This window comes from Lissotriton vulgaris, chromosome 9 (genome assembly GCF_964263255.1).
Source record: "Lissotriton vulgaris chromosome 9, aLisVul1.2, whole genome shotgun sequence".
NCBI lineage: Eukaryota > Metazoa > Chordata > Amphibia > Caudata > Salamandridae > Lissotriton > Lissotriton vulgaris.
In genome coordinates, this window is record NC_141697.1 from 942,723,324 (window position 1) to 942,795,412 (window position 72,089).

Genomic DNA, 72,089 nt, shown 5'->3' on the forward strand with positions numbered 1-72,089 from the left:
CCAGAAAAATGCAGGTGCCACCATGGAGGCCTCCATCTTCAGCCGGTGTTTTTTTGCTCTTTTTGGGGGGGCGTGTGGGAGTTTTATATAGCACGAACTACACCCAAAAGTATCATAGAGCTTTACATGAGCACCAGTTGCGGTACAGACGGACACATTCATTTTTGTTAGGCTGGGGGAGCGTCCCTGCCTAGATTCGAACCCGGTTCCCCAGATTCGAAGTCTATCGCCCTAGCCATTAAGCCACATCCTCTGGTGGTTGACTGGACGGACATCTCTGGGAACTGCAGGGCTGGCCATCGACCCCTTGTTTTCAATACAAGTTTTTAACGTCTGACTACAGACAGCTTTGGTAATCTTTGGCAAGCTCCTGGGAGCCATATTTCAAACCCATGGCATACTGCAGATGCTTATATTGTGTAATTGATCACACTGTGTTGTATATAAAGTGGCTACATTTTCTGCCCACTATATGGAATCCATGGGGCCACCATATGCTTGATCTAACGCAAGCATGACACATTGACACATATTGACAATCAAGTCTTGAAATAAAATAGATAACGAATAGACTCTAAATGTCCGGGGTTTTCCTCTTTTAATTGTTATTAATGTTGTTTTGAAATACAGAATAAGTTCATTTTTGGTAACCTACTAAATAAGAAATAGAATGATAAATAGCTCACATTAAGATCTGTAAGAGGCACTTAGTCTCATTTTGTACAAAAGCAGGGAAAGGGAGCTCTTTAATTTTTGAAATGGAATACTCCATTTCACACCAGCCCTGCAAGGTTCGAGCCTTCATACTGTGGGGAGGAAACTCCCATATCACGTCATGAGAAAGTCTCTGAAATCTAAAAACAGAATCTGACATATCATTAGCCCGAAAAGCTCAGAATTGAAACGCCCAGATAAAAAAGTGCCATATTGCTACGTCAGCAAGTTTCTATTATTAGATATTCCTTCAGAAATTCAGCAAATGATCGTGCATGTAGCATTCTCAAAGAAGTGATTCGGTGCACGTCAGTCCCCTGAGGAGGTATGCGAAGACAGATGTTCAGCACGGCCACCATTTTTGAAACTGTTTCCTCAGGTTGTAATGACCCACTCTGGAGAACAGTGCCCAATTAGAAGGCACGAGAAGGACCCTACAGCATCATCCCTATAAATCTTGATGAGAGGTTAAGCCACTTGCTTGGGTTAAAACATGTGGTGGTGAGGGTAGGGGGGGGGGGTTGGAAATTGAATGAGAAGCAGCTTGGTAAGGTCAACGCAGCAGGGATCACAAGCTAGTAGGAAACCCCAGTTGGTTCCTTGCAGCCTCTGGCCTGGTCTGTCCCAGACAGCTTCCTGAGGGAAAGTCAGGCTTCCTGGATATCAGCCAACTCGGCGAGGCCCAGACTCAGCCAAATATAAATCATTATGGTTTCACCGATTTATTATTGATTTTGCACAGTCAACAAAAAGTCTGCTCAGAACAATGACTGCGTACATTTGTACAAATAACTTTCCTACGTACAGAGCAAGTCTTTGGCTTCGACCATGTGCCAAAATCTCAGACCTAAACAAGACATTCTTGGACTGGAGGAAGGCTACACAGACTATGTGCTTACTACAAGAGGGCATACACGACTGAAAAACAGAAGTAAGGACAAGATGTGGGCTTAGGGTAAAATAAAATAAAAAGTTATTTTCTCCACGACAAAAAAAGATCATTAGAAATCGAAAATACAGTTGGTGAAGAGTCTAGGGTGAAGGCCATATTAAGGGAGAGCCAATGACACGTATGAAACAAACTCTTGCTAGAGGGTTCATTCTTAGATAGCTTATCTGGACTTAGACTTTCGAGCACCCCAATCAAATCATCTGTGCCTAGTGGTTTCCCTGCACAGAGCGACAATTGTGAGTGTTCTACAGCGCGGGACACAATCCCTTTCTGTGTACACAAGTTATGTGTTGCACAGGAAGGTGCATTGCTTTTTACAGGGAGGCTTATACTTTCAACGCTGTTTCATAACTGTAGGAAAAACATGACTTATAGAGGTGATGGAGCCCTGGTTGTGTACCTCCAGTCCTCTACTGTCAAACAAATCACCTATTTTTAGGTTGTGCTTGCGACAGCGCATGTATTGCTTGCACTCTCACTTGCGAGAGATAGTGTATACAACAAGGGGTCTGCAGCCAGCCCATTGCTTAACTTTTATTGGCTACATTGTCACTCTTATTTGCTACCTTCTAATTGGCCAACATATGCTGGCTTCACTTCCTCTTCTCTCGGCTGGAGCAAGGACCAGGTACTGATTGCTTCAGTTTGATTGCTGTCCTTGCGCTGATTGAAGTATTACTTTTTTTTTTTTCTTCTTCCCGGTCATCCTTGTTGAACCTCTTGCCATTTATAGCAATATTGTACTATGCCACATGCCCTACAAAGAAGTCATTTTCTCCTCTGAAATTGATGTTTATTGTGCCAATAGAGGTTATCTGTTTCAAAATGTATTTCCCCCTATACATTGGAGCAATTGCTTTCTTTATGTGATCGGATTCATTGCAAAATTACATATTTTTTTCCTTTTTCGTGCATGGGAAGGTTAAATGAATTACTCTGAATCACTGGCTTTTTTTGTAGCGAGCTAACAAACATTGGCAAAGCCAATAGGTCTTTCAGACTATTGGCACTGCCATTGCCTTTTCTTCCGGCTGTACAGCATGGGCATTGCTAACTTTGGCAATAATTTGAAGCCTTGAGGTATAGCAGCATGGCTGCTGTGCCGCATGGCTAACAATAATAAAAACAAGCATTTGCAATGCAATAGGTCTCGCAATTACATTGTTTTGAGCTATTGGCATTGAAAAGGTTATTGTTTTTTTTTCCTCTTCGTGAAGCATTAATCAAGTAAAGGCGTTGTAAATGACAATGTCTTTTACCCCTTGTTGACCTGCGCAAAGCTCATCAGCATGTGCCTGTCATAAAAAGGAATATCTGTCAATCGCATCTTAAACATTTTGCAACAATTCTATAGTTCAACCAATAATCTGACAGATGTCTTTTTATTACCTGTGGTTCAGCCGCACCTGCAGCTGAGCTGGAGGATGCAGTGCTTAGACATAACTTATGGGTACATAAGCTCCTGCTGGAGTGTTACTCGTGGGTCCAGCAGTTTTCATGCAACAATAAAAATATCAAAGTTAAGTGATGATTTATGTTTCTGCTTAAGAGATCAGAATTTGTTCTAGTAGCAGTTTTGGACTCCCCATAAAGTAGCTTTGTACCAGTTTCAAGGTCTTCGTAGAGTTTCTCATTGCTCAAATGGGTGTAATTTCTGATGTTTCTTATTCCATGGAGTGCATTTCTGTACTTTGCTTGCAAGAGTGCGGGAGAAGGTGTGGGAGAAGCAGTAGGAGAAAGGCAGTCCCATTAGCACTCCATCCAAAGGGTAACCGGATCACACATCATTTGTTTTCTTTCTGAAGTAGAGAGGTGGCGACTGTAACAAGTACAATTATCATTGGAGTTTCCATCCTATAAACGACAGTTAGAAGAGAGTCTCATCTCAGTGAAAATTTACATACTAACACCTTTGAAACAAAAGGTGGAACTTTTTTTACCTTATTGCATAAGAAACCGATTATGCCTTAGACTGAGTGACGGTAAACTCTCCTAGTTGCACTTGCTATGCTGTAAAATTAGTATTTTAGGCATGCGTGCTGTCATGAATGAACAGATCAATGAGATCATCTTCGGAGCAGCTGCAGTGCCTTCCTGCCCTCTGTTACTGAGCACTGTAGCAATTTTAAGATCTTCTTGGAGTTTCTTGTGGCTCAAATGGGTATAATTCCTGATATTTGTAGGTTTCCCTCGTCTTCATTGTAGGAAGGTGGATACCTGACTATGGTTACCCCAGATTTTTTGCCTAGTGTTTAGCTGGTTTTCGACTTAGTTGGCCTGGGATCCTGCTAATCAGGGCCCCAGGCTATCTGCTCTCTCTTTAAAATGGACTCCATGTACCCTAGGTACATCTCCAATTGGATACTGGGTCACCTTATGAGCCCCTGTACAGTGTACTATAGCTACCCAGGGCATAGGTGCATCCAAGGCCTACCAGGGGCTGCAGCATGTGTTATGCCACCCCTGGCTGGCCACCCAAATTGACACAACTGGCTGATTACACCAGCTTGCCCCAGCTGAGTGATCACCCTTTGCTTTAGATATAGTATACCTATATCTAACCCTATATCTAGACCCATATACACCTATAAGTCACTCCTATGTCAGGCCTTAACAATCCTGGAGGCAGAGTGCTTGGGTTTATGTGAGATGGTGCTCTAGCATGAGCTGAGCCTGTCTGCAGCTTTCGGAACCATGTCCTTATAGGATATTGCCATACCATATACTCTTAAGTGCATTATGAACCTCGCGGTTAAATGCCAACTCTGGTTTGGCTTTATCAAAACATATCGAGTAAGGTGTCATATGATTTGGAATACTACCCCCCTCGCCAGTTCTGGCAAAGGGGGTAGCATTCCACCCTTCTAGAGGGAGAAGACATGTTGTTCCTACTAATCCCGGTTAAAGTTAACCAGAGCCTCAGCATCACAAAGTGGTTGACCTCCTGCTGCTGGGAGTCCTTCTAGCGAGGGAGGCTTGGACAATAGGTTTCTTGCCTTGGGAGGTGCTAGCACCACCCCAGACAGGCTTTTGTGTATTGGGGCAGGGAGGGCTGAAAGAAATGAGACACTGCCTGGGGCACACAAGGTGTCCCATGCATAGTCTGGTTCAAACCGGTGCTGGGGCACTCCAGCCCCAGCTCTGGCGCAAAAATAGACAAAGGGAAAGGGGTGTAACCACCCCCTTTCCTGGTCCCACCCATAGGAGGGACCTAGCAGGTAATCCAGCCCCTAGATTTGGTATATAGGTAGGAGCTGAGTCCCAAGACTTTAGATTAATCCAGACTGAAACTCTGAAATGAAACTCTGAACCTTCGATGATCTACTTGAAAGAAGACGACTGAAGAATCTCCCTTGTGGTCAAGGAGTGACCACCCTGCAGAAGCAGGCACCATCCAGCGATCAACGGCTTGCTTTGTCGCCGCCTCTCACGAGTTCTGCGTGGGGCCCTTTTGCATTTTCCTGCTTGACGAGTCTGCCTGGTCACTTGCCCATTGGCTAGTGGCCATCTTGGCAACGATCCTTTGAATTTACGCCACTGGTCTGGTTGCTCCAGACTGGCCCTTGTTTCCCTCAAAAGAAGCAGCCCCTCAGACCTTGCTGGTCTGAGTAAGAAGCCAACTTCATTTCCTGTGTGGGTTGCCTTTGCCAAGGCTTGTTGACTCCAATCCTGAAGCCAACACCGCCGACAGTGAGAGCCTTTGTGGGACAGCCCGTGCCTGACTCCTGGTCGTCGTCGACGCCTCCTGGTCCACGTGGCTGCAGAGACAAGCTTCCCATCAGCACCTTATTGCTTCGCGACATCGCCTGGTTCCTTCCTGGTCACTGGCTAGTGACCCAGACTCTGTCCCCTCTGCTTTAAGGTCCTCTTCATCTTCGATCCACCCGGACACTTCTCTCATGGCCGCCTGCAGCATCTTTTCTCCAGGCTCCATAGGATTCGACGACGAAACCCGACACACTTTGACACCTATGCACCCGCTTCCTGTGGGTGAGGTAACGCGAGTACTTCGGTGCTCCTGTGGGTATCAACTATACAACTGTCTAGGTTTCAAGTAACTTTCACAGAGTCCAGTCAGAAGTACCCTAAAAGAACTAGTTTGTAACTTGTATGTTCCCATTCATTCTCTATGGTAACATGCTTGTGTGATTAGACACTGCACACGCCTCCCGTGGGTCTCCTGCTTCCTAACTCTTGGTAGCTCAGCGTAGCCCCAGCGATTCCCTAGGCCCTAGGCCTATTCACTTTTCGTGTAGGGGTCCTTAGACCACTATTTTAGTATATGGTTTAGCGTGCCCCTAGGGCCCTACTGTATTTTGTGCAACTTATTGTATTTTAATTAAATATCTTGTTTTGTGCCTGTGACCTCATAAAGAGTTCAGAGGGTTTGTCTAGTAATAAATAACATATGTTTTATATATATCCTGTGTGGTGTCCTTTCATTTGGTATTAAAGGGGTTACATATGGTAAAACAGCTGGCTTCACATGCCCTCTTGAGTTTAGCCTAAGACTGATTTGTCCATGCTACCCCTAGGATAGCTGGTCTATAAGGTTGACTTTACAACCATCACCATAAGGGTTGTTTGGACTGGTGCAAGGTGCTCACTAGAATAGTGAACATCATATACCAGGCCAACTTCTCACGTTCATTGGTTGATTTTGCTCGCTCCAAAGTGTCACTCATAGTTGTTGAAATGTCACTCATAATTACACTTAAATTATGAAAATGTCACACATAGCAATCTCAAACCTTGACAGCTATGGAGGGCATGCAGGATTTAGTAAAGCATGCGCAATGTAACATGTCTCTACGGGACTATGTAAGCCTTCCCCCAATTACTGGACATCGAAAATGTGGCACATGCCTGTGTTGCAGCTCAACTGTCGAAGGCAACCTCTTCCAACACGAGGGCGTTTCATGGAAACATGATCAATTCACGAATTGTAAAACGCGGAATATAGTGTATGGGATAATCTGCCCTTGTAATAAGCTGTATATTGGTAAAACCAATCAGGAGGCCAGGCAAAGAATGTCGCAGCATAAATCCCGGATAAAAAAAAGAAAGTGTTAACAGCTCCCCTAGTCCAACACTGGATTGACAAATCTCATGGGGATAATGATTTCAAGTGGACAATTATATCCAAAATTGACCCAGACCCAAGAGGTGGAGATGTGGAGGCCAAATTGAGACAGAGAGAAGCGATGCTTATCTTAAAATTTAACACTACAATTCTGGGCTTAAATGAGATGTCTGAATTATAGCATCTCTGAAGCATGTTGTATTTTTGCACTATTCACCAATGATCTTGGTAACATCTGGAGTGAGGCTTACCTAACCGGGGTAATAGACACACATCAGTTTGATTGAAATGTGTTATTGAGCTTGATTAAGAAACACAACAGTGGCAGCATTCCAACCAGGGGCGCGCAAAGCGCCACCACCACGAATTCCAGCTAAGCCCAGTAAACATCCAAGATGACGCGTCCAATGTAGCCGCTGACCGGAGCAAACAGCGAAATATTGCCACTGCCACCAATTGCAAACACCCAGGCACAGTGACTAGCCCACCGAGTTTCACTCGTGACATGCAAATATGCAGATAAATGGTAGACGCATTTTTTCCTTTCTTTAACGTCTGAGTAAACATTACGAACTCTCACAATAAAATTGCCTTGAATGTTCTGAACATGTTATAAGCACAATGTATTGCACTTTGTTGCACCCTCGGACATCTGAACATTTCAATAATAGTCGAGAACGCCGTCTCGAGCAACATCGTCTAAACTACAACTCCCAGGACAACCCGCATTCAAGGACCTTAACAACAGCTTCCTTCAAATACGCTGAACCGGAAACGATAGCCCGACGGCGTCTGCACTGATGGTGACACCGTATTAAGGAGGAATCACGAAGACCCGAGGTAAACCGGCGAGTTACTTCGTCTCTTGTTAAATACTTCAAGCGCCATTCCGCATTTACTTATTAAGCTATGCGGCGCCTTTAGAAATATATTTTCCGACATCTACAAGCACCAAAGAATATCGGCGTGTATTTGCTGTTTAGTCAGTGTCACTTCCAACTCTGCCATAACATTAGCACGACCCGGCCACACTTAAATGACATGCCATTTTTTGACTTTTGCGACTCATTTGTGCATCCGACGGCGTTACTAAGCAATTACGCCCTGATCCGTTTCTTACAGAAAGCAACTTATCACTCCCTGATGAAAAATATGTTCTAATACAGAACCCGCTTTGAATCTGTTGATCGTCCCAAACATGTAAGTGGCATCTTCAGTTTATAACATTCGACTCGCAGCCTCCCCACTCTTTAACAAATAAAATCGCTAGACATGTTCACTTTATTCTTCCAGACACCAAGACATGGAGAATAATACAAGATAACCCAGGTATGAATCAAGAACTTGCTGAGCCGTATGTAAGTTGAAGGTCGTTCGTTTGTATATCTGACAGCACGTTGTTTATTTTATGTTTTTCAGATATTGTTTGTTGGTCCTGAAGAGAATCCCCCACACCCTAGGGATTCTAAACGCGTCGACCCCCCCCCCCCAGTGTTTCAGATTTATTCTGTTTTAGAGACCAATCTTTTTCTAAAAATGTTTGGAGTACAATAATGTTGGATGGTCGCTCTCCTAAATGAAATTTGTACCCGTTTTTCTCTCCATCTAGTGGAGTAGGCCTACCTGTTGTATTTAGAGCAGGATTTTTTTATAGGGTCCCTCATTACTAAGTAACTATATCTTGATAGAGGAAAGGTTCCCTCTTGCCCCGTCTTATTTATTTGTTTGTCTGTCGTCAAATTGTTGTCCATGAGTGTCATATGTTATATGTATTACCTTTTGAATTTAATCTTTGGCATTCGTGCCTCTTTTTCTTCTGTGTTCAATCTTTAGTCAAAATACCCTCTTGTTATCCTCCTGGATTATTCTGATAAATGCATCAGATGTGAGTTGTAGCCATTCATTAGTTGATTCTACGATCTAAAAAATTCCTGTCTTTTCGAAACATTCTCTTTAAAAGAATCAAAAAGCAAAAGAAAAAAATCTAACAAAATAAATCAATTATTTTTTCAAAAAACCTTGACTGAAAGAGTGGTCCTTGGGCTGAGCGATATTGAGTTCAACCTTTTCCAAACGTTCAAACTACTGCACAGTACTGGCAATCTCTTTTGTTCATTCTGCGCAATGTAACAGGCACAACATTGCTGCTATAGTTTAGCTTCTGGAGGATTTTACAGTTCTTAAAGAGAAATCTATCGGTGATTTTGCCTGAAGAGTTAAGGACATGACTATAGGGCCCAAGAACATATGGTTCTGGAACCTAGTGGAACTTGCCCCGCTGAAAGCCACAGTCCAGGGTTTACCAAACTAGTTTCTCCATTCCACGGACACCAAGTTCCAGTCCTGGGCTTTGCTTTTACAGTTCATTGTTTTCAAGTGAAAGAGAGAAAGAGAAAGAAAGAGAGAATGAGAGTACGTGAACAGAGCTCTCAGCAGTCACCGTCTCGCTTACGGATGCGGACCTCGAAGCCATGCTCCGCTGTTGTCTGTCACCAGAGACCTGCGCTCAGAGGGTTGTGCTGCCGCCAGCCCTGCAGACGCGAGCACATGTGCGACTGCAGTGGAACAGGGTGTCACTAGAGAGAAGGCACAGCCACAACTGAAGGATCCAGCGCTCGCCATTACGGGAAGGCAGGGGACAATCTGTCTTCACTCAGCTGCGTGTTTATATTTGCATCGCGCTTTCACTTTAAGTCCCCTTCTCAAATCTACTCTTACAATATCTCTCACCCAGCGAGCAGCGCTTTGCGCTGCAACGCCAGGCGAGACCTAAAAATTAACTAAGATGTATCCAGCACTAATGCACTTAAAAAATAAAAAAACGAGAATTAGCCCAGGCTGCATCAAAGCCCTTTTAGCCGCACTGTATAGCATCCACACTGCTGTACAGCAGGGCTACGAAACACTGCCAAAGCCAATAGTTCTCATAGGTGAGACCTGTTGACTTTCCTATTGCTGGTTTCAAAAGGTTTAACTACAAAGAACTTTATTTAATCTGCCACATCAACAATTTGATAGATTGCATTTCCATGCAAACTGTACAAACCAAATGTACTGAAAAATGTGACTTTGGAAAACAAAATACTACATCAACTACTGTTGTGGTTTGGAGCGCTATTGTTGCCAAGGTAAGCAAACAAAAGCTCTGATTCTTTCAAATAGAAATGTGCACCCAACGGATGGTTGACTAATATGCTAAAGCCCCCATTTTTTCCAAGTCTAAAAGGTTTACTGCAACACAAAATCCACTTTAACAAAATATTTTTTTTAAATGTCTTTTGCTTTTATAAGAAAAAAAACATTCACAATAGAAAGATGTTGAAACAAATCATTGTACAGGGCAGTTATGATCAGAATATGCAAATGAACAATAATCATTGAAAGTGAGTTTGTAATGATTTTAATTAATCATACAATAAAATATATATTGTAGCTACATTAACAGCTGTTTTACCACCACTTTTCAAACTAATAGAAAAAAAAAAAAAGACACTTCTGCGACATTAGTGGGTCATCATCATTTCTAATGTAAGTGAGGACTTTCAGTAAAAACAACCGTAACAGACACACTCGCAGGACAGAAGAGCCCTTGAAACATTGAATAGCTGGTGGAGCATCCAAGGACAGCGTTACTATCAGGACAGATGATGTTCTAGATGCATGTTCTCAAGGGTGGTCCCCTTGAAACCAGCACTGGACCATTCCATTTAATTTCCCTTGCTTGAAGGGGTACTCACTACATATCCCCAGGAGGGTGGCACACGAGATCAGTTGTCAAGGCTGCACTCTGTAGAACAGAGTGGTACCAGCTCTATAAGAGAGCTCTTCCTACACAGATCAAGACTCGCCAGGTGTGCACGTGTTCTCCCCAGCATAGTAAGGGGAACCTCATCCGTTGCGCAAGACTATGGTCTACATCACAGTGGGGCCTCAGCCAGTGAATAGTGTTTTGCAATGTTGGTAAGACCACCAGGTGTACACGTATTTCTGCAAAATGGGAGGGTGAACTTATCAGCTAAGCAAGATTATGGCCTGCGTCGGGAAACATCCTTTACCACGCGGATTTTACTCCGCAAGGCTTTAACAACGCATCCATTACAACGCAAGTCGTAACCACGACTTGCGCTAGAGGATTAAGAATAGTATATTTACTATTCCAACACCTTCCCTAGTGTCCACGGGGACTGGTGTTAGAATAGTAAATTATACTATTCTCAATCCGCGCCCCCAACGCAAGTCGTAGTAACGACTTGCGTTGTAAGGGACGCGTTGTTAAAGCACGCGTTGTGACGGTACGCGTCGTACCGTCATACATCCGCCTGCGTCATACATTTTGTCGTATAATCGAGAGCATCCAACGTAGGGAGACTGGATTGTGCAGTAACTATGTCAACAGCCTGACCTCTAGTACCTTTGTGCAATATGAAAGACTTGAGATTTAGTCTTATTGATTTCAGTACTGAACCATACATTGTTAATAATTCACTATGTTTTTGCTTTAGAGAAATGCATCAGTTTTCGCCATTCAATAAAACAAAGTTAGACGAAGGGCCTTATTAAAACTACGGCGGTCAGCCCACTACGGCGGTCAGCCCGACCGCCGTAGTTGTAGCGGCGGTTTGACCACTGCCACACTGCGGGACCGCCCGCAGTATACCATGTGTGGCAGTCGGACCGCCACTGAACCACTGTTACTGCCACGGATCAAGGATCCTGCGGCAGTCTGGTAGTAGTTAGAGACCACAATATGCTGGCAGTGCTGCAGCTGCACCACTGAGCATATTTTGAGTTACCTCACTGCCACCCTTTTCATGGCAGTCACACCACCATGAAAAAAAGGGTGTCGGAGAGGCATCAGGCCCCCCTGGTGCCTCTGTGCCAAGGAACACATGCAGGGGGCACATGTAGTGCCCCCCTGTAAATCTGCACCCCCAGTTCCTTCATGGTGTGGCATCTATGGCAGAACCTGCAGGCGACACTGAGAGCGGGGATCTGCCTGTTAGGGTCTTTATTGAGCCTGATAGACCACCATTGGACCGCCCGACAGACCAGGAGAAAACTTCTGATCTGGCTGGTAGTCCAACCATGGGTTTGACGGTCCCAGCAGACTGCGTGTTGCACCCTGCACTGTAGGACCGGCAAACTTGTAATGAGGCCCTAAGGGTTTTCTCAAGTCACTATATACACTATGTTATCTTACATGGAATACAGAATATGAAAGTGGCGTCTGAGGTAAACAATGTCGTACAATGTGAGTGATGAGAATACGAGACAGGACAACTCAGTGCTGTGAAATTTCAAATGACAGCACAATCCATTAAAGATGGCTCCCAAGCTGACCTCAAGATGGCAAGCTCTTAATTTTAATTGATGCCCCCTTGTCCACAAAGAAAGCCGGGTGGAGTAGTTCTGTGAAGTCCTCAGTGAAGGTATGTATGTGCATGATGGAATCAGAAATGCTGTAAAAAGACAACTCCCCAGAATCGCAATTCAGGTGAATGCCCAGTAGGCTCGGACATGCTCCTTTCACTACGCAACAGTGGGAGTCGTGCAGTGCAGTCAAACATTCATTATTCCAGTGCAGGCACCAGGACTCAGCATTCCATCCAAGTGCAGAGCCTTTTCCAGACCGCTGAATGCAGGGATAGGCCACTCCAACAGCCCACTGGCCTGTGTCACTGGTTTCCACTTCCCAGTAGTATTGGCCAAAGTCAGGAAAGATCTTGGAACTTAATACCTGAGGGTGATCCGTAAACTGCTGACGGGTGACTATAAATTCACGTTTTACTATGGAGTGTGAGGCCGTTTTCAGATCCTTAGACACAACCAAACCAGTCTTTGTAGCAGCCGTAGACACATCCAGGACCAGATCAGTGGTGCCCTGGATATTAAAGCCTCTGGTAGACTTCAATTCAGGTAGCATTTCCAAATAATTATTTAGTGCAGTTTGCAAGGTCACAAGGCACAGCTTCTTGGTCAAAGCCATGTCATAAATATTCGGATCATGCCCTGGTGAATCCTTCTGGCTGCAATCCTCACCATCGTTTAACTGGATGTTATCTTCACAGCTCGTGTTGGAGCCACCACCCTCTTCAAAGCTGCTGCCCCCCTTGTCTTCCACATCAGAAGCGGTTAATCGCTGCAGCAGTGCCAGAGGATCCTGGACAGCACACAGTTCCGCAAGCTGCAGAATCTTCTCTGTGAACACAGCTTGGTCACTCTCTAGCTCCTGGATAGCAGCAGTCATCTGGAGCACAGTTTTGGCCTCCTCAGCATCAATCTTCTCTAGTACTTGCTGTTCCCGGATGGTGAGCTGCCTGTGGAAGTCAGAGAATAGAGCAGAGGCGTTCGCTTTCAGACAAGCGATTTCTTTGCTGAAGTCCCTCACTCTTTCCATCAACTGGTCAATACTTTGCTTGGTGTCGTCTCTCCACGCACTCAGTTTCTGGATGGTGGCCCTCAGCATAGACTTCTTCTTATCAGAGGCTTCAGACAGCAGGTGGATCTTATGATTTCTGTGCGGTCCCAGTAGGCAGCAAGACACGCAGAGATAGTCATTTTCATCAACACAATAATAACTCAGGAGCTCACCGTGGGAGCTGCATCGTCTGCTTTCAAGAGGGGTGGCAGGATCAGCTAGGACGTGAGCAGCTCTTTCATTGTGTTTCCTCAGGTGTTTTTCACAAAGAAGCATTTCACACTGCAGGCATAGCTTCATAGCTGGGGACTGGAAGCCAAGGCAGTAAGTGCAAGAACGTTCAGGACCCGTCTCCTTCTTGACACACGTATAACGGTAAAAGTTCACCATGTTGCTCAGCTTCCAGTTCCTCCTCAGGTGAGGCCGGTTGTGGAAGGTTTTGCTGCAATCAGGACAGCGAAGCAAGCCAGACATTTTTTGATGATCCCAGGTGTTTCGGATGCAGCTCTTGCAAAAGTCATGCCCACAACTCAACCTCACCGGATCCTGGTAAAGGGTGAGGCAAATGGAGCAGTTCAGTTCCCCTCCAAGATCAGCAGGTGGGATTCTTTGAGAAGCAGCCATTTTGCAAACTGTGGGAAGAGACAGGTGGATTCTCAGTAAACAATCGATAGAAGATGAAGTGGAGTAAAACAAAAAAAAAGACAGTAAAAAAGACAGTGTTTTGCCTACTTTTCTATCAATTATACAAAAATGTAATCCAAAATAAACCACAGGCATCTTCTGTGCTCCTAACCAATTTACAGTCCACATCTATCTCAGAAAATAAAAATTACTATTCTAAAGTCACTGAAATAAGGATAAAATCGTAGTAATCAATTTACATTTACAGCAGATAGACCTATCTATTGGTGATCCTACATGCTACCAGAGTGCTTTGAACTAATGGGGGCACCTTTCGGAAAGGTTACATTGCACCGTCCATTATCTTCAGGTCGATACTGGGTCCTTTTTGAATTTCTTGACCAAACTGCTACTTGGGAGCCAACATTAGAGGGTGGAGGTCTGCAGTCACCTCACTGTCCATTCTCTGATCTGGTGGCCGAAAGAGAAAAGGCTCAGAAAGAGAAAAGACAATGAAAGAGAATGCAGATAGGAGCTTTATAAGCCTAGCTAAGTCCCCTTGCTTATCTAGTTCCTAATGGCAACATTAGGAACAGGTGGTGATCATGCCTTCCTACAAAGTGTTGAGCAATGTTATGAACGCCATTTATGTTGCAGGAAACACACAGGTAGGTTGGTTTCTTGAACAACCCTCTATTGGCATGCCATAAATTAGGAACATTTGCAAAATCAACATTAGTTCTGTGCGAAAGAACTAGTGTGCAAAAGACTATGCGTGGATTAATAAAACAAAATATATATATATATATATATATTTTTTAAATAAACAAAAACGGTGCAAAAAAGAAGCAGCCAATAGACATTGGACAGGAGGATTAAAACATTGCATGTGTGACCATACTGTTAAAATGTAAAATAGGACCTCAGACATCAATATGGAAAAGGAAGGATATACCCAAACATCCGACAGAAAGAAGATGAGACAAAAATACTCCTGTAGGCTAATCCAAGGCCACATTGACAAGGTCTTAAACCAATAATTTAAGAGTCCTAATTCAAAGAAACCAGTCACTGAAGGAGGCAGGCAGACCGATGGACACACACACAGACAGACGGGCGGACACACACACGCACACAAAATATTTTTGCCTGTGTCATACATAAAAAGACACCTGTTCCCCCTGGGGGAGGGAGTATTACCTTCAAATGCACCACAACATATCTATTTGATTTTTAAAATAAAGCATGAAATCCATCATAAGCAATTAGTAGAATAACTGAAAACATTTAAATACACATTCTTCGAATAGCATTATTAAAGTCATGAACTAAAAACAAAAACATTACAATTTCAATAATAGTTTTGTGAGAAAAAAAACCTGAATTATGGATACATTTACCGTAGAAATTATTATAACTGTTACATTGATTGAAAGGAGAGCTTAAGAGTCAGATTCTCTTGTTTGTGTGTCCTCCACAGAGACATGGCTGCGTGCAAGTGGCAGAAGGGTTGCCTGACAAGGTAGTGCGGAGAATTGTTATCTTTGGTGGTTGTGGAGTTGGAGACCAATTGGTAACAACCCGTTGTGTGAATGTCTGTCTTTACATAGTTGCCTTCTCACCAGATCAGTGGCGTAACGAAACTTGAGGGGGGCCCCTGCAAAGTACATGGATGGGGCCCCCCCCATTCTCCACACCACTCAAGATCTCTCAGCCCAGCCACCTGCCATACTGCAGGGGCTGCGGGGCTATTGTTACGCCACTGGTACCAATAGGGCCGTTATAATTAACCCTGGATGGTGGAGTTAATACTTGGGCGTAGTCTCCTGGCAGTCTATCATAGGTAGTGGTCTATCCACTATGAGGGTCCCTGCAATCAGTACGCTGGGGAAATTAGCCCTATTTTAGGTGGGTTTCCTGAAGCACACTTGTGTCAGGATATGCAACATTGGGCACACTCTTCGTTCGGTTTTGACAAGGGCATCCACTGCTCCTTCTCTTTCACACCTCCTTCCTCCCTCTTGCTTTCTATCTCTTCCATTCCATTATTTCTGAGCATCCTAGCTTTTCTTCATTCTCAACCCAGCCTGTTTGTTTCTATTCTCTTTCACTTTTATCTCCAACTTTCTCTCCCATCCTGTCAAAATTATTCCACTCTGCTTTTCCTATCTCCTGTGCAATATTTCTCTCCCTTTCTCTGCTCTTTATATGCTATCTGCTTTGTATTCCCTTTGTCCATTTTCTCACCCTCTCCATTTCCTACCTCTTTTCTACCCCAGCCTACCTTGTCCCTATAGCACCTTGTGATTTCTTTCCTTCATACTTTCTCGCTGGGTCCCTTGATTAGCACTTCCAGTGCATTCTTATGCTCTTCATCAATCCTGTACAGACCTTGTTGCCCTTCTTCCTCATACTCTCCCAGAACTCCTAGCCTCAAAGGTTGTATTTGTTTACTCCAGAGTCTTCACTGGTGTCTCTATAGAGGCCAGATGGAGCCGGTTCCCCAGTGCTATTTGTCCTGGCTCCCGTAGCACCCGCCACCACAGCTGATTAATGTATTGGGTGACGACACAGCAAAAAACAGACACTGCACCTTGCCACACAAATTAAATTGTCCAACTACCTTTTGTAGCAAATCAGTGCAGTTTGATTACATTGTTTGAATCTTTCTCTCTTTCTCTCTCTCTCCCCATCTACATACATACACACACACACACACACACACACACACACAAACACATACAAAAAGGCCACAGATGGAGGAGAGGATTTTGCAGGACTGGGGGACACATTCTTACCTCTGACCCACCACAAGCACTTTTTGTTTTGGGCCATGTATAATAACCTTGTTCAAACCCATTCACTTTCCTTATCACTTATACAGCATTCTCGTTGTATTCTGAACAGTGACATAGCAATGTTATTGTGGACTCCTATGCAAACAAGAAAAATATCCCCTACCAGGTCAATACCTCATACCCAAAGACATCCACATTGACACAGCTCCTAAACCCCCCCCCCCCCCCCCCAGGCATATTCCAATATAGGAAAAAGGTAATAAAGAGTATATTGCATGAGGTGCATCTATTAGGTCAGCATATTGGCTTAAATGGGATGTACACTTGTCTTGTGGTCAGAGTTCGTTCATCAATCTTTTCCAACACCTGTGACATTAGTAAAACTGGTCTTGGAATCGCTCCCTGCTGCCCTTTAGTTTTACTAATTCATTGGCGTTTACACTCTGATAATAAATTTTAAAGACCAGGCAGGCTGAGGTTTTGAACACATGCAACTGTCTCTTACCATTCTTGGACTGATGTATTTAAACAGTCCATTGTTGTATTTCTTGGATGCTAACTACTCGCTCTTGCTGCTTTTGCAACCTCCACGGCACTACCTCACAAAGCCCTTTAATGATAAGCACCACTATCGACCAAGGACAAAATCACCCCAAAAAATAAGCTATGTTCCAACCCCACACCGCCTTCCCAATAACTCACTTTAAAATAATCCACAGAGGTCTGATCCATTTAATGTTTGACAACAGCCCTTGAAACAGGCTTCCTGTAGAGCATCAAAACCCATCCAACCAGCTACAGTTCATAGAACAACTCAAGGATCTCTGCCAACACCCAACCTGTCAACTCAAGACTCCTAAGTTTCCCCAACTCCTACCTTGTCGATCATCAGCCCAAAGGTAAGACCTACCTTGTTCTTCAACCTACTGTCCTGCAGAAACAATCCAAGATGTATTCCCCAAATTTCTCTAAAATCGATAAAGACAAAGACGACCAGTCACAAACATAACTTTTCACACTGTGCTGCTTTCTCTTCCAGGGTGTCAGAGACTGACAGACAGACACACGTTCACTCTAGAGTGCGTCCCAGCACTTCTCTTGTCAATTGACAGAGGCCATGCATTTGATCAAGTGCACAGGCCTTTTTTCTGTGGAAAATACTAGATAAGGTGGGGCTGGGTACACAATTCAAAACTTGGGAATTGTGCAACTATTCTAGCCTCACAGCTCAGAAGCTGAGCTGGACTTTCACTTCATCATAAAGAAATGGAGTGACATCCTCCATAAAATGCACGCCTCCTCATTCTGTGCCACAGGAAAAGAAGCAATGCTTAAGGTGACACGCTATTGGTACTACACCCCAGCCAGAAAGTGAAATGGAAACTCAACAGTCCTAATGGCTGTTAACGCAACTTCGGCCACCCAGACACACTGACTCATGTCCTCTGGTTCTATCCCAAACGCTACTGGTAGCCCGTCTGAAAGATATCACTATAATGTTTGCAACGGATATACCCTGTCTTTCTAGCTACGTCCTACTGAACCTCACCAATGCCCCAATACACCCTCTACATTCTTACAAAGGGGAAGCAATAATAATGGGTTTTGGCTTCGTGTGGGGCTAAACATGTCATCAAAACCAAATGTGGCACAGATCTCGTCTCACTTTGACTGGCTGCGTAATCTTTAGGACCTCACAGGGATGGACAAGCTTACTGCTTCCCTGCAGAACACGTTGCTACATTTTGACAAAATGAGGGGCCCATGCATCCAATATCTGTCAAAGGACTGACTAGTCCTCTTTACTTATGAGTACACCAGTTTACAGGATGAGGAGGCACGCCTGATCAGCAAGACAAAGACTGACCGTAGTGGTTATGACGCACTAATAGATCCGGCCTGCTGACACTGAATACATTACGAAAGAGCTAATTCTGGCGGGAGCGGCTATGCTTCCTGGGTGACAACCCCTGATATTTTATTGCTTCCCTCTCGCCTTTCCCAGTCCCCCCGGTATCCTCCCTTCCTCGCCCTCTATCTCCATCTGTTCTCCCACTGTTCTACCTCATCCGCATTTGGATTTAGGTAAGAGTATTTGTTCCTGGATAAATTAATAAAAAGATCTGAACCATAAAAGATCAATGGGTCGGCAAAATATTTACATTTTAGCATTATTAATATAATAGTCTATCAACACAAGTGAAATTACATAACCTAACGTGTATTTGTAAAGCGCACTTATCAACCAAGGCGCTGAATAACAGATGTATATTGTTACCCAACTCAATGGTACTCATTTTATCGACCTCAGATGGATGAAAGGCTGAGTGGACCTGCCGGGATTAGAACCTGTGGCCATGAGGTCGAACACAGGCCCCTATAGTGGATGCATTAGTCTACTGAGCCACCATACCCGGCTTTTTTCAAATTCAAAGTGGTGTACTAACTCGCAGCTGCTGTTACCTCCATCTTTCAGAACTACGTGCCTGCTGTTTTTAAGAACTACACCACGAGCTTTGAGATTAGATAGCAGCGGATACAGCTGAACATGTGGGATGCCACAGGTAATAGAGCATTGGCATCCTGTCATGGCGGAAACCCCACAGTGTCATGGGTAGCGTGTGCTTCAGCCAAGGCAACAATAACTTATGGTGTCTGCGAGTACCCAGAGGGACCCAAAAGGGATGCCTGTCTGAACCAGTACTCCATTTATTATTCCATTATGACTGCCTGGGAGACACCCCCTTTAAAAAAAAAACGATTTTGTTTCCTTCCATACTTCTCCAACCGTACACCACTAGGATAGAAGGGGTTAAACAGAGTCTCCGACTTCAACATATCAATGCAATGAATATAACAGGAGGCTTCTGGTGTTACAGAGAGTGAAAAAAAGCCTTCAAGCTGCCTATGTGCACATGCATGTGACTGGGACCCAGGAGGATGAACACAGACACTGAAATGTAGAAAAACATCTGCCGTCATCCCTAGTTTACACAGGTTCATCTGTGGCCCTGGGAGTTGTACCCAAAAGAAATGAATGTGGAAGACATATGTACACGTGCACATGGGGCTTTGAGACTTGTACACATAGAACTGTTAAATAGGTCACATTCACCCCAAGACTACACATTCAGTTGTTAGCCTGCATGTTTAACACAAAGCAGGAAAGGGGCAACTATCCCTTGTGTGTACACATGCTTGTAGATATACAGAGGTCAGCAGGAAAAGGACCTTTGGGGCCTATCCCAGCCTTCTCCCCACTCTCCTCCTCACATTTACCTGCATTAACAGAACACGTTTCAGAGTGTGACATAAGGGTGGTGTATCTCTTGTTCCCTGAAGAGATAGTAGGAAGCTATGGTCATAGCAGCTATAAAGTGACCCCATTACAAAAGACCCCTTCAGGCATCCCTTTGGGTGTTGGGACTTTAGGTCTGCACTCACCTGAAAGCCCGCCCTGGCAGCCTGTGTCAAGCTTTACTGGTCCATCTAAGCATCTCCAATAACTCATGTTTGGTACCCAGCATCCACTGTGTACTCTGGGGGGGCAGAGGTTGTGCCCTCTCACCCCCTCCTACCTAGGCCCTGCTATAATAGGTGTTCAGCTGTCAGCATGACACTGACTTTCAGCCTGCCCTGATTTTTCCAACAGTACCATGCATGCTGGATGAAAAGTCTGACTCTGAAACTTTAACCTGGTTTCCGATACCCAAAGTAGCCGCATAGCTCTGCATTTTAGGTCAGGCTTAGTGTCAGAGCGCTTTCCACTCACTCTCTGCTGTGCCAGTCAGAAATGCCCCCTTTTGGTGGACTGCTTTCCAAAGTCCCACCCCAGGTTGCTTGGTTGATGCCCAGGCGATTTCACCAAGAGAACAATGTTGCTGGCCATGATAATACTTCCATGCTTCCTCCTGTTACAGCGTTTAATAGTCCTTCCTCTTATATGCATTGCGTCTTGCTAAAGCCCCGCCTCCCCTGCTCCTCCCGCTGCTCGTGCGATGGAATTCTGTCACCATAGTTTTGAAAAGGTTAATACGTTGTGCTATGTTTATGGCAGATTATTCACAGATATATACCGAAGCTATCTAAAAACAAAGAGTGCTAGATATCATGAGGACAGTTAAAGTTTTTGTATGTAGCTTGACACAAACCCACTCCAAATAATTCTAGGACACTTAATACCACATAATTACTATCCACATAATTCCACAGCACCCATGCCACATAATTACAATACACAAATTCACTCCACACCACACAATTCCAATCCACACAACTAACTAATTCAATCCAATCCACATGATTCCACAAACAAATGCATACACTCTGTAACAAATACGTAAAAAACATTGCCATTTACAATGCCAATAGCTCCAACACAAACAAATGCGAGGACTGTTGCATTTCCAATGCTTGCTTACTTTCCAATGCGTCCCAGCAGAGTCCTATTCCTGGAGCTGCAAACCTTCTCCTGGCCAGAGACGATTTAAGGCATGGGCAAATTGGGCTCTGGCCCAGGGCCCAGGCCTTTCAGGGGGCCCCCTCATAGAGCTAGCTCTTTTCTGCAGAGTCTTGTCCTGGTGACCTTAAGTAATGCTTAGACAATTTGTTTTATATAACATTTTTATTTATTTTTAATGTGGGTGATGATGTGATGTGTGAAAGTGTCTGATGTGTTTATTACAGACATTTTACAGATAAATGTTGTTTGTGTTTCAGGCAAAATCCATTATAAAAGGTTCTTTTAGATCAAAAGGACCTGAAATATGAGAAATGGGAGGGTGACACAGAGGTTATTTGCAGTAATATTAGTGAGCTGCTGCTGTGTAACAATATTGAAAACACAGGTCACTATCCTTTAACCCCTTCGCTGCAGAGGCTATTCCGCCGCAGCGCTAAGGGGGAGGCGGGGCCGCGTGGCAGTCCCGTGCTCGTGACGGAACCGCTCCGTCACGGCCCGCGGGTGAGATGTGCTTGTGACGGAATGGTTCCGTCACGGCCCCGGCCGCTCTTTAGAACGTCAGCGCAGGCGCGGAATTTGCGCGGCGCAGGCGCGAAGAGTGGGCTGTGACGGAACCATTCTGTCACCAGCACAGCCCACCCGAGGCTCGTGACGGAACGGTTCCGTCACCAGCATGGGAGGGGTTAATATTAGATGTAAACACATTTAGAATGTGCAATAGTGTGCTTGTGCACTGTCAGTGACTTGGCCAAAAGGTGCATACAAGAGCTGTAATTGGATCATAAATTCAAAGCGGTTACAAACAGGAGCCCCCAAAATAATTAGGCCCAGGGCCCCCAAAATCAGTAAAATGTCCCTCTCCAGTTTTCCAGTCAGCTCTGCGCTGCCTCTTCTCAGAGGCTATGCTCTGTGGGGAATGTTCTCTCTGCCCGCCCCCATCCTTTTTCCGGGTCTGGCTCGCAGCTCTGACTGAAGAGAAACAATGTAACTTGTCATTTTGTTTCTCTTCAGTCCTGCACTGGGTCAGCACGAAGAGCTCAGATCAGGCTGCAGACACTGCAGCTGCAGCTTCAGAACCTCTCACAGATCTCATGAGCTGAGGCCCCCCCACCCTTCACCTTCTGAAGCATGCCCACCCACCCCCGCACCGCAGGGGCGTTTGTTACGCCCCTGCACCAGATGCGTAAACTTGTGAAGTCTTCGTCTGGAATCCATTTTGGGTCCGGGTGTCTATGTGGGACCAGATGCATGTCAGGAACAGGAGGCCAGAGGAGGTATGCATTGGGATGTTGACAGTTTCCTGTAGGTTCAATTGTGTGACCTAATTTAGTATTAATTAATGTACACTTATCTGCTCGTCAATATTAGGTAAATTACAGTGCTTCTTTTTTCCAGATAATCCGCTTGTTGGTGCAACCCTCCCTTCCTCTTTTTTTCCCCCCCCAACCCCACTCTGGTTTTAGACACCGGGAAATTATAGTGGCCCAACCTACAAAGAGAGTGGACAATGCAACCTAATTTCAATATACGTGGTGGCATGTAGAGGTGAAGCAAGTGTAAAGGAGTGTCCACAGCAGCCCCAACCGCAACCACCACAACTCATCAATATGGTCTCATCGAAGGAGTTAACTTAAAAAGAGTTTAAAATCGAGGTTATAAAAGTTGGTGGCAAAGGGACATACACGCACCAATTTAAGATTAACGGAGTATAGGTGTAGCAAAGAAATATTTTGCCTATGTAGTTTTCGGTGTCGGTTCGCGTAGTTGGTCTTCTGAAAATTGAGAAATCTGCCACAGTACTTTATGAGGTGATGAGTGAAATTAAAAAACGTAAAGCTAGACATGGATGTTCCAGTATGAAGGTTTTAAAGGAAACATTTAAGATCAGGCCTCTAACCACTGCTGCCTAGAGGAGGCAACTCTGGAGCCCCAGGAACAGCGGGAAACTACAGGTAGCAGAAAATAAGGTCAACATGGGTTTCTTGCTGCTATGCCGAGGACCACCACACAAGTAACTGAGAATGGAGCTAGACTTTAAAGCTGTCAAAGATAACATGAGATTGAAATCATGCCTTTAATGGCTGAAGCTATGGAAGAAAGACCATAATTGTGTATATAGGCTCTAATTGTGGGAATTTCAGAACTGTGAGGACCCATAAATTTGGGTCGCGAATGTCCTAACTACCTTGCGTGCCCTGGGGTTAGATCGGTATTGGCTGCAATCATCCACTACAGCCATTCTTAACATCTAGTCTTCTGTGGACCCACAGTGATTCACTACTGGAAACCGGACACCACCACCTAAACAATTTCTAGGATTTGAACGTCAAAAACAATACACAAAAAACAAAAGTGTACATCAAACAAACCCAGAAATAGTGAAATATTTTATTTGAAAACAAAAACATATGCAAAAATTGAAATTTTAATTGGAAGGCGAGAGTGTTTAAAATGTAGTTTTATTTCTAAAAGACGGAGCGATATGTTGCTCACCATCATATCCTTCTGTCTTTTTTGCAACAATTCATGCTCTATTGCTTGTGGGGGTGAACCAGGGCTTCGTTAGCGGTCTGAAGTCGTCCATACTAGATTCCTTTTCCTGTACTAAAGCAGCCCTCACAAATCAAGATAAGAATACCACCTTAATTATTAGCATACTGTAGGAAAGTGGGTTTCTGTTGCAGTAACACCCTCACACTTTTTGCTAGATTTCTAATGCACTTTGACTGAGCATGCAGTGGCCCCCTGCTAATCAGGGACCCAGGGCATGTGTTCTTTCCCTAAACCTGCACCATTGGCACAACTTTGGCCTACCTGCAAGTCGCTTGTATGGGGTACAGAGGGTACCAAGGACATGGTAGCCAGGGAAAGGCCTCTGAGGGCTGATGCTTATATTATGTCACCCTCAGAGACCACTCACCACCAACAGGCACCACTGCCACTGCAGCCTACGTATTGTGGTGCCGCTAAAAGTAAAGAGTCAACGTGGCACACATCCCTGTTTGCCATGCCTACCCAGCACCGCATGAGGCCTAGGTAAGTCACCCTTAAGGCAGCGTTCCCTATACTATCAAAGGCTATATATGTGATGACCCTATCTGTATATCCAGACAGGTCCCTATAATATCAAAGGCCATTCTTAGATACAAGTGCCCAGTAAAGCCATCCTGAGTATATGATCTGGAAACTGGTCTTTATGAGTTTACTAGCACCATAATGGCTTTACTGAATCCTGGGGTGTTTGGTATCAAACATCTCAAAATAATAAACCTGCACCGATTCCAGTGTCAGATTATTCCATGCACTCAGGGGTCCCTTCCAGAGGGGACCCCTGAGCCAAACCAACCACTGGTGGGTTCCTGATTGGTGAACACCAGCCTGCCACCACAAGAAAATGTTCTGGCCCCCTTGGGTCGGAGCCTTCACTCCCTGGATCCAGAAACAAAGCCTTTCCTGGGCAGAGGTGGTCACCCCCCCCCCCCCCCCCCCCCCCCAGGTCAGAAAGCGATATCTGTGGCATGGGTGGTTCAAAGGCCGTGCCACCTTTACAGTGCAACCCCCAGTCTCTCCTGCTATCAGGAGCAGGCACCCTTTCTGTCTCAACCACTTTTCAGCGGGGAAAAAGTAGAACAGCTCAGAAAGTGTGCCCACCTCTGCCAACCCCACCCCTCAGGTGGGGGAGGCGAGGTGGAGCCCAATTTCAGTGCCCACTAACTTGCAGATGGCAGGCACCCTCCTTCATTCATTCACTCAGACACTCTGCAATCAGGTTTAGAGATTGTGCCCACTCCCCCACATGGGGTGAGCACACGAATGATGTAGTCACCCCAAGGACATAAGCCCATTGGCTACTACCTCAAGACCCCTTAAAACTCCCCCTAAATACCATTGGCTACTACCTCAAGACCCCTTAAAACTCCCCCTAAATACAGTATTTAGGGGGCAGCCCTGAACCCAGGATCCAGTTCTTCATGACCTAAGAAAATTGACATCCCGATGCTGTCACAGCAGTGAAGACTCTAGGCCCAACTGACTTGCACCCAGCCCTACCAGCCTGCCTGCAGCTCCAAAGACTATGACAGCTCCAAGAAGCACCAGCAACCTCCAGTTTTGGTGAGGACTGGTCCCCCACTAAAATAAAGACCTGAGACGCCCAAGGACAGCAGCCTTATCCAGAGAAGAAGATCCAGCCCCTGCGGGACCAAGAAACCCTGCTCCAGGACTTACCTCTGCACCTGTCCTCCAAAACCCATGTCCAGAGGGTCCATCCACCCTGAAGTGGTTTCCCAGCAGTTCTGACCTCCGAATCACAGTGGGGTGGCCCCTCCATGGTTCCATGTCAACTCCTGTAGCCTCTTCACAATGACCCCCCTCCATGGCAACTGGACCAGTAAGCGGATTCCTGATGTCAAAAGGCACCCCTACAGTCTCTGACCCTGCGTCCTGGTAACCGAATCCCAAAGTGTCCTGACGTCAAATGACATTCCTACTTACCCGCCCAGCTGTTGGTTCCTCCTGGAAGACTTCCTGCACCGAGCCTGTAGCAGGAATGCAAAGAAGACAACCCCTATAGGATTGCATTGGGCTCCCAACAACGTCTGCACCCAGCCGCCCCTGTGCCGCTGGTGGTGTAGGCTTGGGACCCCCTTTGCCTTCACCTTAACCCCAGGAGCTTGCCTCCTAAGAGAGTGGCCCGGCTGTGAGCAGCCACCACCAAGGGGCGGCTCCTCCACGTGGGCGTCGGAGCGTCGCCCCACTGCTGTTTCACACTGCGAGAAGCAGAAACATAAAATGGTATAAATACCATTTTACATTTCTGCTTCTCGAACTGCGAGAAAGCAGAAGAACGGTATACCTGCGCAGCCTGCATGAAGAAAACGGCCACCCCGTAGACGCCTGTAAGGACGGCGCCCGAGCCAATCACAACGCTGCCATTGCAGAGTTGTGATTGCCTTAGGGGAAGAGAAGGAGGTTGCCTGCTTCTGCTTCCTGTGAGCTGAGAGCAGGAGATGCGACACAGGAGTCCGGGACCGGAGGTGAAGGTATATTTTTTATTTTTATTACATTTTAATAAATTAACCCCCCACCCCCTCCCAGTGTGACCCCCACCCGTGATTCATGCCGGCTGCGACTGCCACCACCCAAGGTACCCCTAGCCTCATTGGCTAATACTGACACCCTGCACTCTGTAACCGGCTGCCCTAATGCCGCTGGCGGTGCACCTAGAGTGCTGAACTGAACCTTGGTTCTAACCCCCAAAACTCAGTTACCAAAACTGTTCACTTACCTGCAAACTTAACACTTCGTTTTTCTCCACAGGATTGGATGGTGGGTTTTTCTATGAAAAGTGTTGATCCTATCTTGTACTGCACCAAAGTAACTTTTAGTCTTCAAATGAGTTAACCTATTTGCTGATGTACAACAAAACCCAAACTGTGTGAATATTTTGTTTTGTGAAAAGTTAGGGAAGTAACTAAATTGTAATCTAAAGTAATTGCAAGTATTCTAAAGAGTGTACAACCTTTTTTTTCTACTGAAAAGTAACTTGCGCGCTCCTATAAAATCAGTACACACTGTATCTTGAAAATTGTAATTGTATTGAAAGTATCACTTACCTGCAACTAAGCAATTCTTGGTTCTAGTAATAAAAATAAAGTAACAACTTTTTTATACAAACAATTGGTCTGGATTCAGCCTTTGAGTGTGTGACACAATTTCTTGCCTCAGCGTGTACAACAAATGCTTAACACTACCGTCTGATCAGCCTGACTGCTCAACCACACTACCACAAAAGAGAGTAAGGTATTATCTACTATAGTCTCTGCTGTACCTCTAGGAATTCACTAGACTCTGTGCACAGCATTACCTTACTTTGGTACAGTAAATACAGAGTCAGCTTCCGATACATACAATTTATAACTCCTTCACATTTACAGAGCGTTTTAGCATTTTCAATTTTGCTTTTTTTAATGTATGTATACCTTCTAAATATGCTATTAATAGTCTAAAGAGCCATGGATCCCTTCAGTAGGCATCCTAGACCCCCAGGTAGACGACTGATACACTAGGTCTATAAAAGTATTAATTGAAACCAAAGATGGTTGTCGGACTAAAGCTTGAAAGCACCTTAGAGGCCATCCCAGGAACAAAGTTATATAAATATTTGGAAGGCAAGGATGTCTTAGATAGTAAATGGTACTAAAGAACAGGAGATCTTTTCAAACCTGTTCGATAGATGCTAAACACGGACTGAAAATGCTTTTACTGAACTACCTAAATACTGGAGGACAAGAAAATTCTGTAATCAAATCAAGTAAATGCATATGCGACACTGAGGCTATTGAGAACACCAAGCTCTCTATGTTATTTCATCCCCTCTATCGGAGACCTCACACAAGAATGGCCCGTTCCCCCTTTCAGCGCTTTTGGCCTGCATTCACACGAAGAAGCAATGACAAATTACTTAAAGTAGACAACAGCACAATATGCTCTATGTGTTTCGTACAGCCGCGTGCAACACAAAAAGCGAGGGGGGAAAATAAACTTGATTTCTTTATTTTTTTTTAAAGTAAAGAAATGTTCATGCATAGGTTTTGAAGTTGGGATTTGGTTTATAAACTTGAAATTGGGTATGTTATTTATTCTAGCTCAAAATTCTATTAATTATTGTGAGATTTTAATGTTTTTACGCAGAAAAAGACGAAAGGTCCTAAATAAAGCAGTTGATTGAATATGTAAAAAAGTGCCTTCACATTGCTTTAAATGGTTACCTTTTCTTTAGGAGAAATAAGGCTCACAAACAATTGGTTTTGTGGCCTGCATTAAACTAACAATTGATTCCTGGATACAGATGTACAAGGCACATTTTGCTTGCTGCAAGTGGGAAATTGATAAAAACAGAACTGTGGGGGTTATGGACATAACTGGTAGGATAGTTGGACAACCTCATTAATTCTGGGGGAAATCCCCGTTTCCCAGTTCTACTCACCTGGAGCTAGAAACTCTCACTCTTTGGCCTAAGTTACCATTTGTGCCCAGATGTTAGTTTCCTAACTCCTTTTGAGACTGGGATATCTCACCCTCCCATGCAGGAGGTATGTGGGTCCATTTCTTCACAAAACGGTAAACAGTGAGGTATTATGCAAAAGGGACACCGGTTGGACTGCCAATCTAAATACTCCTTGGTCAAAGTCATACTTCTAATAACTGGCTCTGGTCTATGAGTGACTGGAGACCTGCTCCTGGATAAGAGTTTGGGGTCCCAGTTCAGCTCACTCACCCAGGTGTTTTCAGTCTGCAAAGGTGACATGACCTTCATCATTAACTATTACTCTACTGGGGACTAGTGGGTTTAGATTCCAGCAAAAGACACACATAGGAATAGGAGCGCCCTGGTGAATGAATTTGTAGCTCTGAATCAGGCTAGATTTGACCTGGTCAGCACTTCGGTCCTCAAAGATCCCATATTGTTGTCGCGAGAAGTTCTCCTCACACCCCATCCCCCTTTGGCCAGCAGTCTGAAGCCCAGCACTAGGAGGGGGATCCGGTTTAGCAAGCCCCTTACAGATGATGCAGAATGTACATGGAACAACAATTAGGACGAGTGAGAAGTATGTGTAAGGCATTACCCTCCACTTCCGTTTTCATATACAACAATACTGGAGGAAGCTTACCATATTTTGTTTGATCCTATTATTATCCACAAGACAGAATGTTGCGTTGATATGGTCTCGCTCAAGTGTAGGATGGATTGTTCACCCGGGTAAAATCGGTGAAAAACACTGTGCTCTTGTGAGATACAATTTAGGGTCCTCACCCGCAGGTACCAACTATGGCTTGCTTCATCATTGGACCCTTGTCCTGCTCACCTAGTGTGGGGAGATGGGCTCAACATGTTTCTAAGTAGAGTTCCTAGGATGTGTGGTTTTAAGGATTGTGAGAAGAAATTAAAATTGCCTGCCAGATCCTACTACTTTTTTAATGGTTGGCCCATTGGCAAGGTTAAGGTGCGATGTCTTGGGGGGGAGTAGTGACCCTAAACATCTGAGGTCGACATGTTTCAGCCGTTGGAATCGCCTTTGTGGGTCAGTCTACTTTCTTCAGGATGTTATTTTTGCGCTAATCTCTTAAGTGTAACTAGCCTTTATCGCCGTTAAGATCTGTTTTTTTAAAGAAAGCTTTTAAGAAAGGCATGCACGCAAACCATACGGGCCATTGTTTTAAACTTTGGAAATGGGGAGCCAGCCACAACACCATTGACAGAAGTACCTACAAGGCTGCGCTCAGACACTATCACCAGCCAATAAGAGGTGCCAAGAAAAAAGCACTAGTGGACTGCATAGAAAGACGCTTCAGCAGCTGCAAAAAGATCTTCTCAACCATTAAAGATTTTACCTTGACCTCAGCCACTGTCAACTACATCACTGCCGCCCAAAAACTCTGCGACAACGTATCCAACTCCTTCCACAGCAAAAATCTACAGCAACTTCACACACCAGGCCAAACCAGAGAACTCATTACTAACCTACCCACCACCAACCAAGACTATCTGGACGAATGGACAACCCTCACCAAAACATGACAAAGCAGCAAACATGTGGACAATCCACTCATGGGTGGAGAAGTGTGGCTCAATGATTAGAGCGGCAGACCCTGATGCAGATGTCTAGCCCGGGACCAGGGTTCAATTCCCTGCCTGGTGGGTCTTGGGCTCAAAATTCCACTGACCTGATAATTCTTGCCTCGTTCCTATTCTAATCATGGGTCCCACTCTGCAACTCTGGGCAATAGCTTGCTTAATCTCCACAACGGTCCCCACAACGCTAAGGATGCCTGGCCTCCACCTTGGGGGTGCCCAGGAGTGGACGCCTCACAGGGAAAGCCAGGATGGGGTCCACAGCGGTATTCGTACAAGCGCCTTGAGACCCTTGCGGGTGAGTAGTGCGCTATACAAGTATCAATTTACATTTACATGGGCCCCAACAGACCCATGCCCCCACCACATCTACAACATCACCATATCATCAACACCTCAATCACGTCCGCCATTTTCCCCAGATGAATGGAACTTTGCAGAACTCAAAGCACTCCTCAAGAAGCCCACAGCCAACCCGAATTAACTGGGCAACTTCCGACCCATCTCCTTTCCCCTATCCAGCCAAAGTGAGTTAGAAGCCATTAACAAGCAACTCACAAGCCACCTCAACCTTCACCATCTTCTAGACAACACTCAATCAAGATTCAGAAATAACCACAGCACTGAAACAGCACTTATTGTGGCCACCAACAACATTAAAATCATCCTGGACCAAGGAGAATCAGAGGCCCTCATCCTTATCGACCTCTCCGCACCCTTCACCACGGTCTCCCATAACACTCATTGAAAGACATCACAAGATTGGCATACAAGCATCCACTCTCGAATGGATCTGTTCCTTCCTCATGGGAAGAACCCAAAGGGCCAGGCTGCCGCTCCTTTGCATCAGCCCAAACCTTTTCAACATATAAATGACACTGCGTGCCAACATCATCGGATCACAAGACATCACTGTTATCTTCTTTGTCAATGACACCCAAAACATACTCTCCTTGATGGGCAAAACAATCACCACCAAAACCAACTACACTAACTGCATTTCAATGGTAGCAGACTGAATGAGAACCAACTGCCTGAAGATCAACTCCGAAAAGACGGAAGTACTGGTCTTTGGCAACAAAACCTCCCCATGGGACTTCCCCTGGTGGCCATCAGGGCTACAAATATAATCCACACGCAAGAAATCTAGGGATAATCCTAGATGACAAGCTCAACGCAGTGTGCCCTTCCTGCTTTTACATCCTACACAGGCTGGGAAAGATCTTCAAATGGTTGGTTCTGAACACCAGACAGACCTTCACACAAGCACTCATCATCAGCAGGCTGAACTACAGCAACACCCTGCACTCCGGAATCTCCAAACAACTAGAACACAGACTCCAGGCCATCCAGAACACCACCTCAAGACTCATACGCTACCTCCCACGGTGCACCCACATCACACCGCATCTCCGGAAGCTTCACTGACTCCCCATTAACAAGTTTAGCCAATTCAAACTTCTCACCCACACACACAGACACACACAAAGCCCTACACAGCATAGGACCAGGCTATCTTAACAGCTGCAAACACTTTCACCTACCCACCAGACACCTATGCTCTGCCGCACTCACACATATTCCTCCATCCGGAAAAGCAAAACTGGAGGTCGCTCAGTCTCCTACATCGCACTCAAGACATGGAAAGACCTCCGTCAACACATCAGAACCTCCTCCTCACTGAGTTTTGCAAGAAGCTGAAGGCCTCGCTCTTCGTACAAGCACCATGGGGGCCACACACCTACAGAAAAGCTTGGACACCTTCTCGGGTGATTAGTGCGCTATACAAAACACCATGTTGTAAAAGATAACAGGAGTATAAACCCATCAACCTTATTGGGATGGGGTAGAGAATTATATACAAGGAACAATATCCCAACCGGTATTTATTTGCAGACAATTATTAAGGATATCTATACAGTATTATCAAGACAGAAAAAGAAGACTCAATTTGATTAATCTATGTGCTCAAGGCATCATCTTGATATAAACATTCCGAGAAGTATGGGACAATCGTAATTAACAGTTAATATCAACACTGCAATTATTAAATAATACGTGACAGCCCAAGGTTGGACAAGGTGCGCGAGTGCAAAGGTGAGTGACACTACAGCGACACAAGTGACAGTGAAAGCAGCGTGGACGGCGCAAGGTGTATAGTGAACAATTATGTACAGTGAGTAAAAACAACAGAGTGGTTTCAAAATAGTTCCAGAGGATTGTTATTCATTTTTTAGCGGAAACCACTGTGTGAGAGGCGCCTAGAGTCTCGCTGGAGAGTCGACGGCGTTTCGATCCGTAAGAATTGGGATCATCATCAGGACAAAAGGGGGGCTGGAGGCAGTGCGTTAAGCCACCGGTCGGTAGCGAAGTGTAGCAGGGAAAATCCGTAAATGGAGGGTCTGAGCGGGTGCCAGAATGGACGTCCCGTGGAGTGGCAAATTGCGGGCTCAAAGGATAGGTACTTCTGGTTCAGTAAAGCACGAGTAGAGTTTGAGGGTCAACCTGAATCACATAGTCCGTGGATAACTGGTTAACCCTTGTTTATCCTTCCCTCCCCACCCCCACGGATCACGCTGGCTCCAGCGCTCACCTATCCAATTGAGTCTCCTTTTTCTGTCTGGATAATACTGTATAGATATCCTTAATAATTGTCTGCAAATAAATACCAGTTGGGATATTGTTCCTTGTATAGAATACAAAACACCATAGCAGAACACGATCGTCGACCTGTAGCTTATGTAGAGTATTGAATTATTGTTGTCTTTAAAGTACTTTCTTTTATCAGCAGAAGCACTGGTGGCTGGACAAGAGATTATTATTTTGATCCCAGGTTTCACTGATTGGGCAGGCACCCCTGAAAAACCGGGATTATAGTCAACACCTCACGTCTGGTCATCACAGATACTGTTTACAGTCCTGGACTTGTTACCCACAAATTATTAGCTTCAGGTGCGTCGGTCTGATGAAGTCAATAGAAACAAACCATGAGTAAGACACCCTAAATCTGTCAAATTGTCACATGAAAGTCAGGTTAGGGAACATTGTCTGTGATGACATGGCTTAAGGGGGCTTTCCTAATCTGGGGGTCCTTTCCAGGGCAAGTCTGCCAGCAGCTTGTGGACACCGAATGCTCTAGTGCGCGACACTTCGAAGTTGGAAGGGTATGCCCTGACGTGGGTCCCTTGCTCACTTTGCCACTGGATTTAAGCTAGCCTGGCTGATGTAACCGGTCCCAGGATGCTTGTTTCCGGTTCAGGGAAGACCTGGCTTGGCAGTTCAGGCTGGACTGTTCCCATGAGGCACAGGGTCAAGACTGATTTGCATATAGCTGGGTCTGAACTGAAGTGGCGAAGTGAGCTAAAGAGCAATGATGGAGTCAACCTAGATCTGCGACTGGGGGTGAGTGTCTGAAAAGTTTCAATGCCCTGTCCATTATCTCCTTGTGTTTGCTCTACACTTCGATGCCCCAGAGCCTGACCTAGAGTCCCTCCTCCAGCTAGAATGTTTTCTCAGCAGAGCTCAGGCAGCCTGCCCAAAGGGTCAGCATTGCACTCCTGAATAGAAAAAGTCTGCCTAAGCAGCCGACTTTGTGGAACTTGAAGAGACCTTTGCAGTTCTCCAGCACTCTAGTTCCCTATGTCAATGCACGAGTGGTGCATCCAGTCCAGGTTGTTTACCTTGCATTCTGGGACTCCTCTACACGATGAGATATACGGGACTACAAGTCCCAGAATGCAGAGCAGAAACCATGGTTGGACGAATAGTTCATGCATGAATCTAGGAAATGTGAGACCGCCGATCTATCCTGCCCCTTTTAGTCCTTGTATACGTCATAGCCAACAAAGGGGACCATAATAATACTGAGCTGTGTGGGCTCTCTTTATAGGTCTTTTTTTTAAAATGTATTATAAACACCTCATTTGTAAGCAAATGACTCCAGTAACACTGGTAACATTGTAGTAGGGATGTAAAGTTAATTTTACAAAGGAACAAAAAACTATTTGCAGCGTCTTCTGCTGATAGAACTATTTACAAAACCATATCACCAGCTCAAGGGTTGAAATGGCACCGTGCTTTAAAAACTCACAAGAGAAATGCCAGCCTTCGCCCGCCCTGGCTCGCGAGAAAATGGACGAAAGTAGAGATTGGTGGACTGACAAGTTCGACTGAAAAAGAGAGGGGGCAGAATGGAAACTCTTACCTTGAAAACAAGTGCACCGTCGCGGGAGCTGTGTGACGTCACGTGATACTCTCCGCACCCACTGGAGCGAACGTGTCAGGTGTACCGCTTTAAGGGCCACGCCCACAGACTTGAATGATGTCAGGTGTGCGATATTCGGCCAGGGCTTGTTTGGTGTCTGATCAGTGGCGTGGCAAGCGCTCCGTGGGCCCTAATGCAAGCAAGGGAAATACCTCCTCCCCCCTCGGGTCCTGGTTTTACAGTTAAAAACACAGCCACTAATTGAGAGGAAGTGGGCCATTCGCCCCCTTGGGGCCGTGTCCCTGCACTTCTGATAGCTAGCTGTGGTGCACGTGGAGTTTCTTTCCCTTTATTTTTGCAGAAACACAAGCTTTTGTCCCTCTTCAGAACATGATACACCGCGTTAACAGCGAGTTGCTGCTAGACAGTAGGGTTGAACCATTCTGTAATAGCAAATGTATGAAAATAGCATTCTGTCATGGCTTCTAAGAAGCACTTGGCAGAACAGTCGTTAAACTTCGACCTTAGCCAGAAGGCTGAGGTGCAAAGCGGAACTACTATGACCAGAATGCAAAGCAAAGTGACCCAAAACGTCACAAGTAGCAAAGTATTTGGCTGTGAGCAACATTTTGCAAGGCTCTCAAGTTTCGCAGGACAGCGTGTTAGTAGTTCATCCGCACAATGGCTTTGCTTAGCATTCTGGGACTAATAGTAGTTCTATTTATCCCAATATGAAAGCAGGACTACAAGCCCCAGAATGGCCAGTAAAAGCATTTTATGGATGAGCTACTCACAAATGGAAATGATAAACGTGTCAGTTGCATGTTGCGTTCTGTTTCACTCGGCTTGACTTTTCATATCATATGCATGTCTGCAAGGAATAAATTGCACAATAAGGTGAGCTAAAAAATTAACTGGTATAAAATTACGGTCGCCATATTACGCCATATCAATAGGACATCATCTCCCCAGCCCAAGGTTTTTACTTAGCAAAGAAAATGCATTCCTGGACGTGAACTCTGTTTGCATGTTTCAATCAACTGGGATAGACTAGACTAATGACTTGGAAAAAGAAAGCCCATCAATGGATGTGTGTTAACCCCAGATGTGGACTTATGGGTAGAGTGGTCAACCTCAAAGCTGGGGAACTCGATTTGAGTCTCGACTGGGACCCTCAACATCCTGTGATTCTGGGCAAATCACTTAATCTCCCTGTGCCCAACAACAATGAATGTGCTCGTCTGTAACACAACTGGTGCTCATATAAAGCGCTCTGATACCTGCGGGTCAAGTTTGCGCTATAAAACTCCACCCCCCAAAAAGAGCAATGTGGTAACCCTCTGTGACATATCCAACTGGAAATGAAGCTCTTTCGTTACAAAGTCTAAGCCAGAGCATTTCACCCCCTCCATTTTCTTTTATTAGTGGTACTCACGGGCCTGGATTTAGAACTACAAGTACCAGAATGAAAATAAAATAAACGGGACTGGATGAGATACTCATCCTTAGAACTGGGAAACGGAGGAGCTCCGCCTATATATAACTAGGGGCAGATTTACTACTTCTGGCGCATCTGCTAATTAGCAGGGATGCGCCAGAAGAGTTGCGATGCATCTGCCCACTCGTGTGCAACAACTGATGCGCCGCATTTACAATGCGGCGCACCGTGGCGCACGGATGGGCAGATAGATGTGTGTTGCATCCCCCATCGGAAAGGCGGCGCATTGCTGGAGTTGCATTGCAAGCGCAACGCAGCTGCAGCAAGGCTCGGGGGTACCCTATCCCTAACATGCTGCGTCAATCCTTACGCCTGCTTCACTTAGGCGCAGAGTTTTGACGCAGCATCGCCTTAAAAGTGACTGAGTGAAATCTTGTAGATTTCTCTCAGCCACTTTTAGGAGGCTTTCCTGCGCCGGAACGCCGCCCCATGCGCCGTAACGCCTACATGTGGCGCAGCGCTTTACAACGTGACGCATCTCCCAGATGCGTCACGTTGTGAATACCCCGCAGCATGGTGCTGGCTTTGCGCCGCCGCTGCGTCACAAAAGTGACGTAACGGCGGCGTAAAACTGGCGCAAGTGGCTTGTAAATCTGCCCCCTGGTTTGTACCATTCTCTTTTCTCAGGCTTTACTTCTGTGTTTCCGAACCACCAGAAAGTTGCTCAACGATAAGCAGGGGCCTATCTAGTTGTCTGGAAGAACTCAAAGATACCGTTAGGGCTAAACATCCATCTAGTCTACCATTTATCCGTCCTGAGATCAATATGTTTATGTTGAGAAGCTAGGTTTTTATTTAAATTCTGAGAACCTCTCAAGATTCCCAGGTCCATGCGTGAGTATGTCATCCAGTCCAGGTCTGCATTGTGGTCTTCTTCTCTTGAAGTTGCAGTGGAGATAAACAGGACTACAAATACTAGAATGCAAACAAAAAAATCTGGGCTACATGTATATGATTGAAAATGGAAAATTGACACAATGACGAATGTTGCTGTTTCTGTTTATATCATTAGCAACTTTGACACCCAAGGCGTGCTAGACCAGTATTGTATCCCGCCCGATACTGCACCATTTTTCCTGCTTTGAAAGCTTGTTCTCTATCCATTTGCCTACCCTGCACCGTTCCTCCGGTCTGCATCTTCCAGACCGACTGAGATCCTGGTCCCCTTTTTACTCTCGAGTTGATTTCATACACGGTTTTGCCACATATTGACAATCTTGGCTGCTTGTGTTGACGTCCATTCCGCTGCTCGCTGCCATTCTACCTTTTCATTCCATATTGGGTACATCCACTTTTCGCTTCAGGCACATCCCACTGTTCCCCTGTGCCCCTGACTCTGATGCCCTGAGGAAGGTGATGCTCAACGTCGGGCTAACACCGAAACGCGTGTCGGCGCTGGACTCCAATTGTTGGAATGTCATGAGTCATTAGACCATCAAATCCATTTCATGTTCTTAATAGCCACGTTGGATTAACTGTTGATGATATTCTGTAAATTATTTGTGATTGATGTACACTTTGAACTGTATTCGTCATTAGATATATGTGACACCTCTTTATTATTGTATACCCCGACTTTATGTATCATGTCATTATATTTTTCCTGGTATTTTGAATTTTTTTATGTTTGTCTTGTATGAATGAGCCATTCAGATTGATGTGTGAGAATGGGAATACTTGAGATGGTTTGCCTGAGATTTGACTGAGTGTGTGGTGGGATGTGCAATTGATATTTTGATTTATTATGACATGATCCTTTAGTTATCATATTTATCTAATAAAACTATTTCGATATATTTCTATTCTTTCTTGTGGTTGTGCCTTTTGCGTTATATTATCATTGACTATTTGCATAATTGAAATAAGATGGGTAGAGAATTTTTCTGTTGAGAATTTCTGGTTTGTTCCCCCTGTTATTCTCTACCTTATTTCAGTCAGGGGGTCCCCTTCTTTTGATTGGTTGTTACAAAAATAAGATGTAATTTATCTGAAGCTCTGCGGAGTGGCTCATGGATCGGAGCTGCAGAGGCGGCTTCTCCTGCCGGCGCTAGCTTCCAGTAAGGCCTCAATGGCCACTGAGTGGGGTAGTGGCATCAACATTCGTTTCAGCTCTTGGGAAGAATGCCTCTACAATATCGGCAGAGCACTTCCTTTCCCTCAGAGGCACCCGCCATCTTGACTGGAGCGGCGCAACATCACGGTTGCCGACAAATGAGCCCTAACAGCCTTTGAGCACTTTTCATCTTCTGGACACTGGATTTTAGGTTTCTGCACCCTGTTTTCCACCACTAATACATACGAGAAAGGCTTTCCTTATTTTAATGGAGATTTTGTCTTGAATACACTTACATTCCTCTAAGATCTGTGAACGTTTCAAAATGTTTCCTCTGCTGTATAAATTGTTCTCTCAGTTAACTGGGGTTTTCTTCTCTCAGGAGTGGAGACTTCATTATTTCAACATCCCATTTCTTTTATAAGTGGGGTCCGCAAGAGTCTACTTCGTTTTTACTTATTTCCTCCTGTCCCTCTGTCTACCATCACTAACGGTCCCTCTACATGGGCAGACTTAAACACTCTCTCAAGAGTTTGTCAATTAAATATCTCAAAGTACCCTACTGTAATCCAATGGCATATTGCAATGGAGGACTCCTGCTTTTCCTCACACAGAGGCAATTCCTCTGCTTCTTCCTCTTCCTAAACCCCAATACAACTTAATACAAGCAAGAGATCAATCAAACTACTTAAGAAGACCTGCTGTCTCCAACAAAATCTCCTCCCACTGTGTCAATGGATCATCTGCTGGAGGAGATTAGGGCCTTGCATCCTTACATGAAAGAAACAAACTACAACCTCTCTGTGACATATGGTCTCACATGGACAAAAGGATATCTGCAGCAGAACAGCAAATTACAAATCTCAACGAAACCGCGCCCATAGCAAACTCTCTTCAAACACAGGTCTTCACCCTACAGAAACATGTTGAAGAGCTTGAAAATCAAAACAGAAGGAACACCCTGCAACTTTACAGACTTTTGGAGGAGACAGAGGGATCACACTATCACATTTAAAAAATATTTTTTTCTACGTTACTAAGCTTACCAGATGGAGTACCACTCAACATTCAACAAGCGCATAGGCTAGGCCACCCTCGGGCAACCGCCTCTATTCAGTGGTGGCTGCAACTGAACAGGGGTATGCGGCAGGAGATGGCGGGGTTGGGGGGGCAAGAATAATAAAAATAAATCACTTTTTCTGGATACATTTGCCGCAACGCCACCTCTCCATGTCTCTTCTGATTCCCGAGAGGGAAGCAAGAAGGACACAGGCTTCTCCTAAGACAATCACGAGCATTGTGATTGGCCTGAGTGCCGTCGTTCAGGGCTCAGTCAGGGACTATGAGCGTGTGCATGTTCTCCACCCAGGCTGCGCATTACAGCCAGGTGGAGAACATGGAAGTGCGCATGACTGTTTGGCCAGTCCAAGACAGCCGGCCAAATCTTAATGCGCAGTTAAGTGCTCACCACTCCTCCCACTGCTCTGCAGACCCAGCTCCGCACTGAGAACTGAGGAAGTACGAAAAATAAAATGATAATAACAATGCGTTATTATCATTTTATGTTTACTTATTTAACTACTCAGAGGGCAGTGGGGCAACGGTAGTGGAGCAATGCTTCTCCACCTCAGCGGAGGAGCCGCCACTGCCTCTACTTCTAAAAAGCCCAGAGGAGTTATTCTCTATTTCTTGGAGTGCACAGAACTAATGCAGGTTTTATCTGCTGCCAAACAAACGAAACACATTTCCTAGTCAGGTCATAATCTTTATCTTGTCCCAGGACTATGCCAAGAGTACTGCAGATAGACATACATTCTTCCTAAATATGAAACCAACACTTTGCTCTCTTGTCACTTTTTTTTTTTTAACATCCTTGCCTATTCAAAGTTACCTACAGAAACAAAACGACAATCTATGAGGATCTTAGTCAACTGAAGGCTTTCCTTAACAAATGTTGAATTGAGACAATGGACATCTTAAAACCTAATAAATCTTAACATTACTCTTGAATAATATTTGCATATCTAATTTTTGGAGTTGAAAGTTATTCTGTTACATTTATCCTTCAAATGTTGTTTTTACATTGCTCAGTTGTCATATCATAAATATAGTTTGTTTAAATGTATCCTACCCCCAACATCAATTTATTCTCATGTTTTCTTCCCACAGGTGTTGTCTACCCATATATGCTTGTGCTCATTCCCCGCTCCATACCCTACAACCCTTTATGCACCTTGTTTTCCCCTGCTGACTGGACGTACAGCCTTATCCAGGTGGTCCTCCCCCAACAAGTATATCTAGGTATGGTCCCTTTCCCCTTCATATTCCTTTTTATTTTTTTCTATTTTTCTCTCTGTCCTTGTTCAGAATAATAGAAGGCGCTCTTCTGAGCAAAGGCCTTGTTGGGAAGGAAAAAGAGGGGGAAACTCCCAGAAGGGTAGGGCACGCCCATTTTCTACAATGTTTAAAACCGAGAGGTTGTTAGTGACCGACCTCCAATGAGGTAGAAAATAGGCCACTCGTCCTCCTATGGGACAAGCATGCTCTAAAATGGTGGAGCTAGAGCTGCTTCCCTGCAACAACAATCAGAGAGGAAGAAGAGGAGGAGAACCCTGCAGGCTACCTCTGCCCGTTCCTCTGTAGGATTTGTACAGAGGATCTGTCTGCTGCTGCAGTTGCTGTCTGCCAGGAAAGGACCAGTTCTTAGCAAGCTCCAAAACCCAGTGGAACTGCCCATAGTCCTAAGAACCTTGCTGTCCTTAAAGCGTTGAAGTGCAGAGTCTGCCTTCGCTCCGAACAAGCGAGACCCATCAAAGGGCAAGTCCAGCTTAGTAGCCTGAACATCAGGTAAAAAACCTTAAACCCTTAACCAAGCATGCCTTCTCGTCGCCACAGAATACCCCATTTCTCTTGTCACAGAGTCTGCACTGTCCAGCCCACATTGAATTACATGATGGGTAGCTGCCTGAACATCCGTCAGAAGCTCAGAAAAATTACCCTGTACCTCTGTAGGCAATTTCAGGATGACCTCTTTACCCGAATCCATGAGGCGTGAATGTAACCTCCCAAAGGACAGGTGGCATTTGTAGACTTCATGCCATACTACCCGAAGAAAACATTTTTTTTGCTGACTGCTCCATTCTTTTCGATTCTTTATAAGCAGGCGTGGTTGGAAAGGACCCTGCTGATAATTTAGATGAGCAAGAAGCTTGGACAACCAGGCTTTCAGTTGAGGGATGGGAAGATGAAAAAGCCTGATCCTCCAGAGCTACCTTGTATCTTCTAGCAACTGTCCTGGAAACTACAGGAGAAGGCACTAGCTTCTGCCAGACTTTTAAAATAGACTCAGTTAAAGACTCATTGAAGAGCAAAAATGGTTCCTATGCAGAAGCTGAAGAATGCAGAACCTCAGTGGAGATATTAGACTTCAGTAAAGCTGTGGGAAGTGGCAATTCCAATAGACCTTCAAACGAACGAATAACCACCTGGTATGAAGTCACCTCAGGAGGTGGTAAACCCTTAGGTGATGCCAATTCCAACTCAGGGGAGGTATCCAGCCACTTGCCTCTTGTAATCCCTCAAACTCTGAGCCAAGGTCCACAGTTTCCCCTTCTTCAGCTCCCTCAAGCTCCTTTTGGTATTCTTCCTCTTCCACCAGCCTTTGAGCCTCTCTCTGAGATCTCATACTCTGTATCAGTGTCATTGGTGACATTGGAGCTGGCGTCACAGGAGCATCCTAAGGAACCAGGAATGAAGTTACTTAAGGTCGAGCCAGTGCCAGATCAGATCGGATCCAGGCAGCACCAGAGAGGAACCATCCAAAGGGTTATGACCCTCTTGCAATGACATTGGCAGCCCCGTGCCAGTGGAAGCCAACTACTGGTAGTCACAGGCATAAAGGGCATGAAAGGTGCCTGCGGAAAATTAGGGGAACACCCTGAAAGAGAGTATGCAAGTCGACCTATGGGGCTGGCAGTTGCACCACATGGATTTGTAGCCCTTTCAAAAATGCTAAACATAGCAATAAAAAAAATCTGGAGTCAGGAACGCTGGATATGACGACTCTGGAGCCGCACATGGCGGCACCAAATTCGGCTCTGGATGTGGAGCCTGAGTTCTCAGTGCCAGTGGTGGAGTCACAGACCTCAGTTCCAGAGGAGTAACATTTCTCAAAGTCAGAGGAGTAATAGCCCTCAGTGCTTGAGACGGAGCCAGAGACAGCCCTGGAGAATATGTAGGATATATTTCATCTCTGCGATGGCACCTAGGACTCAGAGACATCGACTTCGGAGTCACATCCTTCAAAGAGAAACGCAGAGAACCATGGCGCCGCTTCTTCTTATGCTTCATGGAGGATCTTGAAGTATGAGGCCTCGGGTACTTTGATGGGGTCCAAGATCTCCTGTGACCCTGTAAGAAAGGGCCCTCTTTTTGTATGATTACCCCACTTTTTGCCTAACTGTTTATTTACTTTGACGGAATGTGACCTGGGTTCCTGCCAACCAGGTACCCAGGGCCTATGTCACTTCCCTGAACTGCATTGAGACAAAACCCAAGTGGCACTCTTTGGCCACATGTAAGACTTTGTAAATGGTACCATAGGTACCAAGGGCACTGTGGCCAGGGAAGGCCTCTAAGGGATTCATCACATATTGTGCCACCCTTAGAGGCCCTGTACCTTTACATACACACTGCATTTGAAGGCTGCGTGTTTTGGTGCAGAACAAAGTGAAGAGTCAAAAAGGCAGACATCTCTGTGTGCCATGCCTACAAACCACTGCCCTGGCATAGGTAAGCCACCCTTCTGGCTGGGTGCACTATATCAATGGTGAGGGTACAAATGCAAGAGCCCTGTACCCCTGCAGTGTCTAAACCAATTCTTAGACATTGTAAGTGCAGTAATGTCATTAAGAGTATTTGGTGCTGGGAGTTTGTCATTACGAACTCCATCGCACCATAACGGCTTTACTGAAAACTGGGACGTTTGGTATCAAACTTCTCAGCACATTAAACCCACACTTATGCCAGTGTGAGATGTAATGGAAAGTGCACCCAGAGGGCATCTTAGAGATGCCCCCTGAAAAACTACCTAACTCTAGTGTCCTGGCATAGTGGCTGGTTTCAGCTGCCACCACCAAACATGTTTCAGGACCCCTAGGTCGAGAGCCTGCTGCTCTTGGGGTCTGAAACAATGCACATCCTGGGACGAGGTGCCACGCCTCCTCCCCCAGGATGGGCAGGGTCCATGAAGGAAAAGCTTCAAAGGTTTGCCGCCTTTGTGAGCTAACCCAACCATTTTCTACTTTTAGCAACTGGCCCCCACAGGTTCTGACCCCCACTTTGGGTGGGAGAATCGGTGGGAAAACCAAGTGAAGAAGGGTGGTGTGCTCACCTTTACCAACCCCACCACTCAGGTGGGAGAGGTGAGGTGAAGCACAACTCTCAGTCCCCGCCATCTTGCAGATGGGGGCACCCAGCCAACCAGAGATAGGCATATGCCCCCCTCCCACTGGAGGGTGGCATAACAGTGGGTGTACCCACCCCAAGGAAGGGAGCCATTGGTCCCAACCTTTACTTACCTGTAACACCCTTAAATCTAGTATTTAGGGGCAATCCAGAACTTTGCCTCCTCAGAAAAGTACCGATCAGAAGAAAAAGTACAGAAGAAGCCATGCTGAACTAAGAAGAGGAGGATGCCCACTCACTTGGCCTCAGCCCTACCGGCACCTGCTCCAGTGAAATCCTGGTGTGTCCAGCAGCCCTCAAGAACCCAAAATACCTGCCCTGCCTTCCAAAACCAAGACTTTGTCTCCCATGAGCCCCGGATTTGCTCACCCACAAACTCTGGCTCCGGCCAAATCTGGGGTCTGCATCACTCTGCATCTGACGACCATGGCCCGAGTTTGAGTGGCCCTACATCATGAGAACGACTCCCCAGCAATCCTGACCTGATATCTGGTGATTATACCTGCCTCGACTCTCCAATCGACGCCTGCAGCCCATTTCTGGAGGATCCCCCGACCGCGACCGGAGCTGGTAAGAAAACCAGGTGCAAGTAAGTGAAATAACACTTTGCAAAATCTTATGCAGTGATTTACAGTTGAATGCAGGACAGTTAAATTACAGGTAAATCAACAGTTTGAAATTAATTTTCAGTTACTTTACAGATTACTGTGCACATTACTTTTTAAATTACTTTTTAAGGTACTTTTTCTAATCAATTTTTAGACAAAAGGTAAGTAATTCAGTTTTAGTACATTTGCAGTTTTTCAATGTTTCATTCAAACCAACTCCACACTTAAAAGAATTTTTAAAGGAAAAGCAGTCAATGCACTCCAATGGGAGGAAATGAAGTTATCGGTTTACAGATAAGTACTTTGTTGTGGGAGTTTGCTATCTGGAGTTAGAGCCAGGGTTCCCCAGGGTCGAGGATGCACTCTCAGAACACCCTCAGCGGCACTAGGGCCACCTGGTGCAGAGTGCTGAGGCCCAATGTTATCTAACGGGGGATAGGGGGCTTCCGGTTGGTGGCTGCGCACGAGCAGGCCACAAGGTTGTGGGAGCAAAGCTCTAGGTGTTAGGCTCAGAGCAAATGTGGATCCGAATTAGCACACAAGGTGCACCCGCAGCGGCACAGGGGTGGCTGGGAGCAGGGTGCTTTTTTGGCGTTGGGTGCCCTGTTGTTTTCAATGAGAGTTACCCGTTTGGGATTTTGGCTGCAGGCTCGGTCCAGGAAGACTTCCGGGAGGAACCAACAGCTGGGCAGGTAAGTTGGAGGGCTTGGGGACATAGGTGCAACTCAGGGTGTTTTCTACAGGGCGCAGGGTGGCTGGATGCAAGAGGGTCTTTTGAGGTCGTATTTCACCTTACCAGGCCACTCGAGGTTGGGGGGATCTCTGTGCAGAGACTGCAGGTGACATCGGGAAGTCCTCGAGGGGTGAACCACCGGTGGACTCGGACTCCGGAGCACTGGGGGACCTCCCTGGGTCTGGTTGGCCACCCGGATTCTGGCCGTAGGCGTCGGGAGCAGTGGTGGTTCCAGGCCTGGGGTTTCTTTGTCCTCAGCAGGCTCAGAGTCTGTCTTGGAAGTTTCTTTTGAACAGAGCTGCTGTTCACAGGAGATCTGGTCTTTGTTGAAGGCAGTCAGTAATCACAGGGTTCTGGAGGTCGCTGGCTACAGGAACAGGCGAATTCTGGCGCAGGATCTCTCAAAACTGCAGATGGGTCGGCAGGGCTGGGGCTAAGTCAGTTGTTCTCTTCAGTCTCCTCTGCTGGTCATCTTCTTTTGTCCTTCTTCTTCGTAAGTTCTGGGAATCTGTCTTCTTGGTTCAGAGCTGCTCCCTTAACCCCTTGCGTGCGGCGGGAATTCCCCGCCCATGCTGACTCCGCCTTGCGCGGGCGGAGTCATGACGGAACGGTTCCGTCATCAGCACAGCTCACCCGTAGCTGATGACGGAACCGCTCCGTCATCAGCATGCAAGGGGTTAAATACTGTATTTAGGGGGTGTTTTAGGGGTCTCGAGTTCAGTAGCCAATGGGCTATTGACCTTAGGGTGACTACACTCTTGGTGTGCTCACCCCACATGGGGGAGTGGGCACAATCACTAATCCTGATTAGAGAGTGCCTGCCATCTGGAAGATGGCGGGCACTGAAGAGTGAGCTTCAGCTTCACCTCCCCCCTGAGGGTTGGGGTTGGCAGAGGTAGGCACACCTTCTGGGCTGTGCCCATTTTACCAGCCTGTCTTCTCACCGAAAAGGAGGAGAGACAGGAAGAGGGCCTGCTCCTGAAAGCAGGAGAGTCTGGGGGTCGTGTTACATAGGCGGTTAGGCTTTTTAAGCTTCCCTTGCTCTTCCTGGCCTGGGGAAGGTGTGACAACCTCCGCCCAGGAAAGGCTTTATTTCTGGGCTCAGGGAGCGAAGGCTTCTACCCCAGGAGGCCAGAAACACGTCTTGTGGTGGCAGGCTGGTGTGTACCAGTCAGGGAACTCACCAGAGACTGGTCGTTTTTCAGGGGGCATCTCTAAGATGCCCTCTGAGTGCATTTCTCGTTATATCCCTCACTGGCATCAGTGTGGTTTTAATGCACTGAGAAGTTTGATACCAAAAATCCCAGTTTTCAGTAAGGCCATTATAGTGCTGTGGAGTTCGTAATGACAAACTTCCAGCACCATATACTCTTCATGGCGTTACTGCACTTACAATGTCTAAGAATTGGTCTAGACACTGTAGGGGTATAGGGCTCATGCACCTGTACTCTCACCAAGAGGGGTGGCTTACCTATGCCAAGGCCGTTGGGTTGGCATAGCACACAGGGATGTGTGCCAGGTCAGCTCTTCGCAATGGGGGGGGGGGGGGGGGGGGAGAAGAAGAAAAGGAAAAAGAAGAAAAGGAAAAAGAAGAAAAGGAGGAGGAGGAGGAGGAGGAGGAGTTTGTGTTACTATCTTTGTGGGGACTTGAGTGTGATCTACCTACCTCGAGCCCGCAGGGCTTGACCACTACGCACTGTAGCTTGGGTGGATTCCACCTATTATATACAATGTTTACCCAAAATAAACAATAATTTTATCTTGTTTATGATATTTTAATTCGACACAAAGAAAAACTTTCTTTCATTTTTTGTAAACATAAATACGCAAATTTCGTTAGTACATCAAATCATATGGTTCCAAGTACATGAAGTGTATTATTTTCAATCAATTCCGACACTTTCTTCTGTTATACTTCATCGGCTCAATGCATTTTGAGCCATAAGTTGACCCTTCATCAGGAGCCTAGTTAATCTAAAAAACAATATGTAAACAGCATTCAGCATCATATTCAACTAGAGAATGTATAAAACATAAAAACGCTCAATTGTTACCAAAAGTCATTAGAAATCGCTTTCTTTAGCCACCTGTTGTCTTTAATAAGAAGGTGTTTATAAGTACCCGACACCACACCAGTCTGTGAACAGTGATACGCTCAACAAAATAAATAAATCATGCTTACTTCGTCCAGCATTGAACGGGACAACTTCCTTCTGAAAATGCAATACAATAATTAATCTTTCTCTTGTCAAATGCCAACTAACCAGTACTCTGCTCACACTCGATCTCTCCATGCTTACCAGTATTCAATCGCGTGTGCCTTGTCCTGCCTTCAGATCTAATCTACCAGTTCTGTGCACCTTCAGGCTCCAACGATTCTGTAAACACAGAAGTCACCATCAGACTCACTACAATTCTACTGGACACCCACGTTCCTGAAACGTATAAACTGATGTAAACCCTCACCTTCGTTTCTTTCCGTTATGGTTCGTGAATCACCTGGGTGTCCCGGCGTCTGCCAAACACGCGTCTTACCGCGAACTCTACTCTCCCAATTTCATTAAAAACATCAACAACGGACTACAACCTACATCTTGGAAAGGGAAAATTACGGGAATCCTCACAACGGGTGTGTATTAGACTTTATCTATGCACTAACTTGACAAAAAACCAATCTAACACTATTGCCACCTGTCAATCATACTATCCTCAAAAAAGTGAAAACGAAATCAACTCTAAGACTCCACCATTCATCTCAACAAAAAAATCCATTAAAAATACAGAGACTGTGAAAAAGTGCTCTTGCATGAGTGAATTGAATAGATGAATACAAAAAAATTGAAAGAACATTTTTTCGATTTCTGAATGCAATGAATGACATTTTCATTACAATTTTGAGCGTTGCACCAGTATACAGATACAGAGAATTATCATCTAAGCCATCATTACAGAAAGCATGCAAAATCTATAGGTTCATTTAACCCTTTGGGATCCTGGGTACCCAGTTTTTTTATCCAAAATGTTTCTCTTTGGAGGAGGGATCTGGTGAGATCCGTTCCTTCAGAGAGTTGAACTTGTTCAATCACTGAGAATTGTAGTTGTGCTATGCTGTGTCTCTCTTTTGTTCAGTGCGTAGCTAGACTACTCTTAATGTTTTTATTTCTAATTGTACTTTTGTGCTCTGAAATCCTTACTTTCAATTTTCTTTCTGTCTTCCCTACATATAGTTTCCCGCAGGGACATTTAATGTAGTAAATCAAATTCATTGAATTACAATCAGAATTATGAAACAATTTTATTTCCTTTCCCGTCTGTGGGTGATGTAAAGCAGCTCCTACTATGACAGTGTTACAGTGTACGCAATTGGTACACTTCTTCATGCCTTTATACGAGGTTTGTTGTTTTTGTTTGGATGAAAATTTCAATATCTCCTTCAGATTCTTTGATCTGGTAAATGCAAATAGTGGTCTTATTCGGAAAATCCCTTGAAAATCTGATTCATTATCTAGAAGACCCCAGTGACGATTTATGATGTTTTTAATTTTTTGGGTACTTTTACTGAATTTCGACACGAACACGTGCCTCTCTGTTTTCTCTTTGGGTTTCTGTTTGAGCAGATTTTTCTGATCCTGTGCCAGGATCCGAGTTTTAGCTTGATCGAGTAACTCTTGGGGATAGCCCCTTTCTTCGTATTTCTGTTGCTGTATTTTGAGATGTAGTTCTAGATCAGAGGTCTCTGAACAAATTCTTTTCAGTCTCATGAACTGTGAAAAAAGGAGATTCTTTTTCAGACTGGGGGATGAAAACTCTGGAACTGAAGTGCATTGTTGACGTCAGTATCCTTTCTAAATACCGTGGTCCGAATCTTAGACTCTACTAATTTGACTTGGACGTCCAGAAATGCGATCTGTGAATCACTGATTGTGTACGTAAATTGAATATTTTCACCAAAACTATTCAACTGGATCAATTTGTTTTCAAGGTTCTGTTTGATGTCTGTCCATAATATAAAGATGTCGTCAATAAACCTGCAAAAATGTTTTGTGTGTTCTTGCCTCTCTCGGTCATTATAAATATGGTCTGCTTCGAATTACGCCATGAAGGTATTCGCATACGCTGGGGCCCCAGCGAAACCCATAGATGTACCCTTCTGTTGAAGGAAAAATTGGCCGTCCCATATAAAATAACTGTGGTACAAACAGAAATGTAGGATCGCTAAAATAAATATTTTATCAGCTTTGATTTCTGGTTGGCGTAACAACGCCCATTCCACATCTTCAATGCCAGCTTGGTAAGGTATGGACGTATAGAGTGCCTTAACGTCCACTGTGCAAAGAATCATGTTTTCAGTAGGAGTAACTTCTCCAATTTTATTTAAGAAATCTTTTGTGTCCTTTACATATGATGGCCACGTCTGAACAAATGGTTGGAGAAATGTATCAATATAATGGCCTAAGGGCTCAAAAATGGTTCCACATCCCGTTACTATTGGTCTCATTGGTAAATTTTGCAAATGCTTGTGAATTTTTAGAAGCATGTAGAGATGTGGTTGTCTTGGGAAATCTACTGTTAAAAATTGTTTAGTGGGAATTGTAATGAAACCTTTGTCATATGCATCATCCAGAATCAATGTGAGAGTGATTTTTAATTCTTTTATAGGATCATTATCCAATCGTAGGTACGTTGATTCATCAAAAACATGCTCAGTGACTTTGCTTGTATAGAAGGATGCATCCATCACTACAATCGCTCCTCCTTTATCCGTTTTTTCTATCATCAGTTGATCATTATTTTGTAGTGCAGTCAGAGTTTGCCAGTCTTGGAATGACAGGTTTTTCTTGGCAGATCTTTGTAGATTTAAGTTCTGCACATCTCGTAGTACAGAGTTCTCAAATGCATCTACCACCTTATGCGATATTGGAGCTTGAAACTTGGATTTAGGCCAAAATTCAAGGAACTCTGTGGGTGACTTGAGTGTGATAACACTCACGCCGTGGGGACCTGAACCCAGGTCCCCACAAGGCAATGTCTTCTAAATGATAAAAAATGACTAAAGGAACATCTGTGTCGATTTTGACAACATTTTGAAAAATTGCCTTGTGGGGACCTGTTTTTGTATCAAGTGTGTTTATATTTCTGCTCAGCTCTGCCCCTGTAGACAGGAGGTGATACTGCAGTCTTAAACACACTTTGCATTTAAACACACTTTCCTCATTGGAAACTCATACTTGCAGCAGAAAGGACAGATCTCTAGAAGGAAAAGCTGCATATCCAAATATTTTTCATGTAAATTAACCATTTCTCTATTTATTAACAGGAAATGTTATTTTAAATGAAGCTATGTGTAGGAAGGTGGATACCTGACTATGGTTACCCTAGATTTTTTGCTGGTTTTCAACTTAGTTGGCCTGGGATCCTGCTAATCAGGGCCCCAGGCTATCTGCTCTCACTGTAAAATGGACTCCATGTACTTTAGGTACATCTACAATTGGATATTGGGTCACCTTATGAGCCCCTGTACAGTGTGCTATAAGTACCCAGGGCATAGGTGCATCCAAGGCCTACCAGGGGCTGCAGCATGTATTATGCCACCCCTGGCTGGTCACTCACATTGACACAACTGGCTGATCACTCAGCTGGGGCAAGATCGTGTAATCACCCCTTGCTTAGATATAGTATTCCTATAGTATTCCTATATCTAACCTTACATCTAGACACATATACATCTATAAGTCACTCCTATGGCAGGCCTTAACAATCCTGGAGGCAGAGTGCTTGGTTTTATGTGAGATGGTGCTCTAGCATGAGCTGAGCCTGTCTGCAGCTTTTGGAACCATGTCCTTATAGCGATGGGGGTAGCATTCCACCCTTCTAGAGGGAGAAGACATAATGTTCCTACTAATCCCAGTTAAAGTTAACAAGAGCCTCAGCATCACAAAATGGATGCTGCTGCCACAGACACAAGTCTGACTTCCTGGTGCTGGGAGTCCTTCCAGCGAGGGAGGCTTGGACAATATGTTTCCTGCCTTGGGAGGTGCTAGCACCACCCCAGACAGGCTTTTGTGTATTGGGGCAGAGAGGGCTGAAAGAACCGAGACACTGCCTGGGGCACACAAGGTGTCCCATGCATAGTCCAGTTCAAACCGGTGCTGGGGCACTCCAGCCCCAGCTCTGGCGTGAAACTGGACAAAGGGGTGTAACCACCCCCTTTCCTGGTCCCACCCATAGGAGGGACCTAGCAGGTAATCCAGCCCCTAGATTTGGTATATACGTAGGAGCTGAGTCCCAAGACTTTAGATTTATCCTAACAAACTCTGAAATGAAACTCTGGACCTTCGACGATCTTCTTTGCAAGAAGACGACTGAAGAATCTCCCTTGTGGTCAAGGAGTGACCACCCTGCACAAGCAGGCACCATCCAGCGATCAATGGCTTGCTTTGTCGACGCTCCCGCCGGAGCCCGAGCACAGAGCCTGACAAGAACCGGACTTCCAGACATCCAACAGCCCGATCCACAGTTCCAGCAGAGCTGAGACCCGTGGAGGCGACGAGAGACGTGGGACCGGCCATCTTGAAAAGTCTGCGACTTGCTAATTGTGCAGCACCCGAGGCACCCTCAAAGCTGTGCATTGGAGATTGAGAAGCCCCGAGCATTATCTGCACGGAAGATCAGCCCTGCACACTCCACGAGTTCTGCGTGGGGCCCTTCTGCATTTTCCTGCTCAACATGTCTGCCCGGTCACTTGCCCGTTGGCTAGTGGCCATCTTGGCAACAATCCTTTGAATGTACACTGCTGGTCTGGTTGCTCCAGACTAGCCCTTGCTTCCCTCAAAAGAAGCAGCCCCTCAGACCTTGCTGGTCTGAGTAAGAAGCCAACTTTGTTTCCTGCGTGGGTTGCCTTTGCCAAGGCTTGTTGACTCCAATCCGGAAGCCGACACCGCCGACAGCGAGAGCCTTTGTGGGACAGTCCGTGCCTGAATCCTGGTCATCGTGGACACCTCCTGGTCCATGTGGCTGCATAGACAAGCTTCACGACACCACCTGATTGCTTTGCGACATCGCCTGGTTCCTTCCTGGTTCCCTCCTGGTCACTGGCTAGTGACCCAGACTCTGTCCCCTCTGCTTTCAGGTCCTCTTTATCTTTGATCCACCCTTGGATCCATCCGGACACTTCTCTCCTGGTCGCCTGCAGCATCTTTCTTCAAGGCTCCATAGGATTCAACAACGAAACCCGACACACTTTGACACCTATGCACCCGCTTCCTGTGGGTGAGGTAACGCGAGTACTTCGGTGCTCCTGTGGGTATTGACTATCCAACTGCCTAGGTTTCAAGTAACTTTCACTGAGTCCAGTCAGAAGTGCCCTAAAAGAACTAGTTTCCATCTTTTACGTTCCTATTCATTCTCGATGGTAACTCGTGTGTGTGTTTAGACACTGCACACGCCTCCCGTGGGTCTCCTGCTTCCTAACTCTTGGTAGCTCAGCGTAGCCCCAGCGATTCCCTAGGCCCTAGCCCTATTCACTTTCCGTGTAGTGGTTCTTATACCACTATTTTAGTATATGGTTTAGCGTGCCCCTAGGGCCCTAGTGTATTTTGTGCGACTTATTGTATTTTAATTGAATATCTTGTATTGTGCTTGTGCCTCTGACCTCATAAAGAGTCCAGAGGGTTTGTCTAGTAATAAATAACATATATATTTTATATATATCCTGTGTGGTGTCCTTTCATTTTGTATTAAAGAGGTTAACAGCTGGCTTCACATACCCTCTTGAGTTTAGCCTAAGACTGCTTTGTCCATGCTACCACTAGGATAGCTGGTCTATAAGGTTGACTTTACAACCATCACCATAAGGGTTGTTTGGACTGATACAAGGTGCTCACTAGAATAGTGAACATCATATACCAGGCCAACTTCTCACATTATTGAATTTAGATTTTCCTTGAGAAGGAGGTGTCATTCAATGCACACTTTAAGTTGGCCCATTTCAACATTCTTTACACACTGTACTTGGCCCGCATGAGGCTTAGCAGGATATGTCCAGCTCACACAGATGAATGCCTGAGATTTGGGGAGCACGGAGTGGGATTCTCCCACATAATCTGTCGCTGTAGCAAGATAGACCAGTACTGGCGTTCGAGTCTGCTACATGATGATCCAACACTCAATTGGGAGCTGGTCCCCGAACAGACTCTTAAGAATTCCAAAGACCAAATTCTTCACAGCACTTAAGCACAGCTTTTTATTTGAATATGATGCAAAATCTTCATGGCAACACTTCACGTGGTAATAAACGCTGCCTCTTTCAGGCACTAGGGATCTTCAAAAGTTTAGCTTGTGACCTCATAGCTCCAATGTGAGAGCCTCAGGAAACCCCAAAAAGATTTTTGGAAAGATCAAATTATTTTAGGAGTGCTTCCCAAATAGCACCTGAGTCCGGCAATAAGACTGACTTTCCCTGTGGCCACAGATTGTTATACAATTTCTGTGAAACCCTGGAAGAATAGTGTGGCAGTAGAAATGTAAGTCAGTTACTTGTACTAGGAGTTTGGTGCCTTGATATTCCAAGTGTCAAACTGGTTATCATCATAGGGTAGTCTATTAGTACTTTATACCTCTACTTCACCATTTGCGGCCAATATTTATTATAATGTTACATGGAGGTTTCAACAACTCTGTGCAATGCTTCATTATGAAAAGCGTTCAAATAAGCAGTGCTGATCAACTTTAGCGCAAAAAAAACTTTGCACCAAAATTTGATACAAGTACTACAGCATAATAATTTGCTTCCCAAATCACCAGGCCCCGGAACTCTGAAACGTTTTGTTAGTTCTTTAAAGTACCTTCCTAGACACCTCTGTACTGTGCTTGCTTCACACTAGTTCTGGATGGATAGATGTTTGCACTTCCCTCTGTGACCAGTTGCTCTTGAGGGCCTGTATTTACACCAAGAAAAATGAAACATGCTTCCCTGTTGTCCATGCACTATTGAACAAAGAAGCTGGAAAAGGTGATGCCCTCACGTAATTTATTTTCCTTTGTTAGATGTTTTCAACCACAACTTTTTTTCATATTTTAAAAATTATGAACGCAGAGGGAGGAGAATAACAAATTCTCACTATTTATGAGTATAAAGAGACTATTTGCAATTTATATTCTTCCATAATCTGTGCCCTTTTAAAAATGTTTGGCATAACATTGGAGAGTGACGTTAGAACCGATCACTCTTTGACTATGTACATGCCTGCTTTAAAGACCCACAAGTTGTGAAGCATATGCTTATATTGAAGTGTTTTGTGCTGGTAATATACACATAGACCTACAAGTCTTGGTCACAATTATAGTTATAGACACATTTGAAGTGCACCTTATAGTTGTGTTGATTTTGTATGTACGCTTATTTATTGTGTGAGCACAAAACGTATGCAAGGGAGCAGGTGTGCCACAATTGTATATCCAATGCTACCATTCCTGCTATAGCAACAGGTACCCCAAACAACTTCCCTGTACTCTTTTCAGCACCTAAATATTAACTATGAATTATTTAGGTGTTGGGACAGCATCATAATATTTCAAGAAATTGGTGGTTTCGTTTCAGACAGCAAAGGACAGAAACAAAAATAGTCAACCTTTGACTGCTATTTCTGAGTTGTACTGTCTGAAAATAATGTAGTAACTGACATAAATATGGCATAAATACGTTTTCTTTATCCACTGCAGGCCTCCAGAAGCAGGTGCTCGCACTGCACCTGAAAAGCTTGTGTAAGACTATGGTAAACTCAACAGAAGTTAAAAATGCATGTACACACTAGATACACAAAGGGTACGTCTGTTTCATTCTGCACATCCCAATTGTCTCTTGAATTTCCAATTGTGTATATTGTGCTGTGTGTAGCCTGTGTAACATTACACACGGACACATTCATGTTATGTTTGTTTTAGGCACGTGGAGGTTAACTGATTAAAGTCATCAGGCCTTAAAAGAGAGGTGCGCTTGTTTGGCATGATTCTAAAATCTGTGAGGCCTTTCTCAACAGCGTCTGTGAACACTCCCTGCTTTGAGAGGAAACTCGGGGCAGGGCTTCAGAATGCCATGCACCTCTTCGCATAACAAAGGGACAATTAGCATCGCAAGGGACCCGCTTTCTCTTAACTCTGACTGGGGGATGGGTCCTGCTTCTAACACACCTTTCTTCAGAGAAGCAGCATAGGATGCAGGTGTGCAAACAGAGGATGACTCTGTAGAGCTTCAATCTGCGAGCAGCTAAACAAACAAGTGCAACTGTTAAGTGATGTATGATTTTAAGGCGCAGCATCATTTACTTTGTAAATTATTTCATTTGTACTTAAAAATACTACAGCTCCATTGCGAGCTTGCGCAGACTAAAAGGGTTACATGCCTCTTCGATCTCTTCACCAGCTGAACGTTTGGAGTTACGGTGCTGAGGTTTTTTAAGCTGTTCGCATCTTCAGTGGTGCGCACTACAAACGGGGATATGTGAGTAAAAAAGATTACATGGCTGGGGGCTGGAACACATAATGGGGTGACCAAAGAGAAATCCAAGAAAGTAGAGGGTGTGTGGAAATGACAAAAGCTGCCGCCTTTAAGAACTGGGGAATATAGGCTCAAGATCTTCTTATTCTGGATGCATGTAAAGACTGCTCACTCTGCTTGATTTAGCAACAATGATATTTTAACCTGGCTTGAGCAGCAAATTATTCTAGGTCTTCTGATGAGGTCAAATGAAAAGTGCTGTTATCGTTACTGCTAGAGCGCGCAGTTTTCCCCAGGTCACCCGGGATTACCAATTCTCTAACACGCACTGGGCCCTTGGCGTGAAGAACACATTAATTTCGTTTGGGTGTAACTGGGTGAGGATTTCTCCTCCTGCACGCTGCTAGGAGTAATCAAGTTTGGATTTACCTCTGCTTACCATGCACCCGACTTACCACAGGCGCAATTCCTTGACGGACCTGGAGCTGTTAAAGAAAAGTAGACAGGCCTAACATCCAATACACCTTAAAATCCTTAAAATACTTTCCACAGTTTTGTAAAATGACCACAGACACCTGATTAAGTTCGAGTTTTTATATAAGAATTCAAAGTGAAGAAGCCAAGATAATAAGCGATACACAGAGTAATATATCAAACATCAAAATCAGTACCAATAGGTAACTTTGCACAAAAAATATGACCATTTAGAATATATGGGAAACTACAGGGAGAAGTTTTAGCACATGCTATTCACTGCCACGTTGTACTAGAACATAGGAATGGGATTGGACCTAGAACATGTACTTAACCTAAGTGTTCAGACTATTCTTGCTACTTTCACTGCAATCCACTAAAGGAAAGGGAAAAACGGGAACATGCTATGGTTTTATAAAATCGATGAATTTCTAAAGGAGAGGGGGAGAGAAGGAACCAACTAAAATTCAGGCACATATAAGTTCAATGGCAATAAGGCAATAACACAGGTAAGAATGCTTTAACAGATCAGAGAGAGAGAGAGAAAAACAGAGATACGCAAACCCACAATCTATATTTACCTAATTCAGATTGAAGACCAACCCTGGCCACGGGTCAGTTGGGAAGACGGGGACAGGGACCCTCAGAAAAGGAATGCCAGACTGTGAGCAGGTACAGCTCACGGAGAATAAGGACAGGATACCCCTCAGGTTCGGATCAAGGACTGGGCCTCCCAGGGTACGACCAACACCCACAGCTTCGGACAGCAACGCCTGCGTTACCCCCTCCTGCAAGTAATCCGCCAGAAACCCCGATTGGATTTTCGAATTCCCCAGCAAAGTGCTTCGCCAGCACTTAGGATTTTCCACCCCTTGGGAGTTTGTGGAAAGTAAGGACAAAGTGCTCCGCAGCACTTTTCAGGCTTGAACACCTATTGAGATCGTAGGGTCAGTGACAGGTCTGCTACTCGGACAAGTCGGACAATTTTCCTAAGCTAAACTAGGGTAGTTATACAGTTTTGGGGACCCTCAGACCACCCCCTAATGTTGCAAGTGACAGTTTCCCATATTGTGATTGGTCAGGAGAGGTGGTGTGGTCTTTACCACCTCCTAAATTCAACGTTCCCATCATAATTATTCAATTTTCATACCCGCCCCCTTGGTTCACGTTCCCATGCATGGAATACAATAGTACAGGATAGTCTACAGTGGGTAGCAACAGTATAGCTTTTTCCAAGGTGAGACGCCGTATTCCCAGCGATGTTCCCAGGCGCATTATGCTTCAGGTGCCAGCTGGCTAGGTTTAGCTTCTGCGCAGTTGGAACTTTCTCAGGTCACGTGACGGTGCCCAGCAGAGCTTCAAGTATGGCTCCGCTCATGAATACCCAGCCCACAAAGACGCGGTACATGAAAAGTAAGCGAAGACAAATTAGAATCATACATAAAAATGATCGCACTGTATACCATGATAAAAGATAACCAACCCTTACTTTTATAATAACTATAGCATTAAGGATTAATGCGAAAGAATAGATAGGCTGAAAGCTGCTGCAGTAAGCAGAGAGCGTGGTGAGAGACAAGCGGCCATATTTAGCATCAATGCGCATGAGCACAGAATCCCTCCAGAATGCGAGTGCGTCACATCACATGGGTATGACCGACGCATGCGCAGACTGAATTTGCGGCAAAGCAGCCATTTTCAGGGCAAGCTTCGTTAGTACGTGAAAAGACAAACAAGCAAGCATCCTAGGGACACCCGCGTGTAGGGAAAAACACTTTACAAATGACGAACAATGGTGTTAATAGTATTATGCAATCATAGACAAGGGTTTTGCATACGAGCAAGGCGCTATGCGTGCGAATCCTTGCTCCATCAATCCCCTCTTTGATGATATTTACTATCATCACTACATGAAGGAAACAGATGCCAACTTTTCTCATTCATTCATATCGTCCATTTCGATTTCAATAAACTTATTGTTTAGTTTTCTTTCAGCTTCCCTATGAGAGTGGTGATTTTTCGCCTTTTTATAAATTGCACTCTTCAGCTCTTCTAATTCTAACTCATCAATGTTTCTTTTCACCCCCCTCGGATTTACTGTGTATTTCTTTTTACACTTCTGACATTTGCAGCAGATAAAAATGATCAATACAATCACACCTATTATGACTATTGGCATCAGTATTTTCCACAAAATATTTCTACCTAGATTAGTAAACCAACTACCTATAGAGGAGAGACCTCCAGTCAGTCTCGTCCAGGCACTGTCAACCTCCAATGGTTTGAGTTCCTTTTCCAAATTAGTTATGTTCCTCACATATTGTTTTAATTCGATACTCTTATCAGGAATGTAGGTGCAACAATGTTGCGCTCTCAGCATTCTACAGACTCCGCCCTCTTTTGCTAATAGGGTGTCCAGGGCAAGACGGTTTTGTAAAACCATTGATCTGATCGCAACCATTTCAGTATTGACCAGCAGGAAACCAGCAGCAGTGTCCGTTGATAACCGGTCCACTACTGTAGACAATTTGCAGATTCTATGGGTGTTCAGAACTACCCCCATTCCAGGTATCAGTGCACTAAAAATATCACCTACAATTTCGCCGACACTTTCGCGTCTACTACGCACTAAGCCATTAGTTTCATCATCGCTTCCAGCTGCATTGCTCACATGGTATATTTTCGGGAAAACAATGCCAAAGTAGCAGCTCCCATACCAGTGATCCGGCAATTTGAAATAAGCCTTGTTCCCACATATATAATATATTCCGGGAAACACAGGTTCTGACCCGTTTTTGAAACCCAAACCTCCAATTACCTTATAATTATGTTCACACTCGCTGGAACCGATGAATACATTGTTATAGTACTCTGTCCTTTCCCTATGGATACAAAGTTTCCCCTTTCCTTCAAAATCCAGCAACAAGGCAGGACTGGCTTCGCCTTCTGAGGTGTTATCCATGTGCTCAGCCCACCTAGGAACTCTTTCCTTCTCGTCATCTGCCTTCTTCTGAAACTTTTCTCTCCTTCTGTCTGCCATCTTTATAAACATCTTTTCCTGCTCTTGCAGTGAACAGGTCAGATTGTCTTCTCTTGCTTGATCTAAGTCTATGTTACCTATAGTCAGGAAGTATTCTCCCATATAGCGGGTCACGTCACTTGTAGTATGTACACGGTTCAAATGTCTTCTAATGGGAAGTTCAGAAAATACTACGTCCTCATTTGAATAATAGTACTGCAAGGAGCTTCTATAGAACAAGCTAGCTAATATACTACAGGATATTCCATAGGTCAAAGGTAGATGGTGGTATGTCACGCCTTCAGCCACTGAAGTTGGCAGCTTCATGCAGACATAACAGTCCTCTATTTCCATAGCTTCTACATAATGCACTAACAAGTTAGCAAAAACATTTAAGTGCGTCCTGTTCTTCATTTTGTGAAAGTGTAGTCCATCCTCATCTGGTGCTTCTAAATCAGGTCGTGTGTGTGTCAGTCCTACTCTTTTGTCGCGTCTTTCTAGTCTTCGTGGTGTTTCTGCAGTCGGTACAACTCCTACATCTACTACTTCGGGTTCAGTGGGGGACAAGTTAGGATTCTTACTTATCATGAAAGGTAGAAAAACTGTTAGTCCTATCCACATTACTATTAGCATAGCTACACTACACAAGCATATCTTACAACAGGTTTTGAGACACCCACAGCGGGATCTCCCAGAGACACTCGGATCAGACATTTTAGCTTACAGGTGGCCTTTGCTACCCTTCCTCGTTTCTTTGCACCAAAGGCTCACTTCAGGGCTCGCTTAAGGAGGGTCTTCGTCCGAACTCCGATCAGCAATGGACTCGTTGTCACTGTTGCCACTGGGGTGAGGCTCGTCAATCTCTTCCAACACAAAGTACGTCCATTCAGGGCTCCGATACAGTCGGTTCTGTTTCTTTATTCTGTCGCTCTTTCTCAGCGATTTGCCTTGGGCTGCACTCCTTTCACTTAAAGCCCTTTTTCGGTCTTTATCGTTTTCTTCGACTGTCTTTAGTCTGAGCCTTAGTCTTTTGACGTACCGAGGTGTACTTCTTCCTCCGTGCCTCCCAGTGGTTGAGGAGACTTCTCCTTCTTCGTGCACTCTTTTCACTTTTTGTTGTGGCACTTCCGATTCCCTGCCTGTCTGACTAGTTCCAGGTCTTTCGTCTATCTCTTCTGCCTGGTCGCTAATCTGTCCCTGCTCAGATTCAAATCGCACTTTCTTTTTACTTTTCGTTACTGTTGTTTCCGTTGTCTGAGCACTTTGATCTAGTTCTATCTGTTCCTGTTCATGCGCTTCGACCTCTTCGCTTTCTTCTGCATGAACGTCAGCCCTAATTTCTAACTGTCCCTCTCCACTTTCGGGAGTTTCAGGAGGAGTGTCGATGTCTTGATCTGACCCTACTTGGCCTACTTCCTGATCAGGTGGGTTATGGCTTTCATTGACCTGACCTTCTTCTTCTACTCCTGACTCACCTGGACTATCCCACTCACTGTCTAAGTAGGAATATTTCCTTGTTCGTATTGGGTCATGAACTGGTTCGTCGGCGGGATACCATTCAACGTCTCGACTTGTGCTCGGCAGTTCGATGTCAGCTAGCTCCGGACTCTCTTCCTCGGAGGTCTCTTCAGCTGTGCTGCCTTCAGCTCCAGTCGCGTTTTCTCCAGATACCCGCTTTGTGTGGCTGGCGTGGATCCACTTCGGTACACCAGCGCACTTCACAGCAGTGGTAGTGACGAGGATCACTTGTCGTCGCTTTCCCCACCTTGGCTTCAAGCAGCTGCTCCGGGTGTGTTTCTTTAACACCACCCAGTCTCCTGGCTGCAGGTTGTGTGCTGGAGTCTTTGGCCACTCGTCTTCAGTCTCTCCAATCTGCTGAGAGAGAGAACGCACTTGGTCACCCAGCTGCTTGCAGTATTCTAGCACCATATCATCAGAAATGCTTAGCAGTTTGTTTCCGGGTACCCATGCCTGGCGCATCACTCTTCCCATCAACACTTCATGGGGACTTAGGCCAGTCTTTCGATTCGGGATACTTCTCAGACTCATCAGCACCAGGGGTAAAGCTTCTATCCAGTTCATTTTTGTGGAATCACACATTTTTCCCAGTCTGGACTTCAGAGTGCCATTTATTTGTTCCACTACCCCAGAAGCCTCTGGGTGGTAGGCGCAGTGCAGTCTTTGCTTCATTTTGAATGCTCTACAGAGTTCCAATAGGACATCGTTGGCAAAATGCCCACCTTGGTCCGTTTCGATCGTCTCTGGGATCCCAAACCTAGGTATCAACTCCCTGAGCAATAATTTGGCTGTGGTGATAGCGTCATTTTTCTTAGCTGGATATGCTTCCACCCACCTGGAGAATAGACATACTATGACTAAGACATATCTATATCCGTTGCATCTGGGCATGGTTATGAAGTCTGCCTGGATTCTTACGAAGGGACCTACTGCCTTTCCAATATTACTCTGTTTCACTACAGTCTTCTTTCCTGCATTGAATTGCTGACACACTAGGCACCTCTGGCAAAACCTGTCCGCCTGGTCCCTGAACTTTGAATTGCAGAACACTTGGTCAAACACCCGACACATCGCATCTCTTCCCATATGTGTTGGCTCATGTATCATTCTGACCATGGGGTCGATCAAGCTATCAGGCAGTACAGGCACCCCCTCCGGATTTACCACCACACCATCTTCTCGCAACTCGCACTCCTTTGCGGCCCACCTGCCTTTTTCTTGCCTGTCTGTGGCTTGTTGTATCTCTCTTAATTCTTCCCACGTTGACACATTATCAAACAACATAAGTTGGCAGCTGGTTCCATCCCACCGGGCAATTTGTAGGGACATCTGGTGTCGGGCACAAAACTGTGCAATTTGGTCAGCGTACCTATTACCGGCAGTCACATCATCATTTCCAGATCTGTGAGCCGCACACTTGACCACAGCCAATTCTTTGGGTAATTGGATGGCTTCCAGTAAGTTATGCACTACTTTCCCATTTCGGATAGGTGTGCCAGAGGAAGTCATGAATTCTCTTTGCAACCACAATTGGCCGAAGTCATGAACAACCCCGAAACAGTACTGACTGTCTGTGTAAACAGTAATTCTTTTGTTTTTTCCCCTCTTGCATGCTCGGGTTAACGCTATAAGCTCCGCCACTTGTGCAGATTTCACTTCGCGCATGTAAGATGCCTCGACGACTCCTGTCAGAGTAACCACAGCATAGGCAGCACTCAGACTCCCACTCTCATGTCTCAAACACGAGCCATCCACAAACATTGTTTTATCCCCGTCCCGTAGTGCTATTTCACGGATGTCAGGACGGGGCTTGGTGCTATATTCAGTCAGATCAATGCAATTATGTTCCCCACCCTCATCCGATTCTGCATCCAGAGGGACAGGTAACAGTGTCGCAGGATTTAGGACATTGCACCGGGAGATAGTTATATTTTCAGCACCAATCAAAATTCTCTCATACTTAGTCAGCCGACTAGGTGTGAGATACTGGGTCCTAGTTCTAGTCAGTAGGATGACAACAGAGTGAGGAACATAGACGGTGACGGGATGTCCCATGACAATGCTCTCACTCTGTTCTAGACTGACGCAAGTAGCAGCAACGGCTTTTAAGCAGCCAGGCAGTCCAGCCGCCACTGGATCTAGGGTGGCCGAAAAGTAGGCGACTGGTCTCCTGACTGATCCGTGCTCCTGAGTCAGGACTGAAAGAGCACAATTCTCTCTTGTGTCACAGAACAGTTCAAAGGGTTTATTGTACTCAGGCATACCCAATGCAGGTGCGGTACACAGACAGTTTCTCAGAGTTACCCAAGCATTCATGCTCTCACTGTCCCAGTGGACGGGATCTTCCACTCCTTTCTTGGTCATTTTTATCAGGGGTCGGGCTAGAGCCGCAAATCCTGCAATCCATTGCCTGCAGTAACCCACAACTCCCAAGAACATTCTCACTTCTTTCTGGGTTGTGGGTAGTTCCATGGCTTTAATTATTTTGATCCTTTCGGTAGTGACTTTCCTGATTCCCTTTTCTATCTGGTGCCCCAGATATTTTACTGAGTTTTTACAGAATTGTAATTTGTCAGGCGACACTTTATGTCCTCCCTTTCCTAGGTGATTCAGCAAGGCAATTGTGTCAGTGACACAGTCAGACTGGGTTTTAGATGCCACTAACAGGTCGTCTATGTACTGCACCAAAACAGACTCTCTTGGCAGCACTAGGGATTCAAGGCACTTTTTCAGTATCTGGTTGAAAATCGATGGACTTTCAGTGTACCCTTGAGGGACACGATTCCAGACATAGATATGACTGTCGAATTCAAAACTGAAAAGGAATTTGCTTTCTGGATGCAATGGGATGGAAAAGAATGCATGGCACAGATCGATGACAGTGAACCATTCTGCGTTCCAAGGAATCTGGTAGAGTATTACTGCAGGGTTGGGCACAATAGGACAGCAAGGCACAACGATTTGGTTTACCTTGCGCAAATCTTGCACCACCCTGTACTTCCCACTAGGCTTTTTGATCCCAATGATAGGCGAATTACAGGGGCTGCTCAGCACTTCTTCTATTATTTCTGCTTCCAGCAGCCTCGTGATTTCAGTCGCTACTCCTGCCTTCACTTCTGCACTCATTCTGTACTGTCTGGTTTTGGGGTATACAGCATTTGTTTTTATTGCTATTTTAACCGGGTCCACATTTGCCATCAGGCCTACATCCTTTCCCGTGAAGTCCCACACTTCAGGTACTACTCTTAGCTGTAGTTCCTCAGGTAAATCCTCAATTGTCAAAGGCTTGATATCAGCATCTTGTCTGACTAACATCAGCTTGTACAGGCCATCTTCATCGGGGGTCTGAATTTCAACGCCATTTGGTGTGCAGTAAATGGTACAACGCATCTTGCACAACAAATCACGTCCTAGTAGATTTACAGGACTGGAATCACAGACCACAAATCTGTGCATTTCCTTAAAATTTCCTATAGAAATCTCCATTGGTTCAGTTACAGGGGTACTTATTATCTGATTTGATACGCCCACTACTTGGATCGCTTCTCCCGAGAGGGGTAGGTTAGGAACATCCACTGTTCTTACAGTAGATCTGGTAGCACCAGTGTCCAACAGAAAGGTGACGTCTTTGCCCTCAACCTTTCCTTCAATGTATGGTCCAGTCTGGTCTACCGGTAAGGAGGCGCCAAGTACGCACTCCTCATCCTCCCCTCTCAGGCCCCGTCAATCTTGATCTTCACAAAGGAAGGTATCACTTAGCAAGTACTGCGGAATGACTGCATTTCTTTCACTCTCAACCTCCCATACTTCCGCCCTCTCATTCTGCTGACCCTGACTCTTAAAATTCTGTCTAGGAGCGCGAGGTACTGGAGGTAATTTTACCTGTTGCTGGGTTTTCCTTGTCCCCTCTTTCGGCACCTGTGGATTTAAACCATTTACAGGGGCATTACCAGCCTGTAGGTGTGGACACTCGTCTCTCCAATGCCCCATCTGGCCGCACCCATGGCACGGAAACTTTTTCATGGCCTCCTCACGACTCATTTTAGGTCTGGGCTTCCCTCCCCCCCCAGAATTGGTATTCGGAACATTATTATCAGAAGTCATTTTACTTAACTGTTTTTCTTGCTGTTCGGCTAATTTTACCTGTGCCCACATCACTTTCTCCTTGAGGGCTTTCTTTTTATTTTCAATTTCATCTTCGCAGTATTTCGCATATTTCAGGACATCATCTATGGGCTTTCCCTGCCAACTGATTTTGTTATCTCGAATCCACTGTGATATTTCAGGCCTTAATCCTAGCACAAATCTGTAACTGAAATGGGTCATGTCTTTCATGTCCACATTATCAATACCACTGTAAGTTTTGAATACCTGTAGTAACCTTTCGTAAAATGAATGCACTGTCTCATCACGTTCTTGGGTTGTTCTATCTATTCGGGTCCAATCTGTCTCTTTGGCTGGCACCTTTTTCTTAAGATACTGTATGACCTGGTCATATTTCCTCATAACATCCGGTGAAGGGGCTCCCGTTCTCTCATCTCTGGGATATTCATCATTAGGCCAATCAATCTCTATTTTACATTCCGTCCACAGATCTACAGGGACCACAATATCGAAAAACCCATCCAGGTCTTTCAGCAGGCATTTCTGAACTTTTATGAAACGCTCTACCTGTCGGTACCAGTCAACTGGTTTCTCGCGTAATTTCGGGAAGTCATTTGTAAATGACACAATGTCTTGCCTGGACCAAGGGACATGGACGTACTTCCCTCCCGGGACCTCTCTCATGGGACACAATTTTTCTGTTGGGGTTACTTCCTTTAATACGAATTCTGAAGTTACTGACCCAGCCCTGCTGCCTTCCTTCTTCTTTGCCCACCTTGTTCTCCACTTCCCCACTTCGCCCCATTTCTGCAGGAGTTTCAACAATTCTTTTACTTGGATCTGTTTCCCCATCACATTCAGGCTTTCTAAGTCCTTGTCTGAAAAGTCCACTCTGTAGGGTTTCTGAAGGATTTTGGAGCGACTAATATCAACTCCCATTTCTGTGGCAGCATCCATTATCTTTTCGTGGAGCACCCTAGCACTCCGGGTAAGATTTTTACTGATGAATAGTAACTCTGCTTCATTATACGAGCTCAGGCGCTCAACTCCCACGTTCCCAGCCATCATTTCTTCTATTTCTATTCTTAATTTATATATTTCCAATGTTTTAGGTTGAGAAGTGGTCTCTTTCTCTATCTCCTTTGTCCATCTGTCTAATTCTTCAGGGGAAACTAAAGAGGCGTTCCTGATTCCAGATGCACTTTCAATCACCACTTCCTTTTGTCTAGGCTGACTTCTTGCCCCTACTATACTGGCCCTCGGCTCCCTTATGGGCAAATCCATTAAACTTCCAGATTCACACTCACTTTCCTGATCCTCATCTATGAACACTTCTTTCCTCGGGGTCTGGAAGCTAGTAGTAGGCAGCATTGGGGTGATGACAGGAGGAAGGGGACTAATCAAGTCATTTTTATACATTGGGATAGCAGGACCAATAGTTACCGGAATGGTCAAGGCCTCAGGATGGGGATGCATCTGTGCAATGGTTCTGGCTAAGTCCTCTCGCTGTCTAGTCAGGACTTCTCTCTCCTTTTCCTGCAACCCCCTTTCAGCAGTATTGCCATGTAATACCTGAGGTACTAAGGATGGATAAATACTCGGGGCAGTCGGGGTAACCAATCGAGGGGGACTTTCCCCGAATGGTTGATAATTCGGGACTGTGGACTTAGGTCTGCAAAACTCATCCCTTCCACTATGCTTACTGCTTGTAGCTGTCCTGTCTGTATCACTTTCCCTCCCACTCCGGGGGTAATTGGTAACAGAACTTTGGGAATGCACCGAGTCTGATTCCGCTACATAGGGAGGTGGATCCTTCATTAACAAGTCTTCCAGGTGTTCATCTTCTACATCCCCCATAGGTGCTAGGTGATGGGTTTTTGCTTTACATTTTCCTCTTTTCTCTTCTAGTACTCCCATCATGGGAAACAGTCCTTCAGTCAACATAGACTGCCTCCACTGTTTCATTTTCTGTTCTTTGGTTGGCGTTGGAAGTCTGGGATACCACCTACTCACTCCTTTATCCATTCGGGGTTTATCTCGCTCTGCAGCCTCAATCTCCCATTCCTCCAAAGCTTCGTACTGGGTCAACCTAGGTCTAGGGTGTAACTCATTCATGCGGGTCCTTAAGTTAAACAGGATCCGACCATTAAATGTACCTTCAACAGGGAATGCCAGGACTCCGTCATCTACAGTATACTTTGCCCAATTTTCTAGCCAGATACAAGTGTGATACCCTTTATCAAACATCATAAAAGAGGCAGGGGTATTTGGCGGGGGAATGAGTACGCCTTCTCTCGTTCTAATGGGCTTGTCAGTTTTGAAAAAGTTCTTCACTTTATCCGAAAATGACAGTTTTCTCTTTATTCCATACATCATGTGCGGTCTACCTCGTATAAGCTGATCCTTATGAAATCCTAGGTACTTTGGATTCGGTATGAAGTCTGGATACCACATACAACTCTCCAGACTCGCTTCTAACTCGGCTTGATTAATTTTGTTTACTTTCGTGCTTCCAATGCTAGCGCGACTTTTGTTTCGCGCCACCCAATCAGGTCAGAGAATACAACTACGGTCAACCAATGGGTGCGCGGCCTTTTCGCAAGACAGAGTCTCCCGTTTCGGCACTCTCCCCTCCTTCACAAATTCAGCTCCGCTACACGCCCGCTATCCTGACCAATACCAGCGCGGCACGGAGTGACGTCAGAGCAGCTCTCCGACTGACTCCCGCCTTCACAAGGTAACGGAAACTTTTTACTCTCTCTAAAGTGCAAGTGCAGGTTTTAGTTATCAACACACAACGTTTGCCACTATGTCTGAGTGTTCTAAATAGAGAAAAGACTTTTCTTTCGCTACTAGTAAACCACTTCTGTCTACTTTTCATTCACTCTGGATAGACTTCTTTGCCTGTCCCTACACACTAGTAACATAGAACCCGTTATTCTTCTGACTCATCCACCTTGATCGGGGATATGTACTGAGCCAGGATTTCACCAGCGAACTATTTTACTTACCAGACAAGCCTCGGAGACCCTATTACTCCTCCCGTATGCGACCCTTACTAGGTGATATCGCAATGAAAGTTTTATAATGGACTCGTAGCTATCATTCACTCCAGAAACAAAGGTCCTAATTAGTGCTTCCAGTTATCCTTAACCCTGCACTAATACCTCAAACCTAGTGACTTCAACAGCTAACCGGATTCTACTCACCGTTAGCTATAATACTTCCCCGGGGATTCAGACTACACTGAACATTTACAAACAATTCTGGGTTAATTCAACATGCAGTATTTATAACAGCAATGCAAATTCATGAACATTTACATATAAAACCATATTTCAAAAATATTGTGAAAATACAGTAACAATCAGCAGCACGTTTTTGTATTCACGGTTTGTTTATGACTATCCTGCCTACCTAATCTAACTAGTCCAAACCATCCTCTGCTAGCCAGAAATTACTGCTAGAGCGCGCAGTTTTCCCCAGGTCACCCGGGATTACCAATTCTCTAACACGCACTGGGCCCTTGGCGTGAAGAACACATTAATTTCGTTTGGGTGTAACTGGGTGAGGATTTCTCCTCCTGCACGCTGCTAGGAGTAATCAAGTTTGGATTTACCTCTGCTTACCATGCACCCGACTTACCACAGGCGCAATTCCTTGACGGACCTGGAGCTGTTAAAGAAAAGTAGACAGGCCTAACATCCAATACACCTTAAAATCCTTAAAATACTTTCCACAGTTTTGTAAAATGACCACAGACACCTGATTAAGTTCGAGTTTTTATATAAGAATTCAAAGTGAAGAAGCCAAGATAATAAGCGATACACAGAGTAATATATCAAACATCAAAATCAGTACCAATAGGTAACTTTGCACAAAAAATATGACCATTTAGAATATATGGGAAACTACAGGGAGAAGTTTTAGCACATGCTATTCACTGCCACGTTGTACTAGAACATAGGAATGGGATTGGACCTAGAACATGTACTTAACCTAAGTGTTCAGACTATTCTTGCTACTTTCACTGCAATCCACTAAAGGAAAGGGAAAAACGGGAACATGCTATGGTTTTATAAAATCGATGAATTTCTAAAGGAGAGGGGGAGAGAAGGAACCAACTAAAATTCAGGCACATATAAGTTCAATGGCAATAAGGCAATAACACAGGTAAGAATGCTTTAACAGATCAGAGAGAGAGAGAGAAAAACAGAGATACGCAAACCCACAATCTATATTTACCTAATTCAGATTGAAGACCAACCCTGGCCACGGGTCAGTTGGGAAGACGGGGACAGGGACCCTCAGAAAAGGAATGCCAGACTGTGAGCAGGTACAGCTCACGGAGAATAAGGACAGGATACCCCTCAGGTTCGGATCAAGGACTGGGCCTCCCAGGGTACGACCAACACCCACAGCTTCGGACAGCAACGCCTGCGTTACCCCCTCCTGCAAGTAATCCGCCAGAAACCCCGATTGGATTTTCGAATTCCCCAGCAAAGTGCTTCGCCAGCACTTAGGATTTTCCACCCCTTGGGAGTTTGTGGAAAGTAAGGACAAAGTGCTCCGCAGCACTTTTCAGGCTTGAACACCTATTGAGATCGTAGGGTCAGTGACAGGTCTGCTACTCGGACAAGTCGGACAATTTTCCTAAGCTAAACTAGGGTAGTTATACAGTTTTGGGGACCCTCAGACCACCCCCTAATGTTGCAAGTGACAGTTTCCCATATTGTGATTGGTCAGGAGAGGTGGTGTGGTCTTTACCACCTCCTAAATTCAACGTTCCCATCATAATTATTCAATTTTCATACCCGCCCCCTTGGTTCACGTTCCCATGCATGGAATACAATAGTACAGGATAGTCTACAGTGGGTAGCAACAGTATAGCTTTTTCCAAGGTGAGACGCCGTATTCCCAGCGATGTTCCCAGGCGCATTATGCTTCAGGTGCCAGCTGGCTAGGTTTAGCTTCTGCGCAGTTGGAACTTTCTCAGGTCACGTGACGGTGCCCAGCAGAGCTTCAAGTATGGCTCCGCTCATGAATACCCAGCCCACAAAGACGCGGTACATGAAAAGTAAGTGAAGACAAATTAGAATCATACATAAAAATGATCGCACTGTATACCATGATAAAAGATAACCAACCCTTACTTTTATAATAACTATAGCATTAAGGATTAATGCGAAAGAATAGATAGGCTGAAAGCTGCTGCAGTAAGCAGAGAGCGTGGTGAGAGACAAGCGGCCATATTTAGCATCAATGCGCATGAGCACAGAATCCCTCCAGAATGCGAGTGCGTCACATCACATGGGTATGACCGACGCATGCGCAGACTGAATTTGCGGCAAAGCAGCCATTTTCAGGGCAAGCTTCGTTAGTACGTGAAAAGACAAACAAGCAAGCATCCTAGGGACACCCGCGTGTAGGGAAAAACACTTTACAAATGACGAACAATGGTGTTAATAGTATTATGCAATCATAGACAAGGGTTTTGCATACGAGCAAGGCGCTATGCGTGCGAATCCTTGCTCCATCACTAATCTCTCATTGTTAGAAAAGACTCATTGTTAGAAATTCGTTTCTTTTACAGTGTGAAAGTTACATAAGACTTACATGAAAGCTTTAAAAAAATAGTGCGCTATAAAACTTTAAAAAATAAAACAAATACAAATATGGCACATTTTGACAAATGCCTGATGATTAGGGGTCTGTGCAATTCACAAACTTTTTAAAATACAAAATATTTTTTTTAAATATGGCGCATTTTTACAAATGCCTGATGATTAGGGGTCTGTGCAATTCACAATATTTGCTTTTTAAAACAAGAAAGCCTTTTTTTTGCTCCATAGCGCGTAGACAAACCTCTTTCCTCGGTCTACCATTGAAGATGTTAAAAAATCTGCCTTGAGAGGAAGCTTATGGCGTAAATAACAAGGACCCCCTGTTTATACAACGGAATTTGTTTTACAGGGAAAATAGACAGTGTAAGAAAAAACACGAAATGTAATATAACCAGGGAGAGAAAAACATATGAAAAGCACAACAACCAATTAAAAAGTACAAAATTGTATTTATTTATAAGTGTACATACTCATGATAAAAACATGTTAATTCAGACACATAACCACCAATAATTTAAATGGACAATCAATGAATTACAAATGAAAAATATTTATAACACAATTAAATAAAAATTCATAAAACGGTGGCGGACAAATATAGTCATCGACGCGCGTTTCGGCGTTTTAACAAGAACGCCTTCTTCAGGAGCCATGTAAAAATCTGGAAAACATATAAAACAAATTAAAATCATACACAAGAGAATTCCACTCGCCTATTGTGAATGTCTCAATACATGTACATATAACTGTGCTTATGACTGTGCTTACATATCAAAACCTCCCTACTTATGTAGCTAAACCATATCGCTACATAAGGTACAAACTATAAATTTTTATATTTGAGCAGTGGTATGGTGTTTATAGGGAAGGGCCAATAGGATAGTTTGACCTCTAAATTATTGCCCCCCGATTAAGTGAACCTAATTCAATAGAATCATATTACTCATAATGACAGATTGAAAAACTATGAGCATGTATATGCTGTTCTATTCATACCTGACCAGTGGGAACACGGGATAAGTGTTCACTCTGAATTCCATATATCAATGTCTCAAGACCGAATGGAAGTATAGTCTTTTTAAATTCCTATCGTCTGGGTGGAGTCACATCTCACTAGACGCAACTTGTGATCTGGAGTGATAAGAACATAGCTATTAGAGACACATAGCAGTTCCAGATACTGTATTTATCGGTTGGTACCAAAGATTTTTAATACAAGTATGCAGGTATGGTATTACTTATTTTGTCAGTTATTGTAATAAAACTAATGTTGGAAAACAACAACACGTATGCAAATGGAAAAGACAAAAAGGGTCCTCCAAATTATCAGGAGTTTCTATATACTTTTGGTTTACTTTAGTGCCTCCACATCTAGAGGGTTCCTCTCTATCAGTAATTCTTTACTCTAGAAACTGAGATTGTTTCATATCAATACATGTCAAGCTCTAATGAATATTGAGCATAGTTTTCTTACCAAGAACCTGGATGCACGTGTGATTCCAAATGATAAAGGGACCCCGGAGAAAGACCCGTTCTCAGTCTTGAGAATGGTAGAATGACTCAGGTGCTTATCATTGTAGCCAACCATCAAGCCGAAATACTGAACGACAAAAAATGATATGGAACATTCAAGGCTCTTCTAAGTGCAAGTGCAACAATTTAGTATCAGGCTGCAGATGTAAAAAATCTTACCTAATGTAGATAAAATAGGTACGTATAACTTAGTACATGAAGGAGCCTCCAATAGTCTTCAGTACTAAAATTAAAAATAAAGAGCCAGGCGATTAATCATTAATGGGTACGGAGGTAATTTGAATTGCCACTGCAATGTCGCCGGATGAAAGCAGCGAGACTTACCAATTATGTGCAACAGGATAGTTGTTAATACCGAAACGGGACAGCTGCTTTCAGAACTTACGCTCATGTCCCTTGACAATTTCTTCAAAACTGCGGGCGAGAAGTGAACAAGCCTGCAGTTACTTACACTTATCAGGGTTATTTGACAGTAACTGCACTGTTACCGTGTAAGTACGAGAAGGGTGGGAAAAAAGGGGGAAGGGAGGAGCGCGGCGCGTGAGGGCCGCCTAAACGCGGATGCGAAAGTGATGGGAATTGCCAATGCAATGTCGCAGATAAAAGCGGCAGGACTTACCAAAAATATTTGGATAGATGGATGATACTAAAATAACGGGGAACCGCATTCAAGATATCTGCTCGCGTCCCTTAACGATGTCTTCAATACTACAGGCAAAAATAAAATAGACCTGCAGTTACTCAGAGGAATCGGGATGATATGGTTAAATTGCGCTAATCTAAAGCAAAATTACAAAAGAGGGTGCTGTTTGCTTACCGAGAATGTCGTAAGACGAGCGTTAACATCAACCTGCGGGCGCCACAATCGACGTGTCTGTTGGCGTCCCGCAGCCGTTGGAAGAGGTGATTAGCTTAGCAAGCTACTCTGCCCTTTCTTAAATACGCGAGAGGAAGCTTATGGCAGGACTTCGATATGGGCAGCTAACAACGTGCAAATAGGCACCTGTGCATTACAAAGGCTATCAGAATATCAAAAAGCCAGTGTGCCGAGATCTCATGAAGTCAGTTTACCCT

The 72,089-nt window shown here is 44.8% G+C and overlaps 1 protein-coding gene across 1 annotated transcript; it reads right to left on the minus strand.

Moving 5' to 3' along the window:
* Positions 1-12,074: 12,074 nt before the first annotated feature.
* On the minus strand, positions 12,075-33,935 carry LOC147692584 (E3 ubiquitin/ISG15 ligase TRIM25-like). The gene is made up of 2 exons (XM_086936804.1): positions 33,891-33,935; positions 12,075-13,799 (listed from the first exon to the last, which is right to left on the minus strand). The coding sequence occupies exon 2, from the start codon at positions 13,789-13,791 to the stop codon at positions 12,091-12,093; it is 1,701 nt and encodes a 566-aa protein (XP_086792930.1). The 5' UTR covers positions 13,792-13,799; positions 33,891-33,935; the 3' UTR covers positions 12,075-12,090.
* Positions 33,936-72,089: the final 38,154 nt, after the last annotated feature.

Excerpts from the sequence above, each read along its gene's own strand:
- LOC147692584 (XM_086936804.1), bottom strand. The coding sequence starts at position 13,791 with ATGGCTGCTTCTCAAAGAATCCCACCTGCTGATCTTGGAGGGGAACTG.